Source organism: Meriones unguiculatus, chromosome 9 (genome assembly GCF_030254825.1).
Source record: "Meriones unguiculatus strain TT.TT164.6M chromosome 9, Bangor_MerUng_6.1, whole genome shotgun sequence".
In the NCBI taxonomy this organism is placed as follows: Eukaryota; Metazoa; Chordata; class Mammalia; order Rodentia; family Muridae; genus Meriones; species Meriones unguiculatus.
This window is the reverse complement of record NC_083357.1, coordinates 52,080,311-52,135,138: the sequence shown is the minus strand read 5'-3', so window position 1 is coordinate 52,135,138 and position 54,828 is coordinate 52,080,311. Positions and strand designations below refer to the sequence as shown.

Here is a 54,828-nt window from a genome sequence, read left to right as displayed (position 1 = left end):
CACAGTTACCTCTTTGGCCACAGGTAAAACTGATGGCCAGGAGTTGGGAGTTAGGCAAGTCCAGTGGCCACCTATGTCACCAGCTGGCCTCCAGCACTCTGTGATTTAGTGTAGAAAGAAATTCCAGAGGCTAACATCCCCACAAAACCAACACCCCACCTAGGAGCCAGAGAGCTGACAAATTAAAACTGAACGGCAATTATCCATATTTTTAGAGTGATAAAGTCTTAGCGTTCTGTTACCATAGAGATCAGTAAAGAATGGAGGAGCCCCGCAGAGCCCTGCTCCTGAATTCAGGTCTTCTCTTTTAGGTTGGTTCCTGGGCCTGGAGCCATGCATGCTCTTTCCTAACCCCTGCTATGCAAAGCAGGCAGAGGAGGGTGCTCCTCTCTTCAGTAGACCTATTCCTGGAATGCTTTATTCTCTGGAATTTACTGGTCCCATATTTGTTATCTCAGGTAGAACTATATAAAAAGCAAGGGTTGAGGGAGCTTGTTAATAAGCAGTTGTAGGGGGCTGGAGAGTAACTAAGAGATTAAGGCACTAATTGCTCTTGGAGAGGACATAAACACACACACACACACACACACATCTTTTTTAAAAGAGGAAACAGTTGTAGACATCAAGTGTGGGGAGCCCTGATGTGCATTGTTCAAGCCTTTTTTGGGGTACTGAACTGGGATTCCCACAATAGGTCAAAGGCAGGGCCTGAGGCAGACTGGGTAAGGAATGCGAGCTGGGAGGCTGCTCTGGATCACAGAACACCAGGTACTGTCATACCGCCATCTGGTGGAAAGACAAGGCCTGTCCTTGGGTGCCAAGGAAGAGACTGGAAGTCCATTAAAGTAGGCAGTTACCGGAGGGAAGCCGGTGGTTGAGAATGTAACTTGGGTACCGGTGGGAAGCTCCACGCTTAGGTGCGATGCACTCGTCCACTTTTCTTCTGGAAGGCTCAGCACAACAAAGTCTGAGAGCATTAAACACATGGAGGTTTTGGCTCGGAAGTTAACATCAGGGAGATGTTAGGACCACACACAGGTGAACAATAGCCATCTCCACTGGGAGCTAGCGTTCTGAAGACGCTTCTGTGTTTTTGTATGTGTGTGAGCACACACCTGGTATAAAATCCGGTGAGAACTCACATAGATGAGAGGAACAGGGGCTGGAGAGATAGCTCATTGGTTAAGAGCACTGGCTGCTCTTCCAGAGGTCCTGAGTTCAATTCTCAGTACCCACATGGTGCCTCACAACCATCTCGACTGGCAACTGATACCCTCTTCTGGAATGCAAGTGACTTACAGGTAGAGCACTCCATAAAATAAATATAAATAATTCTTAAAAGAGAGACGGGTGGGAGTGGGACTGGGGTGGGGTGGGGATGGGGGAACAGCTCTGCTGGGCTGAGGTCATGGGAGATGCACATAGCAAATAATGAAGAGTGGAGCCCCGCCCCATCCTGATTCGAATGAAAGGCTGGTGAAGAAGGACAGGAAGAAGGGCGAGCATGCACAGGAAGGGTGAGAGCATCACCCTTTCACCAAACTCCTGGAAGCATCCATCCCAGTTGCTTGGCAGAAGACACAGTTCCCACACCCCCCAGCAAGAAGCTGAGGCTACGTCAGGCTTGTCAATCTGTACGTCCAAGGCATCTCTCCTGCAGAGAAGGCTTCAATCATAGCCTTTCTCAATGTTCCAATGTCTCTTCTGTTCAGATGCCCTGCAGGGTCTTCTTGCTATCTTACGGGATGAAGTGTCACTTCTTTAGTTACTGCTCCTGGCCTCACCAATGGGGAGAGAATGAGGAGATCGCTAGGGTGTGGGGAAGGGCAAAGGCAGCTCTGGAGATGATACACAGGGACAAATGTGGGGGTCTAGATGCTATGCGCCGCATCTGGACGGTGCTTGGCAGAGCCCATTCCCCTGGACGGTGCTTGGCAGAGCCCATTCTCGAGGGGCAAGGCAGAAGCTCTGCTCAGCATCTGAAAATGACCCCTGTGATGGAAGCTTTGGGTTCTTTGTAAACTCAATTACGTTATGTAAGTATGTCTTTGTTTTAGTTGGGCTATCGTTTGTCCACACCTGTTAATTGTCTCAGGCGGGGCACAGCTTTTGCCAGCTGGGAACAGCCTTCCATGTGTGGCACAGAGATGGGCATTGTCTAGGATTCTGAGGCTATATAGTCGAGAGCCCAGAAGGAGGTGTAGTGGGCTGTGGCAGTTTGGAGCAGACAAACCGAGAGAAAGGCTTTGGGGTGCATCATTGAAGAGGCTGCAGGCTGCGTCTGCAGTTGATGGAGATTGGTCTAGAGCCGTAAAAGACCCAGACCCTAAACACCGGGAGAAGAGAAGGGGCACTCTCCCCACTGACCTCCTCTCTCCTATGAAGGGTTGGGAAGTTGGAATGGAGGTTTGTTTTTGTCTGTTTTGTTTCTTTTCCTGTGTGTGTGTGTGTGTGTGTGTGTGTGTGTGTGTGTGTGTGTGTGTGTGTGTGTGTCTGGAGAGACAGCTGTGGGTGCTGGGAACCCAACTCTTATTTTTATGTTTGCGAGCCTAGCCTTTAACGGCTGAGCCGTCTCTCCAGCCTGTTTTTTCGGGTTTGTTTTTTGTTTTGTTTTGTTTTGTTTTTTCGAGTCAGGGTTTCTCTGTATAGCCCTGACGGTCCTGGAATTTGCTCTGTAGACCAGGCTGGCCTCAAACTCAGAGCTCTGCCTGCCTCTGCCTCCCAAGTGCTGGGATTAAAGGCATGTGCCACCACCCATTGGATTCCCAGGCTTTTAATCCATTACTAAGGACAATTAAGTTTTAGTTCCCAATCAAGTATTAGGAATCTACAACTCAAGACACCAAGGTTCAGCCATACTCTTGAGTGCAGACAGAGCCCCTCAACACACATACACATGCCCTCTCATTAATTGGCTAGAGAGGGCTTTTGTTCTTTGTTCTCTCTTGCAGCAGCAGCCTGGTGTGTATGGGGACTCCTGCTTGTGTGTTGAAGTGGTGGACCTAAGAGACATCAGCAGAAGCCTTTCCATATCGGCATCACACACTGTGTGGGCTCCACAGTTAAGAGCACTGACTGCTCTTCTGGAGGTCCTGAGTTCAATTCCCAGCACCTCCTAAGTATCTGTAATTCCATGGTGACTCACAACCACCCCCACCTATACACGGATCTGGTGCCCTCTTCCAGCATATGTACATGCAGAGTACTCACACAATAAGAAGAAAACAAGCAAATGAATAAATAATTTTTTAAAAAGCTACTTACCACAATTAACCCAACAGGAGGCCTTGTGTGATCCCTGGCTGTCCTGGAACTCAATGTGTAGACCAGGCTGACCTCGAACTCACAGAGATCCACCTGCCTCTGCCTCCTGAGTGCTAGGATTAAGGGTATGTGACTTGCCTTTACCGGATTCTTCAGAGGTGAGCAAGCTTAGGATATCACATAGCCTACCTTGTCTCCCAATCCCTAACCCTATCAACAACTGTAGAGATATATGCTCCCAGATTAAACTCCGAAAATAGACTTTGTGGCTGGCAGCCAGTGCTGAGCCTAGTGTCACATGGGGCTAGAAGAATCAGTTAGCAGAAATGAAAACAATTCTGTTATAGTGTTGGGGAAAGCAGAAATGCATCCAGTACTAGTCTGTCTGGCTTGTCTCCCTGTCGTGCTTTTTTTAAATGTTTATTTGTCATTTATTTTTAGGTATATGAGTGGCTCTATCTGCACATACATCTCCATGTCAGAAGAGGGCATCAGATTACATTATAGATGGTTGTGAGCCACCAAGTGGCTGCTGGGAAGTGAACTCAGGACCTCTGGAAGAATAGGCAGCTCTTTTAACACCTGAGCCACCTCTCCAGTCTCCTATCATGCTTTTCTAATACAAACATCCGTCAGGATGAAGGGACCGCTTCAAATGTGTATGTCTATGTGTATGTCAGCTGTGTGTGTGGTACCCACAGAGATCAGAAACGGGCACTGAATTGCTAGAGCTGGGGTTACAGGCAGGGTGAGCCACCTGACATGGGTACTGGGAACTGAACTTAGGTCCTCTGAGAGAACACCAAGTTAACCACCGAGCCATCTCTCTTGAGCCCCACAGTACACCAGTTCTACAGAGCTTGTCTTTATAATCCCATCCCTAGAGCAGGGCACGGTGGCGCGTGCCTTTAATCCCAGCATTTAGGAGGCAAAGTCAGGTAGATCTCTGTGAGATCAAGACCAGCCTGGTCTATGTAGAGAGTGCGGGGCAGCCAAGGCTGTTTAGTGAGCTCTTGTCTCAAAATGCCAGAAGGACTGGAGAGATGACTCAGAGGTTACAGGCACCCACCTCCCTGCTCTAGCTGTTTCTCCAGGGCCCACAGTTGTCTCCCTTCTCCATTTTTCAGTCACACTCACTGTCTCCTCAGTGGTGGAACTCCCACTGGCCCCAGTGCCCTTGTTGCTAGTGCTGCTGCCGTATCTTGTGGAACGCCCTTCATAAGCTCAGGCCTTAGGATGCTCTACAAGGTACAGGTGCCTAAGCCACATATCAGCGAGCAGCGAACAAAGGTGGGCAAGGAAGAAGTCCGTGCTCGGCCCTTTCTAGCCAGTTTCCAAGCAGCTGAATCTCCCAACTAAATGACCTGCAGAAGCAGGAAAAAAGCCCCAAAGGAAGAGAGAAGCACAGGAGATTCTGATGCTAGGCATCAGCTACCAAAACCTATTCCATGACTTTCTCTCCCCGGAGAGGGAAAACTGGCATTAGGCGTGAGGAAAAGTGACTTCCTTTTGCTACCAGGTCACTGGCAGCACAGATTACCACCTCTCTATTATGTGTCTACCCCAACTCCTCTCCCGCTCTAAAAGCATGGCCCTTCAGTGTGTGGGTGCCAGGCAGAAGTTACTGAGATGGTGCCTGTTACAAATAGTCACTGGACACAAAACATAAGCAGGAAAAAGAGGAGTCAGGAAACGTCCAAAATGACCAGTCACTGCTCTGACTAGAACCTGGTTCCACAAGGGAGCTGGGAAATGTTGCCTCTTGTGTGTGTGTGTTGTTGTTTAAGATTTTCATTTTATGTGCATGGGTGTTTTGCTGGCATGTATGTCTCTGTGTGTCACTTGCATGCAGTGCCAAGGAAATCAGAAGGGGATGTTGGATCCTGCAGCACTGAAGTTTTGGATGGTTGTGAGGGGCCAGGTGAGTGCTGAAACTGACCCTGGCAAGAGCAGCCAGCACTTCTCATAGCTGAGCCATCGCTCCATCCCAGGTACAGGTTTTCAGTAAAAAGGAAAAGATGCAAAACTAAAGATTGAAAAACAGAGCAATTAGGATGGTGTGAATCTACACTGAGCCCTTCCTCACATACCATCGGTAATCAGAGTCTCATTGCAAATTTCTGTCCAATAAAACCAGACCTTAGGTAACAAAGAAATAGGCTCAACCAGTCCTACTGCAAGCCTTTGTACCTGACAGACAAGGTGAAGACTACTCAGTTCACCCAGGCTTTTCTACCCAGCAACTGTCTTTCTTCCAACTGTCTGTCACAGATCTGTCAAATCAAAAACATGAAAGATGCTAAACAAAGCCAATAATATTTTAAATTGTTAGTCTGGAATTATCAATATATGCAACATAGTTGAACATCAAAATAAGTATGTTGAGTTTAAAAAAACAACAACAAATGACCAGGGGCTGGAGAGGTGGCTCAGTGGTTAATAACACTGTCCACTCTTCCAAAAGACCAGGGTTCGATTCCCAGCACCCACATGGTAGCTCACAACTGTAACTCCAGTTCCAAGGGATCTGACACCTTCACACTAATACACATAAAATAAAAAGTAAATAGATTATTAAAAGAACAAGTCGGGGAGGGACATAGGAGAACAAGAGGGAGTGAGGGCAGGACTAGGAGGAGAGGGGACAGAGGGCATACAAAGTGAATAACCTGTAATTAATATAAAAAAATGAAAATAAAAAAGAACAAGTGACCAAAATAGGGATATACAGTTGTCTTAGTACTGTTCTGTGAAAACTGTAGTCGCTGTTGCTGTGAAAGACTCCATGAGGGGCTGGAGAGATGGCTCAGAGGTTAAGAGCACTGTCTGCTCTTCCAGAGGTCCTGAGTTCAATTCCCAGCAACCACATGGTGCCTCACAACCATCTATAATGAGATTCGGTGCCCTCTTCTGTCATGCAGATGTATACGCAAAATAGAGCACTCATGTAAAATAAATAAAAAAAAAAATTAAAAAGCCTTTAAAAAAAAATACCCTCAAAAAAAAAAAAAAAAAAAAAGAAAGAAAAGAAAAAAAGAAAGACTCCATGAATGACCAAGGCAGCTCTGAGAAGAAAGCATTAAACTGGGGGCTTGCTTGTAGTTTCTGAGGGTTAGTCCATTATCACCATGATGGGGGCAGACAGGGATGGCGCAGGAGCAGCAGCTGAGAGCTCATGCCTGAGCCACAAGATGCAGGCTGAAAGCAAGAGACTGGGCCTGTCCCGGGCTTCTGACACCCCAAGCCCACCTAGTGAAACCTCCTCTAACAAGGCCTCCTCCTAATCGTCAAACAGTTCCAAGCCCCAGTGACTAAGCATATGGTGGCCATCCTCATTCAAACCGCAAGCGATCTGTCAATACAAAACTCTAGAAGATAGTCACAGAAAGCAGATTGGTGGCTGCCGGCGTATGGGAGCAAGTGGAAAAAGGCTGGGAGAAAAGGGTTTCAAAAGGTCATTAAAAAAAAGAGCAAACCTCCTTAAAAAAAAATGGTTTCATGGGTGTTTATAGATACGTATATTAAAATCTACTCCATTGCAGACTTTGACAGAACACACTTTGAATTCCAGCAGGCAGATCTCTATGAATCTGAGGTAAACCTGGTCTACATAGCAAATTTGGGGCCAGCCAGGAATACATAGTGAGATCCTGTCTTTAAATAAATGTTAAAAATATACAATAGGCTTTAAGGTAGACAATTCTAATGCATGCAAATTACATATAGCTCAATGACACTAGGGGGACATGCAATGGGCATGTCTGTAACCCAGGCACCTAAGGAGGCCGAGGCGGGGAATAGAGTTTGAGACCAGCCTGGGTTATATAAGGGCTGACTCCACAAAGAGCAAAGATAAGGCTGATCTTGGTGGTGTGGGCCTGTGATCCAGGAGTTCAAAGTCACCTTCAGTCACAGAGAATTTGACACTAGCATGAGCTACAGTGACATCCTGTCTGGAAAAAATAAGTAAACAGGGTTGATAACTGTTTACAGGGTTGATAACTGATAAAATGGTCTAGCAGTGGCTGTGTTTGACCATGAGGGCCTGACACTGGGAGTTCCGATTCTTTCCACAGAGGAAAGGAAGCTGTCCTCCTCTGACTACAGGTGCACTGTGGCAGATACACTGTGGCCACATACATGTACAGACACACACACACACACACACACACACTCACTCACTCACACACTGAAAATTAAGGAAGCCAGGAGTGATGTGTCTTAAGGTTGAAACGGAAGGCTCTGGAGCTGACCTTGGTCTGCAGCAGCTCAGCCTTCTAGGCATCATTTCCTTGACTCTCATGGGAGAAACACATACTTCCCATGTCACAGAGTCCTTGCAAATACGTAGTGATTTTTGTAGAACCTGACACACAAATGCTTGGAGCTGGCATGGCACCTCACACCTGAGATTCCGGCATGCCAGAGGCTCACACCTGAGATTCTGGCATGCCAGAGGATGAGGCAGGAGCATCTAGCTAGTGGGGGCCACTCTGCCTCAAAAAACCAAACCAAACCAGCTGAGTGGTAGTGTCTCACACCTTTAATCCCAGGACTCAGGAGGCAGGTGGATCTTTGAGTTTGAGGCCAGCTGGATCTATAAAGCCAGTTCCAGGACAGCCAAGGCTACATAAAGAAAACCTGTCTCAAAAAAAGAAAGAAAGGAAGGAAGGAAGGAAGGAAGGAAGGAAGGAAGGAAGGAAAGGAAGGAAAGGAAGGAAAGGAAGGAAAGGAAGGAAAGGAAGGAAAGGAAGGAAAGGAAGGAAAGGAAGGAAAGGAAGGAAAGGAAGGAAGGAAGGAAGGAAGGAAGGAAGGAAGGAAAGGAAGGAAAGGAAGGAAGGAAGGAAGGAAGGAAGGAAGGAAGGAAGGAAAGGAAGGAAGGAAGGAAGGAAGGAAGGAAGGAAGGAAGGAAGGAAGGAAGGAAGGAAAGGAAGGAAAGGAAGGAAGGAAGGAAGGAAGGAAGGAAGGAAGGAAGGAAGGAAAGGAAGGAAGGAAGGAAGGAAGGAAGGAAGGAAGGAAGGAAAGGAAGGAAGGAAGGAAGGAAGGAAGGAAGGAAGGAAGGAAGGGAAGGAAGGAAGGAAGGAAGGAAGGAAAGGAAGGAAGGAAGGAAAGGAAGGAAGGAAGGAAGGAAGGAAGGAAGGAAGGAAGCAAGGAAGGAAGGAAAGGAAGGAAGGAAGGAAGGAAAGGAAGGAAGGAAGGAAGGAAGGAAGGAAGGAAGGAAGGAAGGAAAGGAAGGAAGGAAGGAAGGAAGGAAGGAAGGAAGGAAGGAAGGAACAAAAAAGAAAAACCTTAAAAATCAAATTAAATTTAAAAAACTTCCAAGATATATAGATAGATTGACTGTGTGTTTGTGTGTGTATGGGGGGGGGTGTTTTGCCTGCATGTGTGTCTGTGCATCAAAGTCTGAGTTCTGCCCTTAGAGTGGTGCTGGGAATCAAACCCAGGTCCTCTGGAATAGCAGCCAAGTCCTTTTTTTTTTTTTTTTTTTTTTTTCCTGAGACAGGGCCTCTCTACTCAGCCCTGACTGCCTCACTGTCCTAGTACTGACTATGTAGACCAGGTTGGTTTCAAACTCACAGAGACCTGCCAGTCTCTGCCCCCTGCATGCTGAGATTAAAGGGGCATGCCACTAGTTCAGCCATTGCTCCAGCCTAAAAAATTTCAAGGTCCTTTTCAATTACACAGAAACTTCAAGGTCATGATATCCTGTCTAAAACAAAACAAAGTCAGGGGTGATGGGGAGGTAGCCGGGTGGATGAGAGTGCTTGTGCAGGCCTGAGGAACTGAATTCAAATCTCCTGTAACTCTATCACTGGGGACTGGAGACAGGCAATGGCCAGCCCTCCAGACTGACAGTAGATTTCTGGTTTAACAAGAGACCCTGTCTTAAAGCAACAAGGTAGGGAGCAGTAAAAATCAGCTAAGGAGCCGGGCATGGTAGCACACCTTTAATCCCAGCACTTGGGGAGGCAGAGACAGGAAGATCTCTGTGAATTTGAGGCCGCCTTGGTCTACAAAACAAGTCTAGGACAGCCAAGGCTACACAGAGAAATCCTGTCTCGAAAAACAAAACAAAACAAACAAACAAAAACCCAAAACCAAACAAGTTAGGACATCTTGCTTGGTGCATACACTACACACAACTCATACAGAACAAATGTACCTTTCTCCCTAAATCAAATGCTTGTAACTTCAAGAATGCTCATCTCTAGCCAAGAGTGGCGACTCCTGCCTACCAGCACTCTAGAGGCTGAGGAAGAACTGCGAGTGTGAAGCCAGCTTTCAATTAAAGGAGCTAAAACCTGGGGCTAGAGATGTAGCTCAGTTGCCAGTGTCTGCCATCCCCAACACCAAAGAAAACCAGGCGCCATGTCCCACCAAGTCAAGCACACTCTAGGCAGAGGCAGGAGAATTACAAGGTCAAGTCATGAGCAGCTACGTGGCAAGTACAAAGCTAGCCCCGGCTTCATAAGACTGAAAATTAAAGGGCTAAGGGCATAATTCACTGTGCTCATAGCATACATGAGGCACCATGAGCAATCCCATAATAGCACCATAATATGTACCATGTGACATTTCTGTCGACCATGGATCGCAGACACCTGAGTGACCCCAGATTCTGTTGTTTAATTAAAGAGCTACCATAAATAAATACACTACGATGTTCCGATGAGTAGGAACTCCTTTCCTGCCAATTTGAATAAAGCGGCACACTGGACATGGTGATGAATGACTTTGATCCCAGCACTCAGAAGGCAGAGGCAGGCAGATCTCTGAGTTCAAGACCAGCCAAGCCTATAGAGTGAGTTCCAGGACAACTAGAGCTAATAAGGAAACCCTGTTTTAAAGAACAAACAAACAAAATTAGCAACCTCACTGGTTTTCGTTGTTGTTTGTTTTGTTTTTGGAGGAAGTAAGTGTCTTACTATGTTGCCCCTGCTGGGGTACAGGGGCTATTCCATAGGCACAACCCCACTACTAATCAGAAAGCACATTTTGAACTGGTCTTAGTTAAGTTACTTTTCTATTGCCATGACGAAACACCATGACCAAGACAACTAATAAAATAAAGAGTTTATCAGAGGGTAATCCATGATCATCATGGTAGGAGGCATGGCAGTAGGAAGGCAGACATGGGGCTAGAGCAATCCTGATCCACAGGCTGGAGGCAGAGAGCTACCTGGGAATGGCATGGGCTTTGAAACCTCAAAGCTCACCTCCAATGACACCCCTCCTCCAAGCCACACCTACTAATCCTTTTTAAGCAGTTCCACCAAACGGGAAATAACTATTCAAACATATGAGCCTATAGAAGCCATTCTCATTCCAATTACCACTGACTCACTCTGCTTCTGACATGGCAGTTTGGCCCTCCTTAGGTAATTCTAGTGGTCCTTCTCTCCCAAGAAGTCACCGCCAAATTTATGCTGAATTTAGTGCGGTGATCAGTGGCATAGCGCATTATAGCCCTGAACTCCAGGACTCACTCACTCTTCCTCCTTCAGCCTGATAATCTCCTTGGGTTTAGTTGGGTTTTTTCTAGAAATCCTAAAAACAGTAAAGTTTCAAATATTATGCATTTTAAGTTAGTAACTGTTAAGACTTTCAATGCCTTAACTTATGGGACAGGATCCCTTAATTCTAGAGTGTGGATGCTTTGGCTGCATGTCTGTGACCATGCCTATGCCTGCTGCCTATGGAGCAGACCCCCTGGAACAGGAGTTATGGAAGGCTGTGGATGCTGAAAATTGAACATAGGTCCTATGAAAAAACAGCTAGTACTTTAACCAAAGACCATCTCTCTAGCCCTTCAAGGTTCATTAAATCCCATCCATAATGCATTGTAGGCTATTCTTCCATCTCTGCTTTCAAAATCACATTAGCCACCGCTGGGCATGGTGGTGCATGCCTTTAATCCCAGCATTCTGGGAGGCAGAGGCAGGCGGATCTCTGTGAGTTTGAAGCCAACCTGGTCTACAAAGCGAGTCCAGGACAGCCAGGGCTACAATGAGGAACCTTGTCTCAAACAACAAAAACAAACATTAGCCACCCAAAGTCATAGCAATGCCTGGGCTCTGTCAAATGAGGCCACATTGCTGAAGGGTCAGAGGGACACCTAAAAACCAATCAGCCACTTGAGGGAGAATTTACCAAATATTGGGGTTTGAGGGATGATGGCGAACCATATCCTGGATGAAGTCACTGTTGCCTGGAGTGAATACCTCTAAATTGAGGACAGCAAAATTAAGAAGTGGAAAGACTACTTTAAAGACTGAAATGTTGTGTTATGAGCCAAGACTGCTCTCTTAAAAAATAGACTTAGTGACCTACACCTTTACTCTCAGAACACAAGATGCAGAAGCAGGTGGATCTCTTGAGTTCCAGGCCAACCAGGGCTACATAGACCCTGTCTGAGTAAAAAAAACAAAACAAAACAAAACAAAACAAAACAAAACTTCCTGGTTGGCACCATCTGTACAAAGGCCTGCCCCACAGCTGTTTCCTAGGCAGCCTCAGAATGGAACATGTGGTAAAAAAGTTAAACGCCCAGAGACACTAACAGACACTAACTCTCAAGTGACTGAGGACCAGGAAGAAATCTCAATCCTTCGTACCAGGGGCAGCAGGGGCGTCTCCCTCCCGTGGGGCAACCCTGTCAGGCTGCAGACCCCAGACCACATCAGTCCCTGGGCACATGCTGACAGCACAAAACCCAGACACGAGGATCCCACCTCTAAACTCATGCTGGTGGGGCCACACTTAGGCAGCAAACACTTCCGCAACAGAATAAACCAACAATCTTCCTTTCCTTTTAAACTTCAGAGGGGCCGGTTCTGCTCTTTACATCATTCTGTGACATTGGGGAGGCCACGCAACAAGGCCATGCACGTGGCGGTGGGGACCAGCTCTACAGGGCTTCTCACAAACTGATCCCAAAGGTTTGCTCTGTTCCTTTGGGTTTGTGGGGGCCTGAAGCTCCACTATTCCCTACATTCTGGACAGAGTACCACTGCAGCTGGACTCCTCTTGCCAGACCATGGCATGTACTTGTGGGATCCGTCAGAACAAAGGCTCGAAATACAACTTTCATTGGCTAAAGCCCTACATAGGAGCCAAACTTAAATGTTTCTTAGTAACCCTCAGGGCACGGATGGGCTGCCTTCTCAAGGACTCAAGCAAAGCCACCTCTGGTAGATACTCACTACTCACTCCTGGGTCAAGTGACTTACAGAAGGAAGGGAAAGCAGATGGAGACAAGACTCAACTTGTTCCCTCCAGATATGGATGCTGATAGTACCTGACTCAACACCAACAGGGGACATCCTTGCCCACACCTATTGACTTAAGGGTGGAGTCTGCTTGGGGATGGTTTTGTAGGGCCCCACATCTCCATCCTGAGTGGACAGATACCTACCCTCTAGACTGCCTCTCCTGACCTCACTACTTGGGACTATGAGTATTGCCACAGATTCCTCAGCCACGCTGCTGTCCAGACCCCTCACCACCTCTGCTGTAAACGTAAACAGAGGTTTTCCCTCAGGTGATACAGATGGCGCAATATTTGTTATAAAAAGAACTGATGAGGCCAACCCTCACTTTCTTAGCAGTTCTAGAACTGGAGACTTCAGCTGCCTACCCTGCACATCCCTAAAAGTTACTGGTTGTTAGAGATACATCTGGGTATGTAGCAACATTTCGCTGTACTGTCTTAAAATTTCCCTTCTGCAAAATGGACAACTGGACTAATTGTTCTGTGATTTCACTGGAGGTGCCTGGCAACCCATCTCAGGAAGGCAGAAGCTAGCTAGCTTCACTCAGGTGGATCTCTTTCCTAGAGAAATAAGACAAATGGACCTAATGGACCAGTCAGAAAAAACCCATATCCACACGTCCTGTGGGATGGATGGAGGGGACAGCACAACACGGACATGATTCAGAAACTCACAGGTTACCACTGAGGGCAGCGTGCCCTACAGCTCAACACCCCCAGCTCACTTCCTAGGTGCCCTTGGGTCTTAGACAAGGCAGGAGCAGACCGGAGCTCGCCTGGATTTCAGTGAGGTGTAGGAAAACAGGCAGGGAGCAGCAGGATAAAGCAGCAGAGGCCGTAAGTTCACTTTATTTGTGTTTCCTTCTTACACAAAACCGTCCAAACAACAACAGAATAAGGCAAGGAGAAGGCTGGAAATCTGTTCAATGCACATGTTCTCAGGGCTGTTCCACAAACCTTTTCTTCTTTTTTCTCCTGACCCCTGGGAAGCTCTGGGGGCTGAGCACCTGTTGATGCTGCTTCATCCTCATGCCCTAGCCAGAGGCCTCTGAAGACTGGTGGCTTTGTCCCATAATTCTTTTTTTTTTTTTTCTTTTCTTTTTGGAGACAGGGTCTCACTATGTAGCCCTAGTTGGCCTGAAACTTGCTAGGTAGGCCAGGCCAGCCTTGACCTCACAGAGATCCACCTGCCTCTGCCTCTGGAGTGCTGGGAAAAAAAAGGTATGCACCACTGTGTTTGGCAGTCCTGGAATGCCTACCATGACATAAGGTAAGAAAGCAGGCTCAACTGTTCCTTGCTGACAGGTGAGGCTCTCACAAATGAACTGTGCCAGGTGTTCTGCACCTTCTGTGCTCTGGGAAGAGAACTCAAAGCTGCTTCCGAGGCTCTGTCACTGCCCACAGGGCTAGAGGCCAATGGTATAGGAGCGGCCGGTAGGGTTGTGAATGGAAGAACACACCGGCGCGGTCACCGCCCACTCATACCACACCTTCTTAGAATTGCTGCATCGCCAGAAACGCACACAAATGCTTTGGCCTTCCCGCACCGTGATGGGCTGCTGTAACAGGAAAGACACGGAGATTCAGGGTAGAGCTGATGAACTACACCCAGCAATGTCATGAGGGGAGACAGAGATTAGATGATAAACAGCCAAGTGTGGGATACTGACCTATAACCCCAGCACTCAGGAGGCTGAGGCAAGAGGATCAGGAATTCAAAGCCAGCTTGGGCTGTAATTCCAAACCCTATCTCAAAACCAAACAACAAAAAATAAACACACAAAAAATATTCTGACCCTCATAAAACTTACCCACTCTGTCAAAACGTGGAACACCCAGACAGTGAACAAAGGCATAGTGAGGGCTGTGAGCATTTACAGGGTGCTGTGAAAGCACCTCAGAGGAAGCCCAACTATTCTACAAGGGTGGGAAAATTGTCTGACAGTAGAGGTATTCCAGGAAACCTAGGTCAGTCAGCAGGGGGGAGACATGAGATACTCAGAGGCAAAGCAGAGAGGGATAAAGGCTCCACAGAGCAGCAGGGTCGCAGGAAAATCACCAAGCGACTCTTAGAACAAACATCCTTACAGCTTTTCACCTACAGGCAGTGGGAAGGCGCTCAAGGGCTTAAACAGAAAGGCAAGTTCAAATTCATTTGTAAAAATGTATCCCTGTTCCAGGCAGACTGGACAAGAGTGGTGAGAGACATGGGGAGTCCAGGCAGGTCACTTAGATCACCCCAACCAGGGCCCCAGAGCAAGCGCCAGAAGAGAACATGGGTCATAGCCAACCGACTGAGGGACAGGAGGAGGACACCAATGGCAAAAGCCATTCTTCTGCCTGTGGTCTTAAAGGTGACGCCTACCTTAATGGGGAAGAAGATGGGGAACCATGAGAACATCCCCGGAGAGTGAGTCTCAGGGCGGATACCTGCAGAGACAAATGGAAACCCTGAGGGTGCCACTTCCTCTCTTACCTATGTTGAGAAGTCTCCCCACTGAATGAGTGTGCTGGGTCTGCAGTTGCATCAGCTAGTGCTCATCCTCGGCTAAAAAGTTCCATGAAGGAGGCAGGGAGAAAGCTTTGTGAAGCAGCCCCAAGAACATGGAGCCTGAACAAATGTCCCCAGTGCTGTGATGCCCTCATACGCTGTCCCAGACTCACTCAGAGTGATGTCCTGATAGAGCACAGTCTCAAAGTAGCCTGCAAAGCCATGCAGCACTGTGTTCACCTCCACGGGGAACTGCAAGGTACAGTAGCGGTTGTTGTCGACCATCGGATCTGTCAGGAGAGATGTGGGTGGATGGCAAGGGGCCAGAAACCCTAACAACTTGGCAAACCTGAATAAGATCCAGCACTAAAGGACAAGACATGCAGACTTGGGATAGCAAGGGGAAGCAGCAGGCTGGCTCAGACCCTCAGCCCTGTGTGACCTACCTCGGTTGGGATGGCTGAAGGTGAAGCAGGGCTGGGGGGCAGACAGCTGGTGGAAGTTGTGCAGCCGAACCACATAGGGCATCTCAAATTGTGCCTGTCCAGAGCGGGAGAGCAAGAGCTGGAGGGGACAGCAGGAGACACACCTCCCCCGGGACCACTCAAGCTCCAGGAGCAAAGAACACCAAAACCACAGCTTCACTTCAGCACTTTCTTCCATCCCAACTCCCCTTTCACCTCTTCATCTGCTCCAGAGAAAGAAAACAGGGGACTAAAGAATAGTCCCTCCTTCTAGGAAAAGCGGCTCCTTACCTCAGGGTCACGGTCCTTTTCCCGACAGGCTCGGACCTCGTTGTATAACTTAGAGGAAGAAATGGGAGCCAGGAAAGAGGTATATTCTCCAGGGATGCTCACACCATCATCTGCAAGGGTCAAAGCAGTTTTCAGAAAGAGGGAAATGGCATTTTTGCACTAACTGAAGGCTCAAACAATAAAACAAGCCAAGGCTGCTATGGGCATGGCAGGAAGGCAGGTCACTATGTCACAGGCATTCCACTCTTGGGATAATTTAGAGCCACAGATTAAAAGTAAGAAACACTGACACAGAGCCATACACCACTTAGCAACAGAACACATTCTGGGATGAGTGTCAGACAATTACTATGTGAAAATGACAGTCCTCACACCAACTGAGGTGACCACGATGTGCCTGATGACATGCTCTATGCGAGCACATCGCCCACAGAGCGCACTGCACGTGAGCATCACCAGGCATGGCATTCCTGAACTCTAATCTGGTGGGAATCACAACCCCCCATAAACATTCCCGATGAACACTAAGCCCAAGGCACTTTTCCCCCAACAGTAGAGAACGCACCCAGAGCCTCATTTCAGGTAAATGCTCTACTCCTGGCCCTCAAAGTGCAAACAAAATTATGCCAACACAGGGAGCCCAGACCTTGGGTAAAGAATTTCTAGTCCACCCACTCCTGGAAGTTCTGAGATCTGACATCTCCTACTCCATAGGATCTGATCCGAGTCCAGTTCCCCAGGCTGCTTCCCTGACCACCCACCAATGGCCTCACGCACCCTAAGCCAGACAAACCTTTCAGGAAGTGCTGTGCTCCATCCAGACACTCAGGCGAAAGCTCGTTGTCAGCAAAGGAGCCCAGCAGCTCACTGACGATGATGTCTGCTTTCTCTGGGGCCACCCACTCCCGCATGTCTGAGGAGACCACCGTCACCTGGCTCCCCCACTCTTCAAACTGCCAGTTCTCCAGCCTGAGACAGAGGTTGACAGTAAGGAGAGCCGCGGCTGGAAACCGGGACCCGGGACAGGCTACCCGGCAAGGAGGCTGCCACTCACGTCACCACAGCGTTGGGGTTCTTCTCCACAGCGTAGAGCCTTATCCGCCGGTCAGCCTGTTTGGCTGCCCGGAGAGACGCGTTTACCAGAGGACCCCGGCCTGCGCCCAGCACCATTAGTACCCTAAGGAAAGGGCAGGGTGAGCACACTGAGCAGCGAGGGAAGCAGGCACCAACTCCCCGCGAACACGAGGAGAGTACTCACTGGACACTGGTCTCCTTTTCTTCTTCTGGTACTCGGTCTAGCAAACATTTATAAATAGCCTGGGGGAGGACAGAAACCCACAGCTGTGATCCCGTCTTCACTGACCTTACCCTGGCCCCGTGCCTTGCCACCCTGAAGCCAACACTGTACCTGCTGATACTGAGAGTATTTGATAGGGTCCTTTTCAAAGACTTCATAGGTCTGAGACTCCAGATTGTCCATCAGTGGCTGATAAAGGAGAGGAAAGAACAAGTTGGCCAGTTTTTGGCAAATAGCCAAGATGTCAAAAATTTCCCATTGCTTTCTGAATTTTGACAGGATCCACCTGTATACTACCTACTCTTGAGGTATTTCTTGCCCTTATCTCTCACTATTATTACTAATATTACTATTATTATTTTTGTGGCTTTTTCAGATTTTCTTCAATTACAGAAGTGTGTGTAAGGGTATTTTGCCTGCAGGTATGTCTGTACCACATGCAGCACACAGTGCTTGAGGAAAAGGCCCCACAGCACCACAGCCCCTGACCTGGGGTGACGGTTGCAAAGTCAGGTCCTCCTGAAGAGAAACCAGGGCTAAAACTGCTGAGCCACCACCCGAGCCCGTCTGTCCCCTGCAGCGTACTCCACACGTACCTGAAGCGGGGACTGCAGATAGTCTTCATAGCCTTTGGCAAAGAGCTCATAAGCGTTGGGTGGAGGGCGATTTTGGCTTAAGTATTCCAAGTACTGGAGGTAGGAGCAGAACTCCTTCTCTGAGTGGTGGTTGGTGCCCGTGATGATGAACTGCACTTCCAACTGGGAGAGAGCTCAGACCATGAGACCCAGCCCACAAACCACGATTCTCAGACACTATGGTTATGACCCAAGGAACATAAAGTAAAATGCTACCAACAGTTCTCCAGCAGCTGTCCCAGTACCAAAACAAGGTAGGGCTCTGAGAAATTTATAAAGTCCTCAGACAGTACGTAAGTGTCATACTGACTCAAAGGGCCACAAGTGGGGGTCCCTGCAGGCATCATGGGAGCAGGAAAAAAAAAATCCAAAAACAGGTGAGGATGAAAACTCAGTTCATCCTGACTTAGGCTGGATCAAACTTGGAAAGTCTGATGCCAGGCAGTTATTGCAATCGTATTTACACACAGCACATTCTGGGAGAGAGCTTCCTGGCGTAGCACGATCTAAAGGACACAAGGAAGCACCATTACATCGAGACTCAACTCAAAGCACACGTCATTTCTGCTAAGAAGATAGGTTTTAGAGATAGGTTACGTGTATCAGCTTAAAGGCCTGCAGAAGGACCTGGCGTGGCCATGGCCTCAGCCATACAAACAGCATAGAGGTCATTTGGGCTGGTCGGTCATACAGATACCATAGAGGTCATTTCATTTGGGCTAATAGTTACCTCCAGTCCTGGTCAATCATACAGATAGCATAGAGGACATTTGGGCTAATAGTCACCTCCAGTCCTGGTTGTGGGAGCTTGATATGGCCTGGCCCTTCAGATAACGCAGATCACCAGGCTGTTAATCACCTCCAATTCCCAGTTTTCTGGATGGAAAAACAGGTTATATGTCCTTCCCTTTGAAAGGATAACCCTTTGTGCTTAACATTCCTGGTTTCTCTGGTGATCTGCGGGCGCAAGCACCTTCATGCTCCCAGGACACATGGACCTTTAACTTCTTGTTTGTTTGCTGTTTTGACACAAACAGGCCTGGCTGGCCTGAGCAACCAGGCTAGCTTGGAACTCTAGAGATCTGCTTGCCTCTGAGTGCTGGGATGAGGGTATGTGTGTTTCCACACCCAGACTCTTGCTTTAACTACTTAGAAAACAAATTTCTTGTCAAGTTTGGTTCCTTCTCCAGAAAGCAAAAAGAAAACAATCACCTGTCCCTCTCCCAGAGAGGGAAAAAGTCATGCGTAAGTGAGTAAGTCAGGAGGTACCACTGGCCACCCCAAAACCCTACAGACACTCACCTTGAGGAGCCGGAAGATGAGCCTCTGCTGCATCTTAGAAAGAACAGGAAATCCCTTCTTATTGGTTAGGAAAATGCTGGTGGGGAGAATGGCTGCTTTGATGGGCTCTCCAAGCCAGCGATCAATGACGTGACTAGATGGGAGGTCAGCCCCAATTTCAAGAGCTACACAAAGGAAGAAAAAGATCCCCTGTTGGGCGGGAGCCCGGCCTTACTGGGTGCACGTTTTCCCTTCGTAGAGCACTGGTGGTTAAGCACAGGGAAAGCGGCCAAAATGCCTAGTACACACACTCAACTCATTTCTCTTTCCTCTTTTTAGACCCGTTCTCACTGTATGGTCTTGGATGGCCTCCAACTCAGAGGCCCACCTTCCTATGCCTCCCGTGTTTGGGATTAAGGGTGTATGAGAACAGAATGGCCAGTGCTGGTTCTGTTTTCAGAGCGGGTCTCAAGTAGCACAGTGAAGCACTGAACTTCCTGGGAACTTCTGATCCTCTTGCCTCCACCTCCAAAGTGCCGGGACTGCGGGACTGCGGGCATGTGCCATTACATCTGGTTTCATGCATCTTACTTAGGGCTTCATGCATCTAGGCAAGCAGTGCTCTACCAACTGAGCTGCACCCCAGCCTCATCAAATTGTTGGTCTTTGTTTTCTCAGATTTACTTTTATTTGTATTCATGTGTGCATGGTGTGTGTGTCACGTATGTGCGAGTGCTCATGGAGGCCAGAAGAGGATATCAGATCCCTGGAACTGGAGTTAATGCGCAATTGTGAGCCACCCAATGCGTGAACTCTGGTCTCCAGAGTACAGCAGCAAGCACTCTTAACCATGGAACCGCCTCTCCAGGCCGAAAATTACTGACTTCATTTTTTCGATTTTATTTCTTTAATTTATTATATGTACAATGTTCTGCCTACATGTGTGCCTGCACATCAGAAGAGCCACCATGTGGGTGCTGGGTTTTGAACTCAAGACATCTGGAAGAGCAGCCAGTGCTCTTAACCTCTGAGCCATCTCTCCAGCCCCTGACTTCTTCTTCTTTTTTTTTTTTTTTTTTTTTAAGGAATAGTCTTTCTATGTAGCCCTGACTGTCCTGGAACTTGATCTGTGGAGCAGACTGGCCTCAAACTCACAGAACTCACAGGCCTCTGCCTCCTAAATGCTGGGACTAAAGGCGTGCACCATCACTGGCTTTTTTTTGACAGGCTCTGTCTACATAGTCCTGGCTATCCTGGAACTCACTATGCAGACCAGGGTAGCCTTGAACTCAAGAGAGATCCACCTGCCTCTAAATCCCAAGCCCTGGAACGAAGAGCGGCAGGCCATCATACCCAGACTGCTGATTCTTATTTCTAGGAGGCCACTGCTATCCCAGAATCCTTGTAGACTTACCTACTGCAATTCTCTTGCTATAGTCACACAGAGTCCGGAAGTTGTGCCACCTGCCCAAAATCAGAAACAGAAATACTGTCAAATACGTGTGGTTTGTAAGTCGGGAAGCTCTCCCCACCAGTCTCCCCACACCTCATCCCACTCCACGCAGGTAAAGAAGCAAGATAAGACATACCACATCCACGTCTTCTCTTCCCCACTGTACTCCTCTGTGTGTGTAGCTGGTACATTCTCAATTACGTCATCTCTCAGGTCCTCTGGTGCAACCAAGGGTACCCTCATCCAGAACTGCGTATGAACAGGCACCCTGTCAGAATGCTGTTTTCAACTAACTGGGTCCAGAAAGCTTCCCTCAAAAGAGCCTAATTCCGCTCTCAAGTTAAAATCATTAAATGCTTTTCTAAATTTGATTATATGTGTTTAATATCTTATACACATCCTACGCAAATACCTACCTTGTCTTTTTATTTTAACCAGAAACAATTAAGTATTTTCTATGATTTGTTTTGTTTTACAGTGCTAAGACTCAAACCTGAGCCTCATGTATGTCAGACAAGTGATCTACCACTGGACTGTACCTCTAGCACCACACACTCTGTTGTGGAACTCTCTGCACACCACTTTCAGGTGGGTGGCATAACTAGGCAAAAGGTATGTCAGACAGCTGACTATCACGATACACAGCAGGAAAGAACCCTTGAGCCATACCATGGAAGAGTGGTGGCCAGTGTGGATGTGGTTGGTCAGAACCCTGGCCAGGTTTGTGTTATCTTCCTGATTAAGGGGCAACAGGAAAGCCGGGAGACCCAGATATGCCCCAAAATTCAGCTCCTGCAACATAGCCTGAAACACAGGGCAAGGGAGAACCATTAGGAGCTAGGAACCAAATACTTTTAAGGTGGGAACAGCTGAAATCAGAGCTGACATTGTGGCCTAGGCTCTTCTGGAACTCAATCTGTAACACAGCTTGGCTTTGGATTTGAGGCAGTCCTCCTCAGTTTGCCTGCTGGGGTCTGGGATCACAGCAGGAAGCTGCCACACACAGCCAGAACCAAACTTTTTGTCTTTTGAAAAAGGGTCTGAGGATGTAGTCCTAACTGGCCTGGACCTCTCCTGGACTCTGCTGAGATTATGTGAGCCACCATACCCAGCTTCAGATACTTTTAACTGTCCTCTGATTTACCACGTTCTGGGGAGAGGGAGTCACTCTCCTAACCCAGTTTGGTTACAGAACTCATTTCTTTTTTTAAAATAATTTATTTAAGCCGGGCCTCATGGCCCAAGTCTTTAGCCCTAGCCGAGGCAGGAGGATCGATGTGAGTTCGGATGGCTGTGAGTTTGGGGCCAGCCTGGTCTTCAAAGTGAGTCTAGGTTACACAGAGAAACCCTGTCTCAAGAACAATAATAACAATAAAATTTAAAATTATTTAATTTTATTTTATGTGTATAGGTGTAAGGTGTCAAATCCTCTAGAACTGGAGTTAGATAGCTGTGAGCTGCCAAGTAGGTGCTGGGAATTGAACTGGATCCTCTGTTAAGACCAGGCAGTACTCCTAACCACCCAGCCCCTCTCTAATTTCTTTCCTTTATTTATTTATTTTTTTCTTTTCTTTTCCTGGTCTGGGACTCTCAATCCTCCCTCATTATCTCCCTGATGTGGGAACAGCCTCCCAAATGCTGAGATTACAGGTAGGTGCCTGGATACCCAGGTCAGGCCTAATCTTTACAAGGATCCCACAGAGAAATTAAGTAGCCTTACCGCCTCAGAGTTCCTTCGGATCTTCTCTACTTTTGAGTCTGGATGAATCCATGGAGAAAGCTTTCCCACAATTAGGGTGTTCCAGTCTGCACTCCCCCATCCAAGAAAAGACAAAGACTCAATGAGGTTTGGCATTTTCTTACTCAACTTCTAGTTCTCAGCAGGGAATAAAGGGTAGTGATGAAAAACAAGACTTTTTTTTCTCTCTCTCTCCGAAATAGGGATAGTCTGATGAAGAATAGGGGGTACGGCAACTTTTAGTAAATGAAGAGGAGAAAACAAGAGTTACCTATATCATGGGGGCTCACCAATATAACCAAGTCAGAAAAGGAGGAGAATGAAGTCCTATAACACAGTAGCTATGACTGCCTCAAATAATGAAGAAGCACACGGGATGGTCCCTACCCCTTCCGGACAGCAGGAGGTCTGATCGCGTCTGGGGGCCAGGCCGATTCTTAGCAGGTTCCTGAGTGAACTCCCTCTTGAAACGCGGGTGGAAGACGGGCATGCAGAGGAAGTCAAACCTACAACCGCGACAGACGAGGAATCACATGGAAAGTGAGGACCCAGTGAGCCAACCAACGGGGTTTAAACTTTCAACACTTGGCACCATTCCGTCACCCACGGGCTACTGACTTCGGCCCATCTTTGGGCACATCGCTTTCACTACGCTGTGCGCCAATTTCTAACCATGAAAAGGATGAAGGAGAAATGGACATCCAAGCCAGGTAGCCTTCTTTCTCCCCTGATTTCACTGGCTTCCAGGCTTGTCAGATTTAGATGTGTCCCAGTACTGTCCCCATGCTTCCCCCAGCGAGCCTGCCCCTTTAACTTCCTTCTACTCTCAAATAACCCCAGCCTCCCAGGCCCTAGATGGACTGACCCTGCGTCCCTCTTTAATTTCGCCCAATAACTCCCCTGACTTTTGAGCTCGGTAACCACACGCCAGCCAGAGTTTCATCCTCTCGCTCTTGGGGCCAAACTCCTCCCCACTCAAGGAGTAATGGTGTCTCAAGCCCTCATCCCCTGCGGGGGACTAGTCTGCCCTTCCTGGTCCCCAAATCTGGACTCCGCATCCCTCTGGCGGTGGTCCGGCCCTCACCCCTGCTTGGCCACAGCACCCAGTGTGTCAGCTATTTCGGGGACGCAATTCAGGTCCCTCCCGCTGGACACGCGGCTGCCACCAGCACCTCCGACTGCCATCGCCGCCATCTTTTCCCTCGCGCGGCCCACGCCGGGATTCCTTGATACTAGGGGCCAATCACCAAGCGGAGAACAGTCCCCGGGAGGCGGGACAAGTCGCCTTAACAACCGGAGCGTCTTTCCAGCTCCAGAGCGGAGGCGGAGGGACCAAGCCGCTGCCCCCGCCAATCAGCAGGCCGTACAGTGACGTGGGCGTGGTTCCCCTGCTCCACCAATGACAGGCTCTCGCTGGTGACGCCGTGCAATCCCCCAGCATGCCCTGTCCGTTTGCGGCGCTCTAAGTGGGACTACAGGTCCCATGCAACCCTGCAGGAGAAGCCTGAAGTATCATCATTGGACCTCTCCACAGCGTCTGCGGGCCAGTGGCGCAATGGATAACGCGTCTGACTACGGATCAGAAGATTCCAGGTTCGACTCCTGGCTGGCTCGTTGGGACTGGTACTCCTTTATTTGCACCTCCTGTCAACCGTGTCCTCTCACCTGCTAGTGCAGAAACATTTTACGCTCCTTGCCTCCTCGCCTGTTTCTTTTCGCCGCTATCTGCTTACTCACGTCGCCGCTTTCAGTCTTGACCTGGTTCGATTTTGCAGCCGTCTCATGCTGGCGTTTCTCATTTCCTCTCTTCAGAGCTGTCTCTTGTACAATTAGGTGAATGGGCAGTTTGGTGAATGGACTATTAAGATGACCTTTGTCTCAGTTCTACGCTACACTTAAAAAAAGACTGCAGGAAGCCAGCCACTAGTCCTTAGTGACCCTCCGCTGAAGTTCCCTTTTCCCACACTCTGCCTTGATGAAACAGAACAAAACACCTAACCAGGAGGCCTCGACAGAATTCCTCCTGTCGAGGAGGCAGGAGGAATAAAATTCGGGGCCACGTCCATCGTTTGTCCTTGCGGTGGGAGCGGTCAGAGAGAATAGGATTTGGGGGTTGGATATGCTGAATTGATCGTCTAGACAGTGCTGTGTAATAGCGAGCTGCATGAACCAAATGACCTGAACCACACAATATTTGGAACTTTCCAGAAGAGAAAGGCTTGACTAGTGAGATCATCACGGGTTCTGGAGGACATGGGCTTAGCAATACTGAAAGGATGAGGATAGGGCTTGTTTAAGGTTTAAGTGCCCCCGAAGAATGACAGTCAGAAAACCAGAGAACTAAGAAAACGCACCGTAAGGGCGCTGAGGAATCTTTGTGTATCACCACCACCACCACCGTCTGGCTTGCTCCAGATCTTACCCAGGATACCATATTCCGCTTAGTTGTAAGTATCCTTAGGCTCCTATTTACTGTGACTATTTCTCAGACGTTCATTGTTTCTGATGTTTCATTTTGATGAGTGCTGGTCAGATGGCCTTTTGTTGTCTCATGTTTTACTGATTGGTAGACTGGGAAAGAAAATCAGAGATGAGCTGCCATTCTTTCTCTCCTCCCTCCCTCCCTCTGTCCATCCATCCCTCAATCCCTCTTTCCCTCTCCCTTTTTTCTTCTCTCCCCCCTTTTTCTCCTCCTCCCTTTTTTCCTCTCTTCCTCGCTTCTTCCCTCCCTCCTTTCTCTATTCTTGTTTTTTTTTTTTTTAAACAGGGTTTCTGCAGTGGAAGTTTTGGTTTCTTTAAAAACTCAGTTATGTTATGTAAACATGTTTTTGTTTTAATCCCAGGTATAGTATATGGGGCTGCTTTAGACTGTCCACAGCAGCAGACTGCCTCATGCAGGCTCTGAGAAGGGTGTGATCTTTGCCAGCTGCAGATAGTTTAATTCTGGGGACTCTGAGAGAGAATAAATGGAAGAGTCCAGAGAAAGGGGAGGGGGGAATCTCCAAGAAAGAAGACTGCTGCCTCACTGCAGCTCCTGGTTGCTGTTGGTATGGTTTGATAAGAAGTTGGAGATCTCCTGAAGCAAAGATTGAACTTGCTCCCCAAAACCAAAGGACCCTAATCAGCAGGAAGTAACTAAAGACAACTATGGTCCCTCTCCCACTAACCTTTCTCTCCTACCTGGTGTTGGGGTGTTGGAAAGGTTGGGGTGGAGAAGGGAGAAAGAGATATAAGAAAACCACAATAAAATTAATAAGATTAAAAAACACATGCCTACAGGTTTCCCTCTGTCGCTGAGGCTGGCCTCAAACTTTCAACAATCATTCTGCCTCATGCGATTTTCATCACATAATATCAAGGGTACATCTTTTCAGCTTGGCTTATAACTGTAAATGTTGACTTTTATCGTTGGAAGAAGGAATTTCTCAGGTTTCTACCACGTGCAGTTGTATACCTATAGTCCCTGCTAACTGGGAAGCCGAGTCTGGGAGATCTCTTGAAAGCAGCCCAGTCTCTCTCTCAGACATAAACATGCTTTTGTTTTAATCCCATGTGTGGGACTGGGATGTGGGACTGATTCAGAGAGTCCACAGCAGTGAACTATTTGCATGTGGGGCTCTGAGAGGGGCTCTTTGCCAGCTGCAGACAGTTTAAATCTGAGGACTCTGGAGAGAGAATAAATGCCAGAGCCCAGAGTGTGTGGTAAGCTCAGAGAAAGAGCAAGGCTGCTGCTGCTTCCCCCACTGTGACTCCTGTGGCTGTGGATGCAGTGAGACAAGAAGTTGGAGGTCTCCTGGAATGAGGACTGGACCGGCTCCAAGGAACCCGACCACCCTACCCAGCAGGAAGCAGCCAAGAGAACTGTGCCTCCTCTCCCACTAACCCTTTCTCTCTCCTACCTGGTGCCGGGGTGTTGGGAGGAATTGGGGTAGAGAAGGGAGAAAGAGATATGAAAAATGTAAATAACAGAGTTTTTAAAAAGTATGACAACATATCTCTCCCCCCGCCCCCCCCCCCGCAAACACAGACACACACATGAACACACCCACACTGTATGATCTTTTTCCTTCTTTCTCCAATACAATTTTCCATACGGTTTTATTTGGAAGAAAGTTACTCTGTATGGCCCATGCCCATACCTCAGGAATGAAGAACTACAGTTTCTCTCCCACAGGGGAGCCTATATGAATAATTTATTACCAATTTTTCTCTGCAGACCTTTTTAGTAGGTGGCTGTCTGTGGGACTTGAGCGCCCTGCCCACAGTATAAGAGATAAAAATTTTGTTAAGGAGGCTTCCTTTTTGTCTGCCTTGGCTGCGCACACCACATCTACAGAAAGCTTGTTAGGTGTTTTCTCTTGAGAAGCTAGTTGTCTGGCTTGTGGGCCACCTGTGTTTCTGGGTCCCACTCCCAACAGCAAGATAGAGGCTGCTCCATTGGCTGTTAAAAAAAAATAAATCCATAAGTGAGAGAGAAAGAAGAAACATCTGTGGAATATTGTGTTTCCCCTAGTTAAAATAATTTTCAAGAGTATGTGTATTAAAAAGAACCTCTGATTTCTGTACCTTTATGGGGCTGAATTTCTTTGATCTGTGTCATTTCTGTTCCTCATTAAAGATAGCTTGGTCCACCTAATGAACACGATCCTGAGCAGTTCCTGGGAATTCTGTCCCACTTGCCTGTACTTTCCTACAAACTTTCCCTATGTCACTGGGGAGGAAAAAGAACATCATGTAACCACAGGTCCGTATAGAGCAAGAAGGAAAGGACTGAAAGAAAAAGAAGCAGAGCTCAGGTCAGTGAGGCGACCACTCACCACACAAGCAGCCCAGGACCCCTATCAATGAGGACGAAAAGAACTGACTCCCAAATGCTGTCCTCCGACTTCAGAGGCTTGCAGATCTCAGTTGTTAAGACAGGATGGGAACCTTTGCTGCGGTGAAGAAGGGTGCAAAAGGTGGCCAAGTAATCAAGGTACGAAATAGGGTTACTTTTCCAGTAGATGCTAATGACTGCAGAGCAGAGCATGAGGGAAGGAAAGGGTGTCCTCTCCCGGATAACCCTCCTTCCCTGCCGCTAATGCTCTGTCTTCAGGCTCGGTTTTATTTGGCTGAGTTTATTGTCTTTGTTTAAACACCTCCTGTCAGTCTTAATGGCTCTGTTTTGTTGTGCTGGCCTTCGGGAGAGACCCACCTCCACTCACCTCCGTGCCCGCCTGGCCAGCAGCACTCTCTCAACACCTACATAATGGCCGGCTTGACCCTCCCACTGCTCCAAAATTGCTTCTTTACAATCAAAGCTTTCCTCTGGCTATGAAAGTGGCAGAGTTACTGAGGCAAAATAATCTGTGCCGATTTGCATTTTCTTGCTTGTCATCTCTATTATATGGTATTAATCTGCCAAGACAAATAGAAAGCAGGGACTGTTCTAAACATAGAAAAAGATGGAAAGCTACTCAATTTATGTATGAAGCAGGAACACAGCCAACATCAAAATCTGTCAAAAAAGCAACACCCAAAAAAGCTCTGGACCGGTTCTACTTTATGGGGATAAGTCTCCTGAAATATTTAGAATTAATAAATAAATAAATCAGTATATTGCTATAGTGATTATATAACACAATCAAGCAGTGCTTATCCCAAAAATGTATACAAGATTCAGCATTAGGATATATATACATATATATGTGTGTGTGTGTCACATATACATATAAGGAGACATATATATAATAGGGAAGGCACTCAGGGGGCTAAGGCAGAGGAATGCCGTGAGTTTAAGGCCATTTGGGACTATAGTATGAGACCCTGTTACCCTGTCACACCCACCCACACACACACACACACAGACACACACAGACACACACACACACACACACACACACACGACTGCAAGGGGTCAGAGATGTTGGCAGAGAGCTTGCCTAGCATGTACAAAGCCTCAGGTTTTGTTCCTAGCACTACGTAACCAGGGCGTGGCCATGTGCACATGGGATCTCCGCACTCAGAAGGCAGAAATTCCAGGTCATTCCCCACTACGAAGCAAATTCGTCAGCAAGCCGAGATCCACGAGATACTGTCTTGAAAAAATAAAAAAAACCACTGTGTGTGTTCACATGTGCGGGGCACATGTGTGCAGAGCCCAGAGGTGGAGGCTGGCTGTCTCCCCACCTCCTGTACTGAGGCACAGACATTTGCTGAATGGGCTTGTTGCAGGGGTGTCTCTGCCCGCAGAGGGCTAGGGACACAGATGAGCTGCCTTTGTGTGGGTGCTGAGGATCTGAACTCTGCTCCTCACACTTGCCGGACCAGTGTCCCCCATCTAGCCAACCAGTTCCTCGGCCCTCTATCACAATTCTCATGCGGCCTCATGTTAGCTGACTTTTCGGGTTTTTTGAAGGCTTTGCCATTCAAGCCTGAGGACATAAGTTTGATCCCAAGTAGGAGAGAATCTGCAAGTTGTTCTCTGACCGACCCGTGTGATTGGGCACTCAGACACGCACACACAGATGGTCTAAAATGACAACAAATTGTATGTATTAGGTGATGAGTTTTGACTTGGTTTGGTTTTTTGAGGCAGAGTGGCTCCAGGAGGAGATGCTCCTGCCTCATCTTCCGGCATGCTGGAATCTTAGGTGTGAGGTGCCATGCCAGCTCCAAGTTTTTGTGTGTCAGGTTCTACAAAAATCACTACATATTCACAAGAACTCTGTGACACAAGAAGTATGTGTCCCTCCCACAAGAGTGAAGAAAATGATGCCTAGAAGGCTGAGCTGCTGCAGACCAAGGTCAGCTCCAGAGCCTTCTGTCTTAACCTTTGGACACATCATCTGTCCAAATGTGGTGGCCCATGCCTTCAAGTCCAGCACCCAGGAGGCAGAAGCACATGGATCTCTGCAAGTTCCAGGACAGGCTGGCCTACATAGTGAATTCTAGGGCAGTCAGGGCCTAAGAGCCTCATGACACACACACACACACAGTGACCTTAACTCCTCCTTCCTCCTTTTTCCTAGTCCTAGCCCAATAATCATCTTTCTCTTCCAGCAATTATTCTCTCAGGTGACTATGCAAATTTATGAGCCTATGGGGGCCACCCTTAGCCTCAGTGATCCTCACACACCAGGACAAAAGATTAACCAAGACAAACGATTAGTGAGGGCTTTTTTATTTACTTATGTATATGGGTGTTTTGTTCACATGGACATCCTCATACCGGAAGAGGGCATTGGATCCCATGGGACTAACGTCATAGATAATGTGAGCCACTTGGTGGCTGCTGGGAATTGAACTCAGGACCTCTGGAAGAGCATCAGCACCCTTCACCGCCGAGCCAGCCCTCCAGGCCCTCGTTAAAGGCTTTTTTAAAACCACAAAGCAAGATCCGTCCTGGAGAGTGGCATGGTTAAGTAAATCATCCATGCAGGGAAGCCTCTGCAGCCATTAAAGTCAACACTGCCAAAGAAAATTGACTAACGCAGGGAAGGGCTCGCAACACTGCCATTAAGTGACACAGATTACAAACTCTTAAGTGCAGTATGACCTCAGCTGTGCGGAGAAAGTAATGTCTTCCAATTTTTCAACGATGATCATGTTTATATTCCATTGACAACATTTCTAAAAATATGTACAAACACAGGCTTGGTTCCTGGTCGTTTTGCCTCAGTTACCCTGTTCCTTTGTAGGCTTCTGTAGCCAGCTAACCTCAGCCATCACTCCTACCTCACAGCAATTACACAATCACACTCTCCCCTCCTTCTCTCTCCCTCCCCACAGCCAGATATTTATTAAGAATTACCATGTGTCAGGCTTCTTGCAAAGTATCGTCTTGGTCCTCTAGATATAACTATGTAAGGTAAAAACTATTACGTTCATGTTACAGGCAGGAACACGGAGGTAAGTGTGTCTTGAGTAAAGTGATGCTTAACTGTGGAAAAGCCCGATGGGAGAGGGTCTATTTTTCACATTCCAAAGCCATTCCTTCCTTTGAAAAAAAAATTAATTTATTTTTTATTAATTACAGTGTATTCACTTTGTATCCCGGCTGTAATCCCCTCCCTCATTCCCTCCCAATCCCACCCTCCCTCTCTCATCTCCTCCCATGCCCCTCCCCAAGTCCACTGATAGGAGAGGTCCGCCTCCCTTTCCATCTGACCCTAGCCTATCAGGTCTCATCAAAACTGGCTGCATTGTCTTCCTCTGTGGCCTGGTTAGGCTGCTCCCCCTTCAGAGGGGGGTGATCAAAGAGCCAGCCACTGAGTTCATGTCAGAGAAGCTCCTGTTCCCATTACTAGGGTACTCACTTGGACACTGAGCTGCCATGGGCTACTTCTATGCCGGGGTTCTAGGTTATCTCCGTGCATGGTCCTTGGTTGGAGTATCAGCCTCAGAAAAGACCCCTGGGCCCAGATGTGTTGATTCTGTTCTTCTACTTGTGGAGGTCCTGTCCCCTTCAGGTCTTACTATCTCCCCTTTCTTTCATAAGATTCCCTGCACTCTGCCCAAAGTTTGGCTCTGAGTCTCAGCTTCTGCTTTGATACCCTTCTGGGTAGAGTCTTTCGAGGCCCTCTGTGGTAGGCTCCTGTCCTGTTCCCTGTTTTCTCCCTCTTCCAATGTCCATTCCATTTGCCTTTGAGTGAGCATTGATCATCTTACCCAGGGTCCTCCTTCTCGCTTAGCTTCTTTGGGTGTCACCTTCCTTTCTTTTACAACACATTTGTTAAAATGTGTCCCAGAAGCCTGGCAGTGCTGGTGAGGCACTTTTCTCTTTGCTTTTAATTTAATTTTTTTCTGTGTAGCCTTGGCTGTCTTGACTCGCTTTGCAGACCAGGCCAGCCTCGAACTGACAGAGAGCCATCTGCCTCTGCCTCCTGAGTGCTGGGATTACAGACAAATGCCACCACATGTCTGTGTAGCTGGGACAGCCAGGGCTACACAGAGAGACCCTGTCTCGGATTCTCAGCACATCAGCAGCACCCTTGACATACTGGGTGCTGTGGACCAAGCACTTGTGGAAGCTTCCGGCGGTCTGCTCTTTGTTCTCCATGTCAGGCCTCAGGCTCAGGGCCCTTGAGCAGCTCCTGCTCCGCTGTTAATGCTCCTGGTGTTTACTGTCTATGGGTCTAACTGGTGCCATGGGACCTTCTCGGTTGTCTTATTGACAGTCTTAGGTCTCACAAGAGGTCTCGGGACAACCATCCAGCCAAGAGGGCAGCCATCTCTCCAGGCAACAATAAGGAAGACAGTACGATAGCCTTTTCTCAAAATTAATAAGGGCCTGGAGAGACCGTTCAGTGGTACAGGGCACTTGTCACTTTTCCAGAGGACCCAGGCCTGCACCCACAGGCTAACTGTAGCTCAGTTTCCGAGAGTGGGTGGGGGGCGTGTCTGATGCCCTCTTCTGGTCTCCTCCACCACTGTGTGTAGACATTCCCGCAGACAAAATACCCATGCATATAAAATAAAGATAATTACATATAAAAGAGATATTAATGCATTTTAATTATTTTGTTGTTGATGTTGTTGTTTTTAAGACAGGATCTTGCTATGTGGCCCTGGCTGGCCTAAAGGTATGCTTACAGCCCAGGTTGGCCTTTAGCTCATGATGATCCTCCTGCCTCTGTCTCCCAAATGCTGGCATTATGTAACGCAGGCTGGCCTCCCCCTCCTGAGTGGGAGGCATATGCCTGGCTCAGTCTTATGTGGGAAATGTCTATGACTATGGGAGGCAGGAGGATTACTACAAGTCCAGGACTAGTTTAGACTGTACAGAAAGACACTATCTTAAACAAAAAACAAAGCGATTCTTGATCCTTAATAAACTTACAAAGCCTTGGACCTCTTATTTGCTTGTTAGGTTTATTTATTTTGTTTTGTGTGTATAAGTGCTTTGCCTGAGCCTATGTATGATGTGCACCGTGTCTGTGCCTGGTACCCTTGAAAGCCAGAAAATGGGCATCAGATCCCAGGGCAGCTGGGAGCTGCCATGTGGGTGCTGGGCATTGAACCTGGATCTGCAGGTGCAACCAGTGCCTCTAACTGCTACACCATGTCTCCAGGCCCTTGAAGCCTTGTTTTATGGAAAGAAATGATAATCATGGCTTGATCCTGTCCCCAGCGTAGTCCCAGCTCTGTCTTCCGGTGACCCCAGCTCCACGCATATGGCTTTCAAACTCGTGGCTGAGTTAGTACCAGAGCCCCGTAATATGTTGATTTGGTTAGCCTCTAACACAAAGATGTCCAGATTTAGCTCTGCACAAGTGCAGCCTGCTCCCTTCTCTCCCGTCCTTTACTTCCTTTTTTGATATTTTAAATTTATTCCGTGACATTTTTAATACGTGTGTATAGTATATCTTGATCCTATCCAACCCTCACGTTCCCTCCCAGTCTCCATGGACCCCAAATGCTTCCCCCTCCCACTTTCCCATCTTTCTAAAAATAACCCATGGATCCAGGCAGCAGTTGCGCATGCCTTTAATCCCAGCACTCGGGAGAAAGGCAACGGGATCTCTGAGTTTGAGGCCAGACTGCTCTACAGAGGAAGTTCGAGGACAGCCAGGGAGAACTGACTTGAGGAGAAACGCTGACTGGAAGCCACAACAACAAAAATAACCCAGCAAGTCCAGTCAGCGCCTGCCGCGCGTGCATGGGTCATGTCCCAGCAGCCACATCCCCCAAAGAAAAAAGCCTCCCTCCCCCCGCAGTGCCTCCTCAGCTCAGGGTGAACCTCACCCATGCTGTGGCTGGCTCCACCTTGTACAGGTCTCATGCAGTAACCGCAGCCACCGTGAGCTCATGACTTCGACAACCACGTCACAGCCACAGGACAGCGTTTCCCAGCATTCCCCCGTCTTAGGTTCTTTTTGACCCTCTTCCCCGGTGTACCCAGAGCCTGTAGTGGGGCTGAGCTCTCGGCAGTCATTTGTTCTCAGGGCTTTGACCCTGAGAGTCTGCGCTGACTGCGGAAGAAAGCGGCTTCTCCAGCCAAGGCTAGAGGTGGAATTACTGCACTGGGTCCCCCTAGCTCTAGCAGGCTCCTTGGTGGGGTGCAGCCTGGTCTCTGCAGCCCCTGTTCCCTGGGGTTCCGAAGTGTTAGGGACCGGAAAGTTGTAGGTCCTTTCCTGGTAGTTTCCCTCAGACCCCTGCTCTTCATTTGACCTTTTCTGGTCCTGATGACAGTATGGGAGGAGCTGCTGTTCCCTTACCATGCCTACTGCCCCTCCCCCAGCTTAATTTTGCCACTTGGTGCTGATTCTAGAAGGCTTTCTATTATGCTCTCAGGTCCCCTCTTTCCTTCCCTTCTTCCTTCCTTCAGCTTCACCTTTTCTTCTTTTACCTCTCCTCTCTCTCTTGCTTCTTCCCTTTTTTCCTTTCTTCCTTCCTCCCCCCCCCCCATGGTCTTTTAACTTTTATTTTATTTTTTTGAAAATAAAACTTTATAAAATAAAATTTCTCTGTGTAACTTGGGCTGTCCTGAACTTACTTTGTACCAGGCTGTCCTCAAACCCACAGAGATCCTCCTGCCTCTCCCTCCCGGAGTGCTGGGATTACAGGCGTGAGCCCCCATGCCCAGCTCCTTTCTTAACCTCAAACTTGTGATCCTCCTGCCTCAGCCTCCTAATTGCTAGGATCACAGCATGAGCCACTAGGCCTGGCGTTTGCCGCCCTTTGAGTCTCCTAGCTGCCATACTCATCGGAGAGCTAGTCGGAGTGGTTTCCAAGCAAACTCCAGTCAGCAGAGCACGTGGAACTGTACAGTCAAACCGGCCCAGAAATGCTCCTGATTGTTTGATAGTAGCTTAAGATAAACAGGATCATTCTAGCTAGGATGAAAATCGTTTTTATCCTGACCCAGAAAAGCCGCCTTTCCTACTCAAACTTGGGGATCCAGTTAGTCTTCCTGGTGCCCTATTAGCTCCTGTCACTAAATACCCACATAAGTTGCACTTTGTGCAATTCTGTATGTCTCCCACAATGTCTAAGGAAACCTACTGAGGTCCCTCAAGATAGATGATAAAAAGCAGATGCTGAGATTCATAACAAAACTTTTTGCTGAGTTCAGGGAATCTTATGAAAGAAGGGGGAGATAGAAGGACCTGGAGGGAACAGGAGCTCCAAAAGGAGAGCACAGAACCCAAAAATGTGGGCCCAGGGGTCTTTTCTGAGACTGATACTCCAAAGAAGGACCATGCATGGAGATAACCTAGAACCCCTGCACAGAAGTAGCCATGGCAGCTCAGTGTCCAAGAGGGTTCCCCAATAATAGGAACAGGAACTGTCTCTGACATGAACTCAGTGGCTAGCTCTTTGATCACCTCCACCTGAGGGGGGAGCGCCTTACCAGGTCACAGAGGAAGACAATGCAGCCAGTCCTGATGAGACCTGATAGGCTAGGGTCAGGTGGAAGGGGAGGAGGACCTCCCCTATCAGTGGACTGGGGGAGGGGCATGGAGAAGAAGAGCGAGGGAGCGTGAGATTGGGAGGGGATGGGGGAGGCAGCTACAGCTGGGATACAAAGTGAACAATCTGTAATTAATTAAAAAAAAAAAAAGATGATAAAATGTTGGTAAGCCTAGTTACTAGACCCCAGCCAGATTCCACTCTCCGTTGAAGATGACCAGGCTGGCCTCTAGGGGGCGGTGTTTTCCTACCTTTGGTGACTGGGACTCCCGCAGGGCTAGGCTTCAAATTCAACCTTCCTTAAGAACGCGGAGTTTTTTTGTCTAAGGCCCAGAGCTTTTTTACCACTTTCTGGAGGTGCTTTCCTTTACTTTCCTTTTCTTTCTCATCAGAAAGAAACACCGAAACTTATCAGACAGGCAGGATTGGAGTAAAGGAGCTAGGACCACTGAAGAATGGAGGGGAAGCATAATGTTTCCGAAAAGTGTGAGGAAAGGGTAGCCAGGAACCAAGACCTTAGCCATCAGCTTGCCTGCCTTCCCTCTGCTCCACCCCAGCACACAGGCCTACTTCTGTCTCCAATAGCGCAAAACATGAAAGGACTGGAAGAACACAGAGTTAAGGTTATTTCTGCGGCAGGCACGCCTTTTGTCCCTTGTCCTCTTCTTTTCTGAAACGTTTTGTTTTCCTGCAAGACAGAATTCGTGTCTGGCATGGTGGCACACTCCCTTAGTTCCAGCACGTGGGAGGCAGGCAGATCTCCGTGAGTCTACTGAATAGGGAGTTCTAGGCCAGCTCCAGCTACATAGTAAGACCCTGTGTCAGACACACACACACAAAACCCAAAAGCAGCCATATCCATTCACCCAGTAAATCTTGTCCCATAAAATAAATGAACACGTTAATTGTAATGACAAAGAGCAAAAGGCAGAGGGGCTGCAGAGATGACCCAGCCAGCAAGTGCACTTGCCAAAGGAGTGTGAGCGTTCAAATTTGCAGCGTCCAAACAAAAATGCTGGCTTTGGGGCTGGAGAGATGACCCAGTGGTTAAAAGCAATGGGCAGCTCTTCCAGAGGACCGTGGAAGGAGGTTCATTATCACCTGTAACTAGTTCCACGGGATGGACACCCTCTTCTGACCTCCGTGTTACACAGGCATACGTGCAAACAAAATGCTCATACACGGAAGATAAAATAAATCTTTTTAAAAAATCTTTTTTAAAGAATAAATAAAGCGGGGGCTGGAGAGATGGCTCAGAGGTTAAGAGCACTGGTTGCTCTTCCAGAGGTCCTGAGTTCAATTCCCGGCAACCACATGGTGGCTCACAACCATCTACAATGAGATTTGGTGCCCTCTTCTGGCTCACACGCATACATTCAGGCAGAATACTATATACATAATAAATAAATAAATCTTAAAAAAAAAAAAAAAAAAAAAAAAAAAAAAAAAAAAGAATAAATAAAGCAAAGCAATTGGGCAAGATACCCATGGGGAAAAAAATATCCAGTGAAATATTCCATAACGGGGTGAACTGGAAACAATTTAAACACTTATCATGCTGTTGTGTATCTGCTAATGTTTGTCTTCTGAGCATGATGTGTGAAAAAAAATTATATATATATATATATATATATATATATATATATATATATATATAGAGAGAGAGAGAGAGAGAGAGAGAGAGAGAGAGGTAATCCCGCAGCATAGCTCAGGCTGACCTTGAATGATCCAGGCTGGCCTTAAACTCAGTACCCTTCTACCTGTACCTCCCTGGTGTGGGATTACAAGCGTGTACCTCTACACCAGCTTCTCTCTCTCTCTTCTAAGATCATTTGTGTGTGTGTGTGTGTGTGTTTGAGTAAGTGTATGCCATGAGTATTTGTGTGTGTGTGTGTGTTTATGTGTTTATGGGTGTTTGAGTAAGTCTATGCCATGTGTATTTGTGCCTATGGAGGCAAGAAGAGGGCATCAGATCCCTTGGAGCTGGAGTCACAGCAGCCGTTACTTTCCCAATGGGAATTATGGGAGCCTACAACGGCACGAAGCAGTCTCAGCCACTGAAGCTTCTCTGGAGCACGCCCATTTCTTCTGAAAGTTATCATCCCCATTACTTCAAATACCAAAATCTAGTTTGATTCAGTGTAACATCTAATTAAATAAGGAAGCTTCATGCTGTCAGACATAGCAGGAAAAACTATTGTGTGATTTTTGGAGTTTATTTCCAGGTGCTACTAATTGCCAAGGGAAAGCATGTCTCTTTTGAATATTTTATTTCGTTTTTTTATTTATATGTGTGTGTGCTTGTGTGTCCTCATGCACCCTAAGAAGTCAGAAAGTGGTGCTGGAGCTGAAGCTAGAGTTGGGGAATTCCAGTCCTCTAGACGAGGATACCCATCTTTCCGGCCCCCAGACAGAATCCTGTGCTTTTTTCTTTAGACAGGGTCTCACTGCGTCGCTCTAACTGGCACGGAACTCACATCGATGCTGCTGCCTTTACCTCCCACACGCTGGGAGGTTTGCCACCAGGCTAGGCTCAAGAAGATGCTTCTATACATCAGAGAAATCCAGATGGGCATGGTGGTGCATGCCTTTACTCCTACACAAGGGAGGTGAAAGGAGGGCGATCTCTGTGAGTTCAAGGCCAGTCCTACACAGGGAGACCCTGTCTCAAAAAAACAAAAAGAAGCAGAAGCCAGATTGCTGCAAGTTCAAGGCCAGCCTCACCACATGAAGAGACTTAACAACAGCAGTAAGAGGGGCTAGAATGACAGAGCGGGGAGCAGCAGTTCCCAGGCCTGTGCCATTTCCTGAGACCTGCCCTGGTCTGCCGTCCCAGAGACCAGCACGGCTCAGGTGACTGTCACCTGGGAGGCTCCAGCCAGATGGAGGCTCCAGCAGATCGGGATGGATGCTGGGACCTGCAGCCAAGCATGGGGTGGAGCTCTGGGGTTCCTGTGGAAGTGTTGGGGGAAAGATGGAAGGACCTGGAGGGGACAGGAACCTCACAAGAAGACCAACAGAGATAACTAACCCATCCTATGGGGGCTTTCGGAGACTGAGACCTCAACTAAGGAGCACGCATGGGCTGGACCCTGGCTCCCTGCACACATGTGACGACGGACAGCTTGGTCTTCGTGTGGGGAGCCTGGCGAGTGGAGTGGGGGCTGTTTCTAACATGAACTCTGTTGCCTGGTTTTGGATCACTTCCCCCTGGCAGGGCTGCCTTGTCTGGCCTCAGGGGATGAGGATATGCTCAGTCCTGATGTGACTTGATGTGCTAGGGAGGGTTGGTATGGGAGGGGGGACAAGGGGAGAGGAGGAAAGGGGCTTTGGGGACAGGAGAATCTTGGGAAAAACAGAGGAAACAGACAGGAAGAGAGGAGGAAGAAGGATGCCAAGATGGGTTAGCATGGAGAAGGAACCATGTAGTCAGGGAGAAGAAACACCAAGAAAAAAAAAACCATATAAGCAAGTATTTATAAGACTATGGATGGAAGGTATGGAATCCCAGATAGGAATGGTTACAGGGGATAGCATGGGATTCGGGCTGGGAGGTTACTGAGATGTCGTAGGTGGAATTATCTGCCCAGCCCAAGGTGTTACAAGGCAATTTTAAAGTATAACAGGTCTGTGTCTTATTATGATAGCGGGTGAAATAATACAGTTATAGGGAAAATAATAAACACTATTTAGCCCAAAACCAATTTTATTTTCAACACATGAACAAATGGGAGGAGAGCGCACGTACACAGCCCAGCACAGGCAGCCAGAGGCAGGAAGACTGCCTACCAATGCTACTTACAAAAAGGAAAAAAAAAAAAAATTCAATGGGAGCTAACATCCAAGTGTAAGACATTAGGTTTTATTGGATCTGAGATCAGGAAAAGAAGTTTGAGAAATTTGATCACCTGGAAAATAGTCATTACAGAATTATTAACTTTTATGAATAATTTTATTAGTTACACAGAAAGATGTCCTAAATTTTTAATGGTTGCCTCCTGGAGTCTGTAACTTACTATAAAATGGCTCAGGGGAAATGCATGTATTTATATCTGAATCTTTAAGAGAGAGAGAGAAAAAGGGACCAGATAGATGGCTCAGGGGTCAAGACCACTGGCTCTTCTAGAGGACCCGGGTCGGATTCCCGGCACGTACATGGCTATTCATAGCCGTTTTTAAGTCCAGTTCCAGGGGATCCAACAGTCGTGTCTGGCCTCTGCCTGGACCAGGTATGCACATGATATGCTTTAAGCAAAAAGACGAAGAGGAAGGAAAGGAGAGACAGAAAAAAAGAGCAAAATGTTGTCAATATTGAATGTAGATCTAAAATAAATGGGTATTCATCCTGTTTTTTGTTTTTTTTCTTCGATTTTCTATAGACAAAAGTTTCTCTAATAGTTTGGGAGAGAAATTGCTTCGCGTGGACCACCATTTGCATGCAGATAGTGGTTGGCGCCATTTACAGAAAGGTTTAATGTAAAGTACAAGACCTTCGTTTGACCTCAGCAGAAGGCTCCAGCTGGTTTCCTGGACCACGGCTGAGAGCTTCTGAGTGAGAAGCCTCCTGCCCCTGCTCCGCTCCTGCGCTGACGCCAGCCAGACCCCTGCCTTGCCCAGCTAAGTGGACTGTAGAGCCTCGCTGTCAGGTCTCCCCCTCTTTGCTTTTGGAGAGGCATTACGGCACAGGAGCACTAAGTGGCTGTGCCTACGCCGAGCCGCGTGCCTGGCTGCCAGCCACAGTGACAAAATGGTTTCCAATCTGCCTGAGCCCCTGTGGAGAAGCCCACTTTCTCTCTAGGACTCAAGAGCAGGCAGGCAAACCAACCTTCCATTATTTGGACAGCATTCAAGTTCGGATCGGTCTTAGGATCCACTGAGCTCTTCTACCTTACCCACTGTCTTGGTCACTGCTCTCTGGCTATGAAGAGACACCATGACCACAGCAACACTTTTAAAGAAAGCATTTAATTGGGTGCTTGCTTATTATTATCCATTATCATCCCGTCGGGCAGGTACTGGGGCAGTAGCTGAGAGCTACATCCTGCTCCATAAGCGGAGAGAGAACCTGGGCCTGGCAAGGGTCTTTAAAACCTCAAAGCCCACCCCCAGTGACACAGTCCCTCCAAGGCCACACCTCCTAATCCTTCTGATCCTATCAAAGAGTTCCACTCCCTGATGACTAAGTATTCAAATACAATGGCCTATGGGGTGGCGGGGGTGGGGGGGCATTCTTACTCAAACCACTGCATCTACAGACACTTCAATCTTCTCTTTCCATCTTAGACCAAGGAAAATGACTATACTCCTTAGACATAACATCACATCTTTATTCAGGAAACAAGACACAGGGCTGATGCTTACGGACATGAATTAAATTATATAAATCTGACAGCTATTTTCCAGAAGAGACCCGGTTATTGTAAACAAAGAAGAGGAACCAGGAGGCTGCCCTAAGGACTGCAGTGGAGGTGGTCCACCGGGCGGGAAGAGAAGGGGGCCGTGCAGAATCCACGCTTGCTTCCTGGCTCTGTCTGCGCTCAGGTCAGTGGCAGGCCTTGCTAAACTCCTGGAGGGCCCAGCGCTTGTCCTCGGTTGCCAGCTTGAGCTGCGTGTACTCCTTCACCAGGTCCTCAAAGTCCTCCCCAAGGACCTCATAGGTTTTCAGGACCAGTCTCGATTTCTCCAGGTCCTGCTCTTGTAGGTGGATGGCTCCCTCCAGACGGTCCCTAAGAGCCCAGGCAGAGGAAGTTCAATAGAAGGACCTAAGTCCTCAGAAAGCAGACAGGTAGCGAAACATGCCCACACAAACTGCAGAGCGTGGGACTGGCCGTGAAGGGCGGGTCCACTCCTTGGGGGTTCCTACCTAATAAGACGATGCACTTCCACTTTCTCAGCACTGTAAGTGTCAGACAAAATCTTTAGCTCCTCCATCCTGACGGGGGAGAGAGAAACGTTACACGGAAGATCCCAAATCACAGAAGAGTTTAGGGGCCAGCGAGGTGGCTCAGCGGGTAACAGTGCTCGCTGTGCAAGCGATGAGGATCCGAGTTTAATCCCTGGAACCCATGTAGATGTGGAAGATGAGAACTGGATCCACAGAGCTGTCCTCTGACCTCTACATGCACTATGGTGCAAGCACACATTCACCCATCACACACACACACACACACACACACACACACACACGCACACACTTCTTTTAAAGTAGAGCTAAGAATGGCCAAGAACGGGGGAGATCTCTAAGTTCAAGGCCACAAGCCCAGCCTGGTCTACAAAGTGAGTCTAGGAGAGCCAGGGCTACACAGAAAAACAAACAAAAAACGCCAAGGAAGGTTGGGAAGTTGAAGGCTGGGAAAAAAATGACTCTGTGGTTAAGAGCCTTTCTTACTCTTTCAGAATATCTAGGTTCAAATTCGAGCACCCACAAGTCAGCTCACAACTGCTGTCACTGCAGATCCAAGGAATCCATCACCCTTTTCTGACCTTTGTGGTTACCAGAGGTCATACATGCAATCTTGACACTCATCATCAACACTCATACACATAGAAAGTAATAATAAATCAAAACGTTTTTTTTTTTTGGGGGGGGGGTTTCAATACAGGGTTTCTCTGTGTAGCCCTGGCTGTCCTGGAACTTGCTCTGTAGACCAGGCTGGCTTTGAACTCACAGAGATGCCCCTGCCTCTGCCTCCTGAGTACTGAAAGGCGTGGGATACTAACACCTGGCCAAAACATACTTTTTAAAAAAAGTTTTATTTATGTATATGAGCACTCTGTTTGCATGAATGTCAGCATGACAGAAGAGGGCATCAGATTCCATTACAGATGGTTGTGGGTGCTGGGAACTGAACTCAGGACCTCTGGATGAGCAGCCAGTGTAGTTAACCACTGAGCCATATCTCCAGCCCCCAAAACAATTTTTTTTTTTTTAAAGAACAGCTAACTCTTGTGGTAGCCCACACCTTTAACCCCAGCATTCAATAGGCAGAAGCAGGTAGAACTCTGAGTACAAGGCAGCCTGGCCTACATAGTGAGTTTCAGGGCAACCAGTTCACCAGGACCAGGACCGGGACCACATAATGAGACCCTATCTAAAAAAAAAAAAAGAGAGAGAGAGAGAGAGAAAAGAAAAGAAAAGAAAAGAAAAGAAAAGAAAAGAAAAGAAGAGAAAAGAAAAGAAAAGAAAAGAAAGAGCCGGGCTCAGTGGCACATGTCTCTAATCCCAGCACTCAGGGAGGCAGAGGAAGGCAGATCTTTGAGTTCGAGACCAGCCTGGTCTACAAGGACAGCAAGACTACACAGAGAAACCCTGTCTCGAAAAACCAAAAAAAAAAAAAAAAAAACACGTGGTAGCTAGCTAGCCACAGTCAAGGTACAGAGAGAAAAAATAACTGTGAATCCCCAAGCAGCTGGCTTCACAGTAAAACACCTATTTCAGAAGGCTCTAAAATAAATACCTAAGAGTGCCGAAAGCTTTTAGTAACACCAAGAAAGGCAATTACACTGCTGTGTGACACTGCCTGAGACCCAGTGGTCCTAGGCACAGAGAGGAGAGATGAGGAGCAGCAGGTGAGACAGAGTCCCTTTGATCCACCGGCTCGCCGCTCACCTGAGCTTAAGGATCATAGCACTACACTTGACCTCCAGGTATTGGGTGTTTATTCGGTCTAGCTCGGGCTGAGTCTTCAGCCGGTGGTCCTGAAGAAGCCTCTTTAACAAGCTGAGGCAGCGGAGAAGCACCTGAAGCCCCAGAGAGAGGACAAGGAAACCGTAAGAGAAGGCCTCAGCTTGCCTGAAGGAGTCCTGGGGTCAAAAAAAAGGAAGGCCACTGCCGACAAACCTGGGAGTAGGTAGCCCTTTTCTTCTCCAGCAGCACCAGCTGCTCCTTCTGCTGGCCCTTGGCCTCAAGGCACTGCTGCTTCTCTCCCACCAGGACCTCTGTCAGCGACCACACCTTGGCTGCTTTCAGCGCTTCTCCATCAGTATCTGCACAGACGAGAGGACAGGAAAACCCCAGTAGACAAGGCCCTGCAAGGCCCTTTCTCTAATGCCCCGTCCTATGTCCCAGGTCAGGCCTCTTCCCTGCTTTCCCAACAGTGTCTGCATCTTCTACTCAGGTTCTCTCGCTCTGCAGTCCAGGATGTCCAAGGAACGACAAATAATAGGCCTACTGTAGGCCCTGGAGAGCCAGCTCTACCTGCTTTGCCCCAGGGTGCTGGGAGTAATGGCATGTGCCATCACACCCCGCTTATTCGGATTTATTTTTAGTTATGTAGCTGTAGGGGGAAGGTGCCTGCAGAGGCCACAGGTGTCACGAGCCTTCTGTCACTGGAGTCACATGCGGGTGTCAACTGCCCAGGGTGGGTGCTGGGAATGTCTACTGCAAGAGCAGCCAGGCGCTCCTAACTGATGAGCCACCACTCCAGCCGTTGCTTATAGGCATTCCTGTATTTGCATTTCTTTCTTTTAAAATTATGCATACACATGCGTGTGGTGGGATTATTAATGTTAATGTTGATTCATATTATTATTAAGGCAACGGTTATCCTTTAACCTGCTATTTTGGAAACAGATGGACACAGAAACCTGTTAGGTTTTTAAGAAGCCTCACTTAACATGCCTGAGGCTGAGCAGACATTAGCCCTCTGAGCTAGCTTGTCTATTTCACACCCAAAAGCCCCCCATAAAAATACCTGCACGTTTTCCACTTGGACAGCTTTTCTCCATCAAGCCAATCCTCAGAGCAGGCTGCTTTTGGCCACTTTCACACTAACCCATGCTTATATCTCCTCGCCTTCTTTCCTCCAAGCCCGTGAACCTTAGCTCCCCCTACCTCTGTTTTGCCCAGCCCAGGTATAGGCAGTTTTATTAGACTATCCAATAATCCCAACACTTGGGAGGCTAAGGCGGGAGAACTACCACAGGTTTGAGGACAGCCTGGGCTACAAAGTGAGTTCCTGGCGAGACAGCCTGGAATACAGGCGAAGACCTGTCTCAAACCCGCACAGAACTGAAAAAGTCTGCTAACCAGGGAGGCTGAAGGAACATGAGCAGGCCAGGGCAGCTCTCACCTGAGCTGGGGTCGTGGTAGCACAGCAGGGTGAAACACTTCCTTTTGAGCTGCTCCTCCACCTCCAGCTGGAGCCGCGCCCTCATCCACACGAAATCCTGCAGAGAGGCGCACAGACCGTCAGCACCAGGAAGACCCTTCCAGGGGATGTGAGGACACAGATCGCCTCACATGTAACCAATGAAACCAGACCGAGACAGCCTGGAACGGTGGTCCCCTAATCCTAGCATTTGGAAGACCAAGGCAGGATGGGGAGTTCAAGGCCAGAGACTACATGAGACCCTGTCTCAAAATCACAAATTAAACACAGCACCAAGCAAACCATGCTCTAGGCACCCAGTGGAGTCCTACCAGGGGATCTGTTATCCTTGTCAAACTCGGACTCGGGACCGTGGGCATGCTAGGCAAAGGTCCACCACTGAGCTGTCTCTCTATCCCTGCAAGTAGTTTAAGCTGGTACAATAAAGCTACCAAGCACCCAAGGGCCTAGACACTCTTCAGAGTGCTACTGGAGGCATCACTTTATTTATTATGTTTATTATTGTTTCTTTTTTCTTTTTTGAGACAGGGTTCTCTCTCTATAGCATTGGCTGTCCTAGAACTCACCATGTAGACCAGGCTGGACTCAAACTCAAGGGGTCTGTCTGCTTCCACCTCCCAAATGCTGGTTCTAAAGGCTTGCACTACCAGCCTGACTTTATTGTTTTCTGGGATAGACTTGTTGCATAGACCCAGGCTGGCTTTGAACTCACAACCCTCTGTTTCAGGCCCCAATCACTGGGATTACAGACATGAACCTCTACTCCTTTTGTTTGATTTATTTCTGAGACAGGGTCTTACTGTGTTGCCTGTCTCCCGGTAGCCTGGAACTAGCTATGTGGACCAGGCTAGACTTGAACTCAGAGATCCACCGACACCTGCCTCCAAGTTTGAGGACAGTCTGGCCTACATAGTGATATCCTGCCTAAGAAAAAACAAGGGGATGGGCCAAGAGTGGTAGAACACGCCTTTATTCACAGCACTCAGGAGGCAGGGGCAGGTGGGTCTCTGTGCGTTCAAGCCCAGCCTGGTCTACACAGAGTTCATCCAGCCATGACTATACAGTTAGCTCTGGTCTCCCAAAAGTGTTTGTTTTTGTTTTTTGAGACAGGGTTTCTCTGTGTCTTCTGTCCAGGCTGTCCTGGACTCACTTTTGTAGACCAGTTTCAGGGGACCCACCCACACCCTTCTGTAGTCTCCTCAGGCATGGGGTGCACAGACCGTACTTATGGGCAAAACACTTACATGAAGCGAGAACGAGCCAGGGGAGTATAACACCACCAACACGCGACGTTCCTATATATGCACACACATACATATGCTGCATTTCACTCTCTCAGTCTCCGGTTGAGTGAGTGGCAGAGTGAGACGAGACGGGGACTTTGTGTTTGGAAGTTCCTCCAGAGGAGGCACACATGGAGTGGCCATGGTGGCTCTGAGGCGTGCCCCCTTTAGAAGTCAGCCTGGGGCAAGCAGCGCTGCCCCACCAACCAGACAATGCATGTGCGGAGGACCGCGGAGGACAGAAAAACACGCTTGGTTGGGTAAATCATCTGAAAGCGCACTGGCCGCTCGTCCAAGGACCCCGGTTCAAGTCTCAGTACCTACAGGGAACTCCAGTTCTAGGGGATCTGATCTCTGATGCCCTCTTCTGGCCGCCATGTGCACTCCACACACATGTTGCACAGACACACAATTAGGCAAAACATCCATTAACTAATAATAATAATAATAATAGGAGGAGAAAAAAGAGAAAATGTTAGCTGTGGGTGTAGGGCAGTTGGCAGAGCGGTTGCCTAGCACACAAGAGGCCTTGAGTTTGATTCCCAGCACCTCCTAAACCAAGCATGGCGGTGCACGCTTCTAATCCCAGCACTTGGGAAGAACAGTTAGGAGGATCCAAAGTTCAAAGCCAACCTCAAACAAATACTTAAGATCCTGTCGAAAGAGACAGACAGACAGACAGCTGATATAGGAGGACTTAAAACGCTGGGTCCCGTATCCGCCTCTGACCTGTGAGGGAGGCATGAGCTCCATCAGGTCAGCCTTGTCCAGCCCCAGCAGCGGGGGCATCTCTGTCTCCTGGCTAGGACCCGAAAGTTGTGTCAGCTCAGTTACAAGCAGCCGCTGTTCAAGGGTCTCATGAAACTAAAAACAAAACAAACCAAAACAAAAAAATGATTTTAAGATTTTTGACTCAGCTGGACAAAGATGGCGCATGCCTTTAATCCTAGTCTACGTAGCCAGTTCCAGGCTAGCCAGGGCTATGCAGTAAGGGCTACACCACTCTCAGAAGAACAAAACAGAAAGGACTCCATCCCCACATCTTCCATCCTCATGCACCTCTCCTCAAAGTCCTCAAGCGAGTCACCACCCGAGAGAGCTGAATTACTAGGGTTCCCTCCACCTTCCTCTCCCCTCCCCACCCCCTCCCCATGTCCATCCTTTCTTTTCCCCTTCTCTCCTTTTTCTTCCTATAGGGTCTCACTGTGTTGCCCAGGCTGGCCCCAAATCCCCACCCTGCAGCTCTTTCCACAGCCTCACAAGCCCTGGGTAACCGCTGTGTGCTGTCACAGCCGGCTAGCCTGGTTGTCCTCCTCCCTGTAGCCAGCACCTACCTCGCTCCTCCGGCCTCACCTTCTTGTCTTCCGAGGTCAGGTTCGTGTCTTGGGCCTTGACATAGTAATCCACGAGCAGCTCTTGGATGACCCTCTGCAAGATCTCGTACCTCAGCCACGCCGTCCTATGCAGCCGGACTTCATTCCACGCCTCCCAACAGAACAGAGTCCCTGCCTGAGACCCTTTCTCTCGAAGGGACTGCAGCGTCCTCCCGCCGCCCCTTCTCCCAGGGGTGCTACCTGAGCCTGCTCTTTTGCCAGCGTCAGGCTTAAGCCGCTTTCGTCCACGTGCTGCGAGAGCCTAAGCAGCAGCTTGCTGAAATTCGGGTTCTGTATCAGATCCTCTTCACTCAGGGCACAAGGAGGAAACTGCTTGTCACACACTTGAAAAACAACAGACAAAGCAAACACGTGGACTCCTTGCTTTATGGAACCGGGCACAGCACGGCAGGGTGGCCTCTCTGTGCCCTGTGTAAAGGTTGCCTTTGTAGTACTGAAATGCCCATCTCTGTACTGGGCAGGGCTTTTCTTACAGCTGCATCCTATTTTGTAAACACTCCCTCCAACCCCTTCGGACTGATTTACTAAAGAGCTGAGCAGAGCTGGGCGCGGTGGCGCACCCCTGGAATCCCAGCACTCAGGGAGGCAGAGGCAGGTGGATCTCTGTGAGTTTGAGGCCAGCTTGGTCTACAGAGCGAATCCATGACAGCCAAGGCTACACAGAGAAACCCTGTCTCAAAATAATTAAATAAATAAACGGATGAATAAATGAATAAATGAATGAATGAATGAATGAATGAATAAAATAAAGAGCTGAACGGCCTATAGCAAAACAAGACAAGATAGGTGGGGCTTTCAGGCAGAGATAGGAACTCTAGAAAGAATCAGGTGCAGGATTTGCTAGCCAGCTGTTGAGGCTGAGGAGAGGTAATGAGCCATACAGAGGGACATAGATTAGTACAAAGGGGTTAATTTAAGTTATAAAAGCTAGTTAGGAGCAAGCCAAGGACGAAGCTTTCATAATTAATAAAAGGTCTCCGTGGCATTTTTGGGAGCTGGCAGTCCGAAGAAAGCCCCTTTAGAACTGGCACTCAATGTATGTAATTGTATCACTACAATTACTAAAAAAAAAAAAAAGACAACCCTGGTCTTAATGGGAAAGTTCTCTACATAGAATGTAATTTAAACAGAAAAATAAGTAAAGCCAAGAGCAATGACACACCTGCAGTCCCCGCAACTCGGGAGGCTGAGGAAGGAGGGTCCTTGAGGCAGAAGGCTTTGGTATCAGCCTGACTACATGGTGAGATATTGAACAAATAGTTGCCAGCTGCTAAGGGTACTTGGCCCCAGCCTATGATCTGTGTCCATTCCCCAGAAAGCACATGACAGAAGGAGAGCAGGAAGTCCTCACGTGTGTCTTCTGACTCGCTACACTTTAGCGCTCACATAAATGAGTGAAAAACAGAAACAAAACCAGAAAACAATGTGGCAGCACATGGGATCTCAGCACTAGGGAGATGCACACGCAGGAGAGTTAGGAGTTCGAGGCCAGCTTGGGCTACCTGACCTCCAGAGGGGCCTGCATTACACTGTTAGGCGCTGCCTCGAAATACAAATCACAAATAAACCAGCAATCATACTCCAATTAGCCAAGCATTTACTTTGTATACAAGGATGTTAATCACGAAGTAAAGTGTGTGTTTCCGGCCTTGCACACACCCAGCAAGGGCTGTACCGAGAACCACAGACCAGGCACACCTCTAAGGTCTCGGTAGATGGAAATGTAATCCCCTACCTCGCCCACCTAAATTCGGGGGCTACAGGCGTGCAATGCCCAGCCTGGCCAGAATCATTTGCGTTCCTGAGGAAAGAGAGGGAGACAAACGTGGCAAGTCCCAGCTGTGGACTTGTGACCTCCCCCATTCACAAAAGCAAGGCTGAGAAAGGTAAAGCAAGAAACCAACTGGCCGCTTAGAATCCTCTCCTTGTAAGCAGAGCGGAGTAACCCTTGTGGGCAAACACCAGCACAGCCATGAAAGGACAAGCAAGAGCACGGCGTCCTCTGCTTGAGCGTCCCATTTGCTCGAGACCTGTCTCCAACTCTCTCCCAGGGGCTTTTGGCTGAGGCCTATTACCTACTCAAACACTCACATGTTTAATCTTTGGATTGTTATTAAGTCATTTTAGAGTATAAGAAGTCTTTTATTTGCATTTTTGGGCCTGAAACTGGGTGTGGTGGGGCACAGTTACAATCTCTGTACTATAAGGCGGAGGCAGGAGAATCAGAAGTTCAAGGCCAGCCCGAGCTACCAGAGGAACATGAAAACACAAGCAGGAAAGAAGCCTTTACAGACAGACAGCCGCCCCTTACCCTGACAATAGATTGCTGATGCATCATAGCAAGCAGATACTGGGTCAGCACGGGCAGTTGGTACACCTGCTTCCCACTGATGTGCCCCAGAACCTCCTAGATTTCACTTTCCTCAGCTACGGGGGCTCTGTGAGTGAAACCATTCTGATGGGACACTGGGAGGCTTTTCGTCACAGGAGAATAGGATCTGGACAAAACCCCTGGAAAAGTCATCAGGCCTTTTGCAGAGACTTGCGTGTGGTGGTTAGAAGAGGCACAGGGCCCATGTGTTTGAATGCTTGGAGTGGTATAGTATCATTATCAGGAAGCGTGGCCTCATTGGAGGAAGTATTTCACTGTAGAGGTGGGGCTTTGTTCAAGCTAAGCCCAAGCTGAGACAGTCTCCTCCTGGCTGCCTTTGGATCAAGATGTAGAACTCTTGGCTCCTCCAGCACCACGTCTGCCTGCAGGCTGCCATGCTTCCAGCCATGATGATAACGGTCTGAGCCTCTGAACTGTAAGCCAGCCCCAGTTAAAAGTTTTCCTTCGTAAAAGCTGCCTTGGCTGTGGTGCCTCTTCACAGCAATAAAACCCTAAGACACCACCCTTACCTTGCTGCAGTATTTCCACCCCTTCTCCAGGTGAGCAGAAATCTCCGGATGCCATCTGATTTTCTTGGCGTTATCTGTATGGAACCAGATGGAAGAAAACTGCAAGATGAGCAAACCCCTGGCTGGTCTAGGTGACCACAACCTGAGACAGTCTTCCCAGGCCTACGTTGGTCTCAAAGTCTGTGCCACTGAGGCAGGCCTTGAACTTTCGACCCTCTTCACCCGCCTCTTCCTCCTGGGTGCTAGGATTGAGGGTGTGTGCCACCAAATCTGCCTCAGAGATGTTTCTTATAGGTCAGGGCTGTATCAGACATCAGGGTCCCCAGACTTCAGCGTTTTATGGACAAACTTACAAGTAAGTGCCAGTAAGCCTTACATTCCAAGAACAAATCCCAAGCTGTCCAAAAGATGACTCTGAAGAGAAACCCTCCAACTCCCACCCCAAGTCCACTAAGGTCTAGTGGAAGGCTTCTCCCTACCACTACCACTGTGAAGATACAAACTGTTGCTCTCATGTTCACAGTAAACTGGGGGAGGGGGAGAAGGGATCCAAGAGTGCCTTTTGCCCAGGCACAGCTCACTGGCTTTCTGGTGCTTCTCTGACCTTGTCATCTCACGGAAGAGCTCCTAGCAGGAGCGACAGAGACCCTTGAACGACAGCAGCTTTTTCCGTAACTACACCTAGAGAAGAGGACACGACAACAGTGTCCCACAGACTGCAGAGTAAGGCGACACAGTTACGGGTGTTTTTGTCCAAAGCCTGGAGGGCCTCGAACTGTCCTCAACAGAGAGCGGGGAGAGACAGAACAGGAGCACAAACACTGCCCGCCCACGCTTCCTCCAAAGGGCAGCTGAGCCCAAATCAGCGCCGACCCTGAAGCTGATTAGGACGTAACGCTTCACGTCGACAGAGCACTGGCTTACTCGCTCCTTTGAGGAGCCGCAAGAAAGCGAAAACCCGCCCGTTTTGCAACGCGGTCTAGAAGACGCAGCTGAGGCGGCGCAAAGCTAGGCCTGCCACAAATGAGCGTCTCCGCGGCAGTTTCCGCGAAACGCTCGTTCTTCTGGCGCCAACCCTCTTCCACCTGCAAAACAGCGATAACTATCCCTGCTGGGCTGAGACGTCAAGAATTACCAACGATCGACCTGTCAACAAAAGCTACTTAGCTAAGTTTCCCGGATAAAGTTCGGGTCACTGTTGAGCTACGCCTGCAAACGAAGTTTAGGCACCCAGTCAGGCACCCAACCACCAGGGTTTCAACCGGTCGGGGGGGCCCTCGGCGGCCGCAGGTCAGGACCCCGGCTGCACCCCACCCTGCGCAGGCAGCGGGAGGCACACGCGCGGGGGGCGCCCAGCGTAGGGCTCTGACGCAGGCGTGCTTCGAGCCCCTGGGCGCGGACTGACCGTACGGGCTGGTTTCCCAAGAGGTGACCCTGGCAAGGCCCGAGATAATCAAGATGCAGGACGCGCTCTCCGGCGCCGACCTACCGTCTGGGCCGCCGCCAAGGAGTCCCAAGGGCGAGCGCACGGACGAAGAGAGCCAACCCGCACACCCCGCCGCGAGGGGACCGAGGCCGGGGACTGCCGGGGGACGGTCGCTCCCGCCGGCGGAGGCGGAACCGGCCTGCAAGGAGCCACGGGGCGGGGCGGGGCGGGGCTGCGCTGGGCGGGAACAGAGACCCCGCCCCGGGAGCGCGCGCGGGGCGCAACTGCCGCGGAGAGCCTGGGAAGGGGGACCTAGGCACGGAAGGCCACAGCCTGCCTCTGTGGTCCTCGATGCTCGAACAAATCGCACCTCTGCGGGCCTCCTCTGGAAGGTGCTTTGCTGTTGTTTTAGATTTATTTACAAGATAGAGTTTCTCTGCATAGCCCTGGCTGACTCGGTCCTGGAACTCGCTTTATAGACCAGGCTAGCCTGGAACTCAGAGACCTGCCTGCCTCTGCCTCCCGAGTGCTGGGATGAAAGGTTCATGCTACTGACCCCCGTTGCTTGGTTTTTATTTAGAGACGTGGGCGCGCGCATGCGCTCTCTGTGTGCCGCGTCCCCGGAGGTCAGAAGAGGGAGCCAGAGCTCTTTGAGCCGATGTTACAGGCGCTTGTGAGCTGCTAGATCTAGAGGTTCTGAGATTTGAACTCAGGTCCTCTGTAAGAGCAGTCAGTGCTCTTGCCCACTGAGCGATCGCTCCAGCCCTGCCTCTTGGATTTCTTATTCCAGCCTCCTCTGCTCTCCCTTTATTATTTTTTAAATCCCGTTTTACTTACTGTGTGTGCTACGTGCACTGTGGAGGAGGTCAGAAGACGTTGTGGGAGTCCGCTCTTCCACGCTGCAGGTTCTGGGGGTGAAACTCACGTCATGGGCCTTCACCCCTACCCCTGCCTACACTGATTTTACAAACCTAAGGGGACCTAACCAGGAGGAGAATTGTTTCTAGAAAATAAGATGTTTAGCTGGACGTGTACCACTCAGCCTTCACCCCACCTACCCTAGAGGTTGAGTCAGGAGGTCTGAAGTTCAAGACGAGGCCTGGGCACCATGCTGAAGTCGCCTCCTCCTCTCCCCGGCCTGAAAGATGAGAGTTTTATATGAAATAGACTGCTCCAAGGTTAGTTTCTAATTTTTTTATTTTACTGTTTTGTTTTTTTTTTATGTGTGTTACCTGCCTGTATGTCTGTGTACCCTTGTAAGCTTGGTGCTGTGGGGTCCCCGGGAACTGCTTACAGTTACCGTTATGTGGGTGCTGGGAATTGAACCCAGGTTTTCTAGAAGGTCAATGGCTAAGCCATCTTCCTAGCCCAGTTATTAGATCTCTTGCATCAGGGAACAAACTGATAGGATCGTGTAAAGCATGCTTGGAGACGGAGCTGTTCCGCTTTTCCTTTAGAAGAGCAGTGGTTCTCAATCTGTGGTCCACAATGGGTGCGAATGGCCCTTTCACAGGGGTCACCTAAGACCCTGGAAAGCACAGATATTTATGTTACGGGGTTTTTGTAGTTTATTTTTGTTTTATATTCGCTGGTGTTTTGCTGTATGTGTGAAGGTTAACAGAAGCCTTAGAACTGGAGTTACCGATAGGTGTGTGCTGCCGTGTGGGTGCTGGGAATTGAACCTGGGACCTCTGGAAGAGCAGCCAGTGCTCCTAACCCCTGAGCCATCTCTCCAGCCCCTACCTTATGATTTTTAACAGTAACAAATTACAGTCAGGAAGTAGCAATGATAATAACTTTACGGTTGGGGTTCACCATAACGTGAGGAACTGCATTAAAGGATCACAGCATCAGGAAGGTGGAGCACCACTACTTTAGAACAAGCTATGGCTAGTCATGGGGAGGAGGAGGAGGAGAACAACAACCAGCAGAGACTTCCACTACTATACACAGAGGAATGATCCAGGAGGGAAAGGATTTTTTGTGCCCTTGGTCAGAGCATCAGCTGCCGTGTTTCATGTTTAATGCTAGAGGGCTGTCATTTTCCAAGGCTTTAAAAAAATTGTTTCTGCTTCCTCGGTTCTGCAATGCAGCCTCATTAAATACCAGGCCTATGCACCAACAGTGCTCAGAACAAGATAGCAAGCATGCTTTGGTGATTTTCAGCTGATCAGAGATTTACTGAAATTTCATCTCCCAAGTCTTCAGGTTCTTAAATACTGAACTACGAAAGCCTTGGCTAAATGTCTGTAAAGCACGGGAGACGGAGAGAGGTGATGGTACAGCAGCCTGCCTTCCAGAGGAGGATGGAGACAACAGTGGTGGGACCCTTCCAATAGACAGACCTCTGTGTGCCATCATCTCTTCCCTCTTTATCCCTTTCAAGCCATGAGACCTTGGGCTACGGCTCTCCTTCCTGTCAGAAGGAGGGAATAACGTTTTTTCTAGTAACTCCAGTCGCTTAGCATTGATGTAATGATCAAATGAGATAATGGCTAAGAAAGTGTGGTGGAGTGAGGTGTTTTATTAAGTGTCTTGGGAGACACAAAGATAAATGTGACCTAATTCCTACCCTGAGGAAATTCACAGTCTGTTGAGAAGACACACATGAAAAGGGAATAATCCAAGGCCGTAAATAGGTGTCAAAAGGGCAGTTTAGATTATAAATGCAGAGGAAACTAAAGAGGGGACAGACATCGCTCTGCAGAAATAGATAGGGAAGACTCTGAAATAAATCATATTTTCCCTGTGCCTGAAAGGAGAGGAAAAATTTAAGACACTTGGAATGAATGAAAGAGGCCAGAAAATTGATGCCTAGACAGGGGGTATAGCTGCATTGGAGGTGGCAGGACACTGGGCATTCTGAAAGGGGGGTGAGGGTGGGGAGTTTCATGGGTGAGCTCTCTTTGAGAGTAGAGAGTTAACCCTCTAGAGCGTAGAGCGCCCTAGTAACCAGAAATGCAGCGAAGGCACAGGACTTTAATCCCAGCACTCGAGGGGTGGAGACAAGCGAACCCCTGAGTTTGAGGCCAGTGCGATCTGCACAGTGAATTCCAGGACAGCCACGGCTATATAGCGAGACCCAATATCACTAAAGAAAACAAAAAAGGAAAACCCAGCAAAGGATTACAAAAAGAACGTTCAAATCAGACTATTCAGACTTCTTCCGCAATAACCCCATCCCACCCCACCCTGTGCTTCCTACTAAGCTCCTTCCCAGATTTTTTATAAAAAGAATGCCCTCGTTGAGGTGTTTTGATATAAAATATGTGAAGTGTTTTGCTGTTACCACAAGCCAGCTAGTGACACCCTCCAAAACTGCTCACTGTCCAGCATGGTGGCCACCCCAGCACTCTCAGCATTTAGGGGGGCTCGAGCAGGAAGAATTGTAGGGGCTGGTCTTTTAAACTCTGCTTTATTTGGGGTTCCTTAAAGCCTCTCCCTAACCCCCTCCCACACCCCTAGGTAGGAGAAACAGGAGGTTTGAAAGGAAAGGAGACATCACCTTCTTTACTTCTTCCGGCTGGGTGGGGTCATCAGGTTCTTTAGCGGGGAATACCCATCTCAGCCGTCAGGACATCCAGCCGTCCAGGTAACCAGCCATCCAGGTAACCAGCAAACCAGCAAGCCAGCAAGCAGTCCTCCATCTGTCTTCCTCAAGCTGCCGCCCTTTCTCTTTCTGGGCTCTAGTATTTATACCCCTCAGAGTCCTCAGAATTCCACTAACTCCGGCTGGCAAAGATCACACCCCACTCAAGGCAGTTATCAGCTGTGGACAAACTAAAATCTCACGCTTCGGATTAAAACAAAAACACATTTACATAACATAACAGTTTTTTTTTTTTTCATAACAGAGTTTTTAAAGAAACCAAAACTTATATTACAAAGGATCCCAAACTTTAGGACAGCCTGGGAAACTCAGAGAAATCCTGTCTCAAAACCAAACAAAGAAGGGACTGAGGATGTTGCCAAGTGATAGTTTACTACGAAAGTATATCGTCCTGGACTTCAATCTCAAATATCATACATACACACACACATACACACTTATATACATTTTTTGAGACAGGCCTCAAGTATTTCAGGCTAGCCTCAAACTTACAAATGTAGCCAAGGCTAGCTTTGAACTCCTGATT

The 54,828-nt window shown here is 48.4% G+C and overlaps 2 protein-coding genes and 1 non-coding gene across 4 annotated transcripts; 1 reads left to right on the top strand and 2 right to left on the bottom strand.

The window, feature by feature from the left end:
* Positions 1-13,356: 13,356 nt before the first annotated feature.
* On the bottom strand, positions 13,357-23,492 carry Prmt5 (protein arginine methyltransferase 5). The gene is made up of 17 exons (XM_021639632.2): positions 23,270-23,492; positions 22,573-22,691; positions 22,168-22,253; positions 21,117-21,251; positions 20,584-20,696; positions 20,409-20,458; positions 19,016-19,179; positions 17,675-17,836; positions 17,190-17,267; positions 17,040-17,098; positions 16,836-16,958; positions 16,575-16,750; positions 15,782-15,891; positions 15,473-15,566; positions 15,200-15,316; positions 14,901-14,965; positions 13,357-14,094 (listed from the first exon to the last, which is right to left on the bottom strand). The coding sequence occupies exons 1-17, from the start codon at positions 23,377-23,379 to the stop codon at positions 13,942-13,944; spliced, it is 1,914 nt and encodes a 637-aa protein (XP_021495307.1). The 5' UTR covers positions 23,380-23,492; the 3' UTR covers positions 13,357-13,941.
* A 234-nt stretch (positions 23,493-23,726) lies between these two features.
* Positions 23,727-23,799, top strand: Trnar-acg (transfer RNA arginine (anticodon ACG)). Its single transcript has one exon. It is a non-coding gene; the product is annotated as a tRNA-Arg (tRNA).
* Positions 23,800-39,884: 16,085 nt separating this feature from the next.
* Positions 39,885-50,914, bottom strand: Haus4 (HAUS augmin like complex subunit 4). 2 transcript variants are annotated; one of them, XM_021639647.2, is made up of 11 exons: positions 50,756-50,906; positions 49,871-49,947; positions 49,267-49,340; positions 46,546-46,688; positions 46,325-46,456; positions 45,701-45,835; positions 43,650-43,746; positions 42,419-42,564; positions 42,188-42,318; positions 40,442-40,510; positions 39,885-40,304 (listed from the first exon to the last, which is right to left on the bottom strand). In XM_021639647.2, the coding sequence occupies exons 3-11, from the start codon at positions 49,319-49,321 to the stop codon at positions 40,121-40,123; spliced, it is 1,092 nt and encodes a 363-aa protein (XP_021495322.1). In that variant the 5' UTR covers positions 49,322-49,340; positions 49,871-49,947; positions 50,756-50,906; the 3' UTR covers positions 39,885-40,120. The 2 variants fall into 2 exon arrangements, with proteins under 2 accessions (XP_021495322.1, XP_021495323.1); XM_021639648.2 differs by lacking the exon at positions 49,871-49,947 and having other exon boundaries at positions 50,756-50,914.
* Between the last annotated feature and the right edge of the window lie 3,914 nt (positions 50,915-54,828).

Coding starts and splice junctions, on each gene's coding strand:
- Prmt5 (XM_021639632.2), bottom strand. CDS start 23,379: ATGGCGGCGATGGCAGTCGGAGGTGCTGGTGGCAGCCGCGTGTCCAGC. Junction 20,697..21,116: donor CTGGCCACCACTCTTCCATG/GTATGGCTCAAG, acceptor GTTCATACGCAG/TTCTGGATGAGGGTACCCTT. Junction 15,317..15,472: donor CTTCAGCCATCCCAACCGAG/GTAGGTCACACA, acceptor CTCTCCTGACAG/ATCCGATGGTCGACAACAAC.
- Haus4 (XM_021639648.2), bottom strand. CDS start 49,321: ATGGCATCCGGAGATTTCTGCTCACCTGGAGAAGGGGTGGAAATACTG. Junction 40,511..42,187: donor GCTATGATCCTTAAGCTCAG/GTGAGCGGCGAG, acceptor CTCCCCCGTCAG/GATGGAGGAGCTAAAGATTT. Junction 40,305..40,441: donor GAAGTGCATCGTCTTATTAG/GTAGGAACCCCC, acceptor CTGGGCTCTTAG/GGACCGTCTGGAGGGAGCCA.